The sequence below is a fragment of the Hordeum vulgare genome, chromosome 3H, assembly GCF_904849725.1.
Source record: "Hordeum vulgare subsp. vulgare chromosome 3H, MorexV3_pseudomolecules_assembly, whole genome shotgun sequence".
Taxonomy (NCBI): domain Eukaryota; kingdom Viridiplantae; phylum Streptophyta; class Magnoliopsida; order Poales; family Poaceae; genus Hordeum; species Hordeum vulgare.
In genome coordinates, this window is record NC_058520.1 from 89,718,796 (window position 1) to 89,790,884 (window position 72,089).

Below are 72,089 nucleotides of genomic sequence, written 5' to 3' on the forward strand. Positions count from 1 at the left end.
CACGTGGTGTCTCGAAACGACGAACTGTCGCAACGGTGCACAGTCGGGAAGAACACAATTTTATCTTGAAATTTTAGTGAGGGATCACCTTATAATGCTACCGTCGTCCTAAGAAAAATAAGGTGCATGAAAGGATTAACATCATATGCAAATCAAAACTGACATGATATGGCCATGAACTTGTGCTTCTTGATCTCCATCACCAAGCACCGGCATGATCTCCATCGTCACCGGTGCCACACCATGATCCCCATCATTGTGCTGCCATCGAGGTTGTCGCGCTAACTATGTTGTCACTACTAAATCTAGTGCCTAGCGATATAGCAAGAGCATGTGTAAGCGCAAAATAAATTTAAAGACAAACCTATGGCTCCTGCCGGTCGTCGTAGCATCGACGTGCAAGTCGATATTTAACTATTACAACATGATCATCTCATACATCCAATATATCATATCATGTCATTGGCCAAATCACATCACTAGCATACCCTGCAAAAACAAGTTAGACGTCCTCTAATTTGCTGCTATGGGTATCTAGTATGACTGCATATTACTTACGCAAAGCCACAATGGTGATATGCAAATTGCTATTTAACCTTCTCCAAGGACCGCCTCAGTCAAATCCGATTCAACTAAAGTTGAAGAAACAGATACCCGCCAATCATATTTATGCAACAAGTTGCATGTATGTCGATGAAACCGGTCTCTCGTAAGCGTATGAGTAAAGTTGGTCCGGGCCGCTTCAATCCAACAATGCCACTGAATCAAGAAAAGACTAAGGAGGGCAGCAAATTATACATCAACGCCCACAAACACTTTTGTGTTCTACTCAAGATATCATCTAAGCATGAACCTAGGTCATGATGCCACTGTTGGGGAACGTCGCATGGGAAACAATTTTTTTCCTACGCACACGAAGACCTATCTTGGTCATGATCATCTATGGGAGGGAGATCGGATCCACATACCCTTGTAGATCACTAAGTGGGAAACATTAAGAAACGCGGTTGATGTAGTGGAAGGTCTTCGCGATCCAAATCGCCGTCGTCCCACGATCCGTCCCGATCTAGCGCCGAATGGACGGCACCTCCGTGTTCACCACACGCATAGCTTGATGACAATCTCCGCCTTCTTGATCCAGCAAGAGAGACGAAGAGGTAGCTGAATTCTCCGGCAGCACGACGGCGTGGCGGTGATGATGGTGGATCTACTCTGGCAGGGCTTCTATCACGCCCAAGATGCGACCCTATCCTCAATTTGGCACGAGGGCCTCGTCGGGGATAGAAGCGCATATCGTCGTGTCGCAAGAATGGATATCGTTACAAGTACATGTACTGAAAATAAGATATATATATATATATATATATATAATTGGCTTACACTCGCCACAAGCTACATCAGAGTCACATCAGTACAATACATAATCATCATGAATAAGAGCAGGGTCCGGCTACGGACGAAAACAAACGAGAAAAGAAGAACGACGTCCATCCTTGCTATCCCAGGCTGCCGGCCTGGAACCCATCCTAGATCGAAGAAGAAGAAGAAGAAGAAGAAGAAGCAACTCCAAATGAACAATCAACGCGCTCGCGTCAAGTAACCTTTACCTGTACCTGCAACTGGTGTTGTAGTAATCTATGAGCCACAGTGGACTCAGCAATCTCATTTCCAAAGGTATCAAGACTAGCAAAGCTTAATGGGTGAGGTATGGTTAAGTGGTGAGGTTGCAGCAGCGGCTAAGCATATATATATGGTGGCTAATATTACGAGTACAAGAAATAAGAGGGGGAAGATCTACGCATAGCGGACGTGACTAGTGATGATCAAATGAATGATCCTGAACACCTACCTACGTCAGACATAACCCCACCGTGTCCTCGATCGGAGAAGGAACTCACAAAAGAGACAGTCACGGTTACGCACACAGTTGGCAAATTTTAATTAAGTTAACTTCAATTTATCTAGAACCAGTGATAAACAAAGTTTCCACGTTGCCACATAACCGCGGGCACGGCTTTTCGAAAAGATTTAACCCTGCAGGGGTGCTCCAACTAGTCCATCACAAATTACCATAAGCCGCATAGAAATCCTCAATCACGAAGCTCGCGGTCTCGTCGAATTCCCTAGTGGAAAACCTCAACTCTGAGATTACCCAAAGCATCACCAGAATCCCGATGCACAAGATATCTCGTCAAAGGTAAAACTAATCCAGCAAGGCCACCCGGTGTGTCGAAAATCCCGATAGGAGTCGCGTATCAAATTCTTAGGACACACCTTCTATGCATAGTGGACGGTAGCCAAACCTCGAGTTGCCCCGAGGTGGCACCGCCGACTGCTAGGTGGGTGGACCAACACTCATGCGGAGCACTGGCCCAGGGGGTTGATTAAATTATCCTCGGGGTCCGGAAAGTCCCTATGCAATTTTATTAGGTTATTAGGCAAATGTAGTACCAAATTTGGGCCTTGCCAGACCAGCTTTAATCTAAAACGAATTATCAAGGGGGTCCCCATAACAACCCCGATCGTGTTAGGAGCGCTCAAATATGGAACATAACACCGGTAGCCGAAACTAAGGGGGCAAAGGTGGAACAAAACACCAGGCTAGAAAGGCCGAGCCTTCCACCTTTTACCAAGTATATAGGTCCATTAAATTAAATAGCATTTAATATGGTGATATGACAAGGAACCCATGTTTTCACATGGAAGCAACTACACCTACAACTAGCAACGCGATCAACATGGTTAAGCAAGCGATAACATAGCCAATCAGTGGTTTGCTAGGTTGAATAGGTTGAAGGTTTTCATGGCATTGTTGAGAGGCTGATATTTAACATGTGGTAGGCAACGAGACGTAAACGGTAGCAATGGTAAAACTAGCATGGCAATGATAGTAATGGTATCTGGCGAAATAGTCATCTTGCCTGAGATCCCGCTTGGAAGAAGAATGACTCCGTGAAGAAGACGAACCGATGTAGTCGAACGGGGCCTCACTTTCCGACATGCTTGCGGAACTCCATCGAGACGAAGGAAACCGGAAACAAGAATCAACAGATGATATACACCACACGATGCACAACACATATGATGCATGAACGGCTGAACACATGCAAGACACGGCATGGCAATTCACAACACTCAAACACTACACATTAAGTGAAGTTCAATATGCAACGAGTTGCATATTGATGAAACTCCACGTTTATTTATTTAGTTCTATCCCGATTAGGTACACGGCAATATTAAATGTGTTTAAACATGGCAAGAGGTGAAGCGTAATTAATCTACCTATCTAGGCATTTTAAATGAGGTCGAGATGACATATAGCATCTCCGAAATGAACCCACGCATTAAATTCTAATTTTGTCAAGATTTTTCCTAATCACATTTTATGTTTGTTAAATGACGAAACAAAGTGGATCACGTGATTCTACTCGTCGTTCTGGTCCATTTACATATATGGCACATCTCCAACGGAGCTACGGACAAAGAGTTACGACCTAAACCGTTTTCAACACGTCGACATGCAAACCGATGCAAACAGCACACTAAACAGTTCTAATTATGCACGAGAGTTGGAAAATATTAACCTACGCGAAATTCTAGTCAAGTTACAAACTTGAATCACTCCGATCCGATGCACGGTTTAAAAGTTGCAGCCGTTTCTTTAAAACCTCCTATTTTCTGCAAGCTAGCAAATTCGCAGGATGGAAAAAATGAACATAGGCCGAATTGCTACAGCTTGCAGCGGCCCAGGAGTGGACGTGCCTGTGAATGACAAAGGTGCCCCGCCTGCCAGCTATAGAAATAAATAAAAGACAAAAGAATATAGATGCTCCTCATACTCGAACCCAGAACCTATTAGAGGTGGGCGAGCGCATTGATCAGTTGGGCTAGCTACTGGTTTGCGAATTAAGAGCGGCTTGACAGCAGCTAGAATAGATGAAGGAGGTCATCCTCGAGACAAAAATAAATGCATAAACAAGAACATGCAGCGACGGGGATTTGAACCCACAACCTGCTGGTGCGGGCGTCGTGGGCTAACCAGAAGGACTAACTAAACTATGTGCTGAAAATGCAACCTTGCGAGTTATGAAGTACACCTTCGGATGGATCTACGAGGAAGCATCAGCAGAAAAAGGCACAACCTGCAGTGGTTGGGTGCGATGCAGGGGGGTTCAGCTTGTCAGAGATTGCAGGGGCGGCTCCGACAGGGATCTTCGCCAGCGGGCCAGGCAGATCCGGATGAGGGGGTCCCGTTCCCGAGGCTGTAGGCGTCGGGCGCAGCTGTCGTGATCTAGGGCGGCGACGGCGGTTTCCGTTCTGCTCCTGGCAGAAGAAACGAGCAGAGGGAGAGATTAGAGCAGAGGAGGGAGAAGAAAAGAGAGAGGGAGAAGAGAGGGATGGCACAGGGGCACCGGCCTGGGTGTCAGGGGCTTGGGCGCGGCTCAGCTGGAGGAGCAGGGTGCAGCGGGCGCTGCTGCTGGCGGATGCTGGCCACGCTGTCCATGGCGGCTCCTGTGGCTGCAAGCTCTGTTCGTTCCCTGACAGAGAAGAGAAAAAACAAGAGAGAGAGAGATTAGAGGAGGAAGGAGATGGGAAGGAGGAGGAGGAAGGACAGAGAGCACAGGACGGCGGTTCGTCTCACCGGCGGGAGGACGAGGTGGGGCAGAGGAGGCTTCGAGTGACAATGGCGTCCATGGCCGTTTGCCTGTTCCTGATTCATGGGGAGAGATGAGATAGAGGGAAAATTTAGAGAGGAAAAAAATAGGGGGAGAGAAGTAGAGAGAGAGATGGCTGATTCTGGAGATCCTACCAACGCAATGGAGGAGCTCGTGGATTGGGTGCGGCGGGATGGATGGATGGATGTCTTGGCTAGCGCTGAAATATAGGAGAAATGGTCGGAGGCTGCTGGTTGGGGTCATCGATCCCGAGATAGAGGGAGGCGGCGGCGACTGCGGGTGGATGGGACCGATGCAAGATTTTAGGGTTGAGTCTGGTATATATAGCAGTGGGTTAGGTTTCAGGGGCATCTAGACCCTCCGATTAAGATCGGGTGGTCGAGATAATTAGCTTAGGAAGTCCAATGGACAAACTGATGACGGTTTGCGGTCGAACGGGGTTGATCCGGACCGAACGGTCACGACCGCCGGGTTCGGGTTTCGGGAGGTTTTTGGACTAGGCTGCGCGTAGGGTGAATCACTCTGCATAGGGGCTAGGCGGAGATGACAGGGAAAACGGGCACCCGGCAACGTATTTTAAAACATCGACAACCGTGTGACGGTAGACCGAATACGGTGCCGCTACGGTCGACGATTCGGGTACCACACGGACTCCGACTGCGACGAAATTTGACAGGCGGCCTAGCTAAAATAAAATAAGACCGCACGTCAAATCTCAACCCGATCAGAGAAAGTTTTATGCACACTTTTGAAAACAAGGTCTGACGATGTCGCGGGCGCGTGCAGGTGCGGTCGGGCTCAGAACGGACAACAACGAGAACCGCAACTAACAATGGATGCAAGTTTGAAAAGTGGCGGCAACGGAGATGCCGATGCAATGCAGATGATGCGAATCATGCGATGATGATGCGACAAAAGAAAATAGACACACGACGAAAACGGAATGGAAGGGGAATCTTCTGGAACGTCGGCATCGGGCTGTCACAACTCTCCTACACTACAAGAGGATCTCTCCCCGAGATCCAAGAATGAAAAGGGGAGAGGATGAGAAAGAACAAGAGGTAAAATTTAGTCGCTTCTTGATAAACGAGTGAAACCAACGATCTTTGAAGGTTGCCAAGCGATGAGGAATGATATGAGAAACAATCAAGAATTCACGGAAAATTTCGGCATCACTTCGGTAGGAAAATGGGACAAAAAATTCGATAAGATAGGATAATTAGACAATATTCATAACAAACAACTAAGTAGAGCAAGGGAACACCATGATCTTGGTAGAACAACATAATTGACCCAAAAGAGCAACATTACAATGCCTCTAGAAGAAGAGAATATGAACTAGCTCATACGGAAGAAGAGAATGAAGAAAAGAATAACACCTATTATCTCAAATGAACTTGGCAAGCATCCTTGCAAGAAGAATTGAACGGAGTTGTTGGAAAAACAACAATGAAAAGAACAAGATAGTAGTGGGCTTATGGAAACCTTTTCAAACTAATGAAGTGACAACCAGCCACTAACAGAAACAAGGATTGATTGGGAGAAACAAGATATGAACATTTTCTTACACCAAGAGGATACATTGAGAACTTGGATTAATGACAAGCACCATGATAGCACAATCCATAGGAAAGCTTTAGGTGAAATCCAAACCAAGATAGCTCAATGAAGAAATCATGGGTTGAAAATATCTCATGATCATAGAATTGGTGGGTTTAATTATCTCATATTTGAAAGGAAATCTCTTCGAGACTCCTACATTAACAAGAATGCTATAATACCACTTCAAAGGATAAAGGAAGAATAATTGCACATAGAAATGCAAGATAAAGGATACTTGAGGTTCTCCAACAAGAATCTTGAAGAACACTTGAGTAAAAAACACATCCTTGAAGAACCAGCATGACGAGCCTCCGTATCAAAAGGATGATGCAAGATAAGAAGGATGAAAGAATAAGATTGAAGCCTTGAAAAGACTTCGATGAAGCTTCACGAAGATATACTTGAGAAAACTTGGAACTCCGGAAAAGAAAAGATAAGAACACTTGAGAAAAGGAATTGAAATGGTGAACCACTCCGGAAGAAGAATTGAAATCACTATTAACAAGAATAAGAGTTTTGTTATGCTTATCCTTCATCAAGTTTAATTGATAACAAGCAACGGATTTAACATACAACTTATTCCTCTAGAAAGAATCTTGAAGAGACAGAGAGATAAGCACCACTTGAGGAATAATTGAAGGACGCACCGGTAAGAATTCACAAATAAATGGGAACACCACGAATTAATGGAGATACATGAGAATGAAGAGATCATAAGCCACCTGAAAGAAGAAAACTTAAACAAGGCACCGGACAATCGAGAGACGAACGAAGAGACAACAATTGAGAAGAATTGAGAATGAAAGCTGAAAGCTGAGAACGACGAATCTTCTAAAATGATGGCCTTCGGAGGATCGAGAATGAAAACAACTCAGAAAAGCACCGGATAGCAAGAAAGGGATTACTCATTATTGGAACAAATCTTCTAGATAATGAACCAAGATTTGAGAGAAACACCCCTTCAAATTGCAAGCTGGGAATGATGACGAGAACAACACCAAGAATTACTGAGACACTCCGGAATAGAGAAAATTGAAAGGTTGAGACAAATACGAGAAATAATTCAAATAGATCTTGAAGAAGGAATATGACTTTTGAAAATCATGCTTATGTCATAGTTGAAAAGAATTAAGGATCTCCGGGAAAATAACAAGAGCCATGAAAGATCCTGGCAAAACCTATGGGTTATGGGCCCACTCAAGGAAACCATCGTTAGAAAAGATTGATATTGCACAGGTATGAAGAGAACCAGATGAGGTGAGGCCCTTGAAATAATTAACGAATTGAAAACGAGAAACTTCTGAGATAACTTTAACACTCCGGCTAGAACAGAGAGGAATGAATAACAAGATAGGTTGATAAGAATCTCCAACATGGGAAAGGATTTCAAGGATGAATAGGATATAATGAACACGGATAACTGAATTAAATTCACCGATACGGATGACAATAATGAACAAATATGACACGGATCTCCTGAGAATCTTCACAATGAATCACCGGGTAAGAACAGGCCAGAACAAACTCATGAGAAAGATTTCATCCGATATTTTCCTGGACAGGATTGCACGGGCTCGAACCTTACAGTAGCCATCAAGTGCAAGGCAGTGCACCCGACATACGAAGCATCCCCGAGTCATAGCAAGCTACAAGGACTCTTTAAGACACAACAAGAACCACTGTAAGTCGACCGTCAACAAACGAATCCACTATATGTCGAACCCCAACCTAACATCATTCATTTGTTGGAAGATTATCCTATAAGCAACTACTTGAATTCCCACCTAATAATTCCCGAAATGTATGGTCATGCAATCTGCTACACGGATACAAGGAGTAATATCACACAACTCCTATACTAACCTGTCACCTATATCACATCCGTCAACACACAACCAGAATCTCGGACCTTCATCTACCACAGACCCTCGTGAGCACAACGATACAAAGTATGGAGTACCCCCGAACAATCTGCACCAGTACTGGGGACATCGGGGTTATCTCGCAACTACTAGTATTGAAGCAATTACGAACATCCTTCGTTCTGAGATACCAAGAAAATCTGAATGATAACGATGTGCTCGAGAATCCCCTGGAGCTCAACTCCCCGGAAGAAATCAAGTCAGACAGGAGGCACCAAGACAGAACTCCGTTACATCGGCATCATATAGATTCCAAAAATATGCGCGTGATCCTAAAAAAAATTTGAGTGAGAAGAGGAGTAGAATAAATTATTACGTCCAGATTCCTTACCGAAGCATAGAAGAGGAGAAAAAACAATCCAACTCTCCGATATATAACTAGTCTCAAAGGAGTTTTTCACTAGACTCGACTCGGCCAAGTTCGATCAATCAAGGGGGCTCCTAGGTCGGTGCTGCTCTGATACCAACTTGTCACACCCAAGATGTGACCCTATCCTTAATTTGGCACGAGGGCCTCGTTAGGGATAGAAGTGCATCTCGTCGTGTCGCAAGAATGGATATCATTACAAGTACATGTACTGAAAAGAAGAGATATATATATATAGAATTGGCTTACACTCGCCACAAGCTACATCAGAGTCACATCAGTACAATACATAATCATCATGAATAAGAGCAGGGTCCAGCTACGGACGAAAACAAACGAGAAAAGAAGAACGACGTCCATCCTTGCTATCCCAGGCTGCCGGCCTGGAACCCATCCTAGATCGATGAAGAAGAAGAAGAAGAAGAAGCAACTCCAAATGAACAATCAACGCGCTCGCGTCAAGTAACCTTTACTTGTACTACAACTAGTGTTGTAGTAATCTGTGAGCCACAGGGGACTCAGCAATCTCATTTCCAAAGGTATCAAGACTAGCAAAGCTTAATGGGTGAGGTATGGTTAAGTGGTGAGGTTGCAGCAGCAGCTAAGCATATATATATGGTGGCTAATCTTACGAGTACAAGAAATAAGAGGGGGAAGATCTACGCATAGCGGACGTGATTACTGATGATCAAATGAATGATCCTGAACACCTACCTACGTCAGAAATAACCCCACCGTGTCCTCTATCAGAGAAGGAACTCACAAAAGAGACAGTCACGGTTACGCACACAGTTGGCAAATTTTAATTAAGTTAACTTCAAGTTATCTAGAACCAGTGTTAAACAAAGTTTCCACGTTGCCACATAACCGCGGGCATGGCTTTCCGAAAAGATTTAACCCTGCAAGGGTGCTCCAACTAGTCCATCACAAATTACCACAAGCCGCAGAGAAATCCTCAATCACGAAGCTCGCGATCTCGTCGAATTCCCTAGTGGAAAACCTCAACTCTGAGATTACCCAAAGCATCACCGTAATCCTGATGCACAAGATATCTCGTCAAAGGTAATACTAATCCAGCAAGGCCACCTGGTGTGTCGACGATCCCGATAGGAGACGCGTATCTCGTTCTCAGGAGACACCGTCTATGCATAGTGGACGGTTGCCAAACCTCGAGTTGCCCCGAGGTGGCACCGCCGACTGCTAGGTGGGTAGACCAACACTCATGCGGAGCACTGGCCCGGGGGGTTGATTAAATTATCCTCGGGGTCCGGAAAGTCACTATGCAATTTTATTAGGTTATTAGGCAAATGTAGTACCAAAGCCGAGCCTTCCACCTTTTACCAAGTATATAGGTCCATTAAATTAAATAGCATTTAATATGGTGATATGACAAGGAACCCATGGTTTCACATGGAAGCAACTATACCTGCAACTAGCAACGCTATCAAGATGGTTAAGCAAGCGGTAACATGGCCAATCAGTGGTTTGCTAGGTTGAACAGGTTGAAGGCTTTCATGGCATTCTTGAGAGGCTGATATTTAACATGTGGTAGGCAACGAGACGGAAACTGTAGCAATGGTAAAACTAGCATGGCAATGATAGTAATGGTATCTGGGGAAATGTTCATCTTGCCTGAGATCCTGCTTGGAAGAAGAATGACTCCGTGAAGAAGACGAACCGATGTAGTCGAACGGGTCATCACTTTCCGACACGCTTGCGGAACTCTATCGAGACGAAGGAAACCGGAAACAAGAATCAACACACGATATACACCACACGATGCACAACACATATGATGCATGAACGGCTGAACACATGCAAGACACGGCATGGCAATTCACAACACTCAAACACTACACATTAAGTGAAGTTCAATATGCAACGAGTTGCATATTGATGAAACTCCACGTTTATTTATTTAGTTCTATCCCGATTAGGTACACGACAATATTAAATGTGGTTAAACATGGCAAGAGGTGAAGCGTAATTAATCTACATATCTAGGCATTTTAAATGAGGCCGAGACAACATATAGCATCTGCGAAATGACCCCACACGTTAAATTCTAATCCTGTCCAGATTTGTCCTAATCACATTTTATGTTTGTTAAACGGCGAAACAAAGTGGATCACGTGATTCTACTCGTCATTCTGGTCCATTTACATATATGGCACATGTCCAACGGAGCTACGGACAAATAGTTACGACCTAAACCGTTTTCAACACGTCGACATGCAAACCGATGCAAACAGCACACTAAACAGTTCTAATTATGCACGAGAGTTGGAAAATGTTAACCTACGCGAAATTCTAGTCAAGTTACAAATTTGAATCACTCCGATCCGATGCACGGTTTAAAAGTTGCAGCCGTTTCTTTAAAACCTCCTATTTTCTGCAAGCTAGCAAATTCGTAGGATGGAAAAAATGAACATAGGCCGAATTGCTACAGCTTGCAGCGGCCCAGGAGTGGACGTGCCTGTGAATGACAAAGGTGCCCCGCCTGCCAGCTATAGAAAGAAAACAAAGCCAAAAGAGTATAGATGCTCCTCACACTCGAACCCAGAAACTAGTAGAGGTGGGCGAGCGCATTGACCAGTTGGGCTAGCTACTGGTTTGCGAATTAACAGCGGCTTGACAGCAGCTGAAATAGATGAAGTACGTCATCCTCGAGACAATAATAAATGCATAAACAAGAACGGCGACGGGGATTTGAACCCACAACCTGCTGGTGCGGGCGTCGTGGGCTAACCAGAAGGACTAACTAAACTATGTGCTGAAAATGCAACCTTGCGTGCTATGAAGTACACCTTCGGATGGATCTACGAGGAAGCATCAGCAGGAAAAAGGCACAACCTACAGTGGTTGGGTGCGATGCAGGGGGAGTTCCGCTCGTTAGAGACTGCAGGGGCGGCTCCGACGGGGATCTTCGCCAGCGGGTCGGGCAGATCCGGCGACGGCGGTGGTTTCCCGTTCTGCTCCTGGCAGAAGAAACGAGCAGAGGGAGAGATTAGAGCAGAGGAGGGAGAAGAAAAGAGAGAGGGAGAAGAGAGGGACGGCACAGGGGTACTGGCCTGGGTGTCAGGGGCTTGGGCGCGGCTCAGCTGGAGGAGCAGGGTGCAGCGGGCGCTGCTGCTGGCGGATGCTGGCCACGCTGTCCATGGCGGCTCCTGTGGCTGCGAGCTCTGTTCGTTCCCTGACAGAGAAGAGAAAAACCAAGAGAGAGAGAGATTAGAGGAGGAAGGAGATGGGTAGGAGCAGGAGGAAGGACAGAGAGCATGGGACGGCGGTTCGGCTCACCGACGGGAGGACGAGGCGGGGCAGAGGAGGCTTCGAGCGACAATGGCGTCCATGGCCGTTTGCGTGTTCCTCTTTCATGGGGAGAGATGAGATAGAGGGAAAATTTAGAGAGGAAAAAAATAGGGGGGAGAAGCAGAGAGAGAGATGGCTGATTCTGGAGATCCTACCAGCGTAATGGAGGAGCTCGTGGCTTGGGTGTGGCGGGATGGATGGATGGATGGATTGGCTAGCGCTGAAATCTAGGAGAAATGGTCGGAGGCTGCTGGTTGGGGTCATGGATCCCGAGACAGAGGGAGGCGGCGGCGACTGTGGGTGGATGGGACAGATGAAAGATTTTAGTGTTGAGTCTGGTATATATAGTAGTGGGTTAGGTTTTAGGGGCATCTCGACCCTCCGATTAAGATCGGGTGGTCGAGATAATTAGATTAGGAAGTCCAATGGACAAACCGATGACGGTTTGCGGTCGAACCGGGTTGATCCGGACGGAACGGTCACGACCGCTGGGTTCAGGTTCCGGGAGGTTTTCGGACTGGGTTGCGCGTAGGGTGAATCACTGTGCAGAGGGGCTAGGCGGATATGAGAGGGAAAACGGGCACCCGGCAACGTATTTTAAAACACCGACAACCGTCTGACGATAGACTGAATACGGTGCCGCTACGGTCGACCGTTCGGGTACCAGACGGACTCCGACTGCGACGAAACTTGACAGGCGGCCTAGCTAAAATAAAATAAGACCGCACATCAAATCTCAACCCGACCAGAGAAAGTTTTATGCAGACTTTTGAAAACAAGGTCTGACGATGCCGCGGGCGCGTGCGGGTGCAGTCGGGCTCAGAATGGACAATGACGAGAACCGACAACTAACAACGGATGCAAGTTTCAAAACTGACGGCAATGGAGATGTCGATGCAATGCAGATGATGTGATGATGCGACGATGATGCGACAAAATAAAATAGACACACGACGAAAACGGAATGGAAGGGGAATCTTCTGGAACGTCGGCATCGGGCTCTCATAGCTTCGTCGTGCCGTACCGAACTAGCAACAGGGTGTCATGAAGTAGTGGAGGGAGAGAGGGCTGCACAAATGGTTGGGGTTGCAAAAACCCTCTCAAACCTCCACTATATGTAGGAGGAAGAAGAGGGAGGGTGGATTGCGTCCTACTCCAGGTAGGAGGAGTCGACCGAGCCAAGAGGGAGGAGTCCTTCTCCAATTCGGTTTGGTGGAGGACTCCTTCCCATCTTGTCCACATCCTTCCTTTTTTCCTTCTTATTTTTGCTATGCCCGAAATAGGCTTATTGGGATGGCCTCACCATCCCACTAAGGGCTGGTGCACCACCCATGGGCCTATTAGGTCCTCTCCCGGGTGGGTGGCCCCTCCTGGTAAAACCCCGGAACCCATTCGTCACTCCTGATACTTTACCATTAATGCCCGACATCTTTCCGGAAGACAAATGCAACAATCGTATATATCAATCTTCGTTTCCGGACCATTATGGAGACACTCGTGTCATCCTTGATCTCATCCGGGACTCTGAACAACATTCGGTTACCAACATCAATAATTCAACTATACCGAAAACGTCACCGAACCTTAAGTGTGCACACCCTGCGGGTTCGAGAACTATGTAGACATGACCGAGACACTCTCCGATCAATATCCAATAGCGGAACTTGGTGTTGGGGAACGTCGCATGGGAAACAAAAATTTTCCTACGCGCACGAAGACCTATCATGGTGATGTCCATCTACGAGAGGGGATGAGTGATCTACGTACCCTTGTAGATCGTACAGCAGAAGCGTTAGAGAACGCGGTTGATGTAGTGGAACGTCCTCACGTCCCTCGATCCGCCCCGCGAACAATCCCGCGATCAGTCCCACGATCTAGTACCGAACGGACGGCACCTCCGCGTTCAGCACACGTACAGCTCGACGATGATCTCGGCCTTCTTGATCCAGCAAGAGAGACGGAGAGGTAGAAGAGTTCTCCGGCAGCGTGACGGCGCTCCGGAGGTTGGTGATGATCTCGTCTCAGCACGGCTCCGCCCGAGCTCCGCAGAAACACGATCTAGAGGGAAAACTATGGAGGTATGTGGTCGGGCAGCCATGAGAAAGTCGTCTCAAATCTGCCCTAAAAGCCCCATATATATAGGAGGAGGGAGGGGGACCTTGCCTTGGGGTCCAAGGGACCCTCAAGGGGTCGGCCGAGCCAAGGGGGGGAGGACTCCCCCCCCCCCCAAACCGAGTTGGACTTGGTTTGGTGGGAGGAGTCCCCCTCCCTTCCCACTTCCTCCCTCCTTTTTTTTCTTTTCCTTTGATTTCCTTCTCTTGGCGCATAGGCCCCCTTGGGGCTGTCCCACCAGCCCACTAAGGGCTGGTGTGTCTCCCCAAAGCCTATGGGCTTCCCCGGGGTGGGTTGCCCCCCCCCCCCCGGGTGAACTCCCGGAACCCATTCGTCATTCCCGGTACATTCCCGGTAACTCCGAAAACCTTCCGGTAATCAAATGAGGTCATCCTATATATTAATCTTCGTTTCCGGACCATTCCGGAAACCCTCGTGACGTCCGTGATCTCATATGGGACTCCGAACAACATTCGGTAACCAACCATATAACTCAAATACGCATAAAACAACGTCGAACCTTAAGTGTGCAGACCCTGCGGGTTCGAGAACTATGTAGACATGACCCGAGAGACTCCTCGGTCAATATACAATAGCGGGACCTGGATGCCCATATTGGATCCTACATATTCTACGAAGATCTTATCGTTTGAACCTCAGTGCCAAGGATTCGTATAATCCCGTATGTCATTCCCTTTGTCCTTCGGTATGTTACTTGCCCGAGATTCGATCGTCAGTATCCGCATACCTATTTCAATCTCGTTTACCGGCAAGTCTCTTTACTCGTTCCGTAATACAAGATACCGCAACTTACACTAAGTTACATTGCTTGCAAGGCTTGTGTGCGATGTTGTATTACCGAGTGGGCCCTGAGATACCTCTCCGTCACACGGAGTGACAAATCCCAATCTTGATCCATACTAAATCAACTAACACCTTCGGAGATACCTGTAGAGCATCTTTATAGTCACCCAGTTATGTTGCGACGTTTGATACACACAAAGCATTCCTCCGGTGTCAATGAGTTATATGATCTCATGGTCATAGGAATAAATACTTGACACGCAGAAAACAGTAGCAACAAAATGACACGATCAACATGCTACGTCTATTAGTTTGGGTCTAGTCCATCACGTGATTCTCCTAATGACGTGATCCAGTTATCAAGCAACAACACCTTGTTCATAATCAGAAGACATTGACTATCATCGATCAACTGGCTAGCCAACTAGAGGCATGCTAGGGACGGTGTTTTGTCTATGTATCCACACATGTAAATGAGTCTTCATTCAATACAATTATAGCATGGATAATAAACTATTATCTTGATACAGGAATTATAATAATAACTATACATTTATTATTGCCTCTAGGGCATAATTCCAACAGTCTCCCACTTGCACTAGAGTCAATAATCTAGCCCTCACATCACCATGTGAATTACATTGTAATAAATCTAACACCCATACAGTTCTGGTGTCGATCATGTTTTGGCCGTGGAAGAGGTTTAGTCAGCGGGTCTGCTACATTCAGATCCGTGTGCACTTTGCATATATTTACGTCCTCCTCCTCGACGTAGTCGCGGATGAGGTTGAAGCGTCGTTTGATGTGTCTGGTCTTCTTGTGAAACCTTGGTTCCTTTGCTAAAGCAATGGCACCAGTGTTGTCACAGAACAAGGTTATTGGATCCAGTGCACTTGGCACCACTCCAAGATCCTTCATGAACTGCTTCATCCAGACACCCTCCTTAGCCGCCTCCGAGGCAGCCATGTACTTCTGCTTCACATGTAGAATCTGCTACGACGCTTTGCTTGGAACTGCACCAGCTTACTGCACCCCCATTAAGAATAAATACGTATCCGGTTTGCGACTTAGAGTCGTCCGGATCTGTGTCAAAGCTTGCATCGACGTAACCTTTTACGGCGAGCTCTTCGTCACCTCCATACACGAGAAACATCTCCTTAGTCCTTTTCAGGTACTTCAGGATATTCTTGACCGCCGTCGAGTGATCCACTCCTGGATTACTCTGGAACCTACCTGCCATACTTATGGCCAGGCTAACATCCGGTCTAGTGCACAGCATTGCATACATGATAGAGCCTATGGCTGAAGCATAGGGGACGGAGCGCATATGCTCTCTATCTTCATCAGTTGCTGGGCACTGAGTCTTACTCAATTTCGTACCTTGTAACACTGGCAAGAACCCTTTCTTGGACTGTTCCATTTTGAACCTCTTCAAAACTTTATCAAGGTATGTGCTTTGTGAAAGTCCTATCAGACGCTTTGATCTATCCCTATAGATCTTAATGCCTAGAATGTAAGCAGCTTCTCCTAGGTCCTTCATAGAGAAACTTTTATTCAAGTAACCTTTTATGCTTTCCGAAAGCTCTACGTTGTTTCCAATCAGTAATATGTCATCCACATATACTATCAGAAACGCCACAGAGCTCCCACTCACTTTCTTGTAAATACAAGATTCTCCAACCACTTGTATAAACCCAAATGCTTTGATCACCTCATCAAAGCGTTTGTTCCAACTCCGAGATGCTTGCACCAGTCCATAAATGGATCGCTGGAGCTTGCACACCTTGTCAGCATTTTTAGGATCGACAAAACCTTCGGGTTGCATCATATACAACTCTTCCTTAAGGAAACCGTTAAGGAACGCCGTTTTGACATCCATCTGCCAGATTTCATAATCGAAAAATGCAGCTATTGCTAACATGATTCTGACGGACTTAAGCATCGCTACGGGTGAGAAAGTCTCATCGTAGTCAACTCTTGGAACTTGTGAAAAACCCTTTCCCACAAGTCGAGCTTTATAAACGGTCACATTACCGTCAGCGTCCGTTTTCTTATTAAAGATCCATTTGTTCTGAATAGCCTTGCGGCCCTCAGGTAGTATCCCCAAAGTCCACACTTTGTTCTCATACATGGATCCTATCTCGGACTTCATGGCTTCTAGCCATTTGTTGGAATCTGGGCCCACCATTGCTCCTTCATAATTCGCAGGTTCATTGTTGTCTAACAACATGATTGATAAGACGGGATTACCGTACCACTCTGGAGCAGCACGTGATCTCGTCGACCTGCGTGGTTCAACAGAAACTTGAACTGGAGTTTCATGATCATCATCATTAACTTCCTCCTCAACCGGCGTTGCAGTGACAGAGGTTTCCCCTTGCCCTGCGCCACCATCCAGAGGGATGAGAGGTTCGACAACCTCGTCAAGTTCTATCTTCCTCCCACTCAATTCTCTCGAGAGAAACTCCTTCTCGAGAAAAGTTCCGTTCTTAGCAACAAACACTTTGCCCTCGGATTTGAGATAGAAGGTGTACCCAACCGTCTCTTTTGGGTAACCTATGAAGACGCACCTTTCCGCTTTGGGTTCCAGCTTTTCAGGCTGAAGCTTTTTTGACATAAGCATCACATCCCCAAACTTTAAGAAACGACAACTTTGGCCTTTTGCCATACCACAGTTCGTATGGTGTCGTCTCAACGGATTTCGATGGTGCCCTATTTAAAGTGAATGCAGCTGTTTCTAATGCATAACCCCAAAAATATAACGGCAAATCAGTAAGAGACATCATAGATCGCACCATCTCTAACAAAGTACGATTACGACGTTCGGACACACCATTACGCTGTGGTGTTCCAGGCGGTGTTAACTGCGAAACAATTCCACATTGTCTTAAGTGAGTACCAAACTCGAAACTCAGATATTCACCCCCACGATCAGACCGTAGGAACTTGATCTTCTTGTTACGATGATTTTCCACTTCACTCTGAAATTGCTTGAACTTTTCAAATGTTTCGGACTTGTGCTTGATCAAGTAGACATAACCATATCTACTTAAATCGTCAGTGAAGGTGAGAAAATAACGATATCCGCCGCGTGCCTCCACGCTCATTGGACCACACACATTGGTATGTATGATTTCCAACAAGTCACTTGCACGCTCCATTGTTCCGGAGAACGGAGTCTTAGTCATCTTGCCCATGAGGCATGGTTCGCACGTGTCAAGTGAATCAAAGTCAAGTGACTCCAAAAGTCCATCGGCATGGAGTTTCTTCATGCGCTTTATGCCAATATGACCCAAGCGGCAGTGCCACAAAAATATGGCGCTATCATTGTTTACTCTAACTCTTTTGGTCTCAATGTTATGTATATGCGTATCGCTATCAAGATTCAATATGAACAATCCTCTCACATTCGGTGCATGACCATAAAAGATGTTACTCATAGAAATAGAACAACCATTATTCTCAGACTTAAAAGAGTAACCGTCTCGCAATAAACAAGATCCAGATATAATGTTCATGCTCAACGCAGGCACTAAATAACAATGATTTAAGTTCATCACTAATCCCGATGGTAGTTGAAGTGACACTGTGCCGACGGCGATTGCATCAACCTTGGAACCGTTTCCTACGCGCATCGTCACTTCGTCTTTCGCCAGCCTTCGTCTATTCCGCAGTTCCTGCTTCGAGTTGCAAATGTGAGCAACAGAACCGGTATCAAATACCCAGGCACTACTACGAGAGCCGGTTAAGTACACATCAATAACATGTATATCAAATATACCTGATTTTTCTTTGCCCGCCTTCTTATCTGCCAGATACTTGGGGCAATTGCGCTTCCAGTGACCCATACCCTTGCAATAGAAGCACTCTGTTTCAGGCTTAGGTCCAGCTTTGGGTTTCTTCGGCGGATTGGCAACAGGCTTGCCGCTCTTCTTCGAATTGCCCTTCTTGCCTTTGCCGTTTCTCTTGAAACTAGTGGTCTTGCTCACCATCAACACTTGATGCTCTTTACGGAGTTCAGACTCTGCGACTTTCAGCATCGCAAACAACTCGCCGGGAGACTTGTTCATCCCTTGCATGTTGTAGTTCAACACAAAGCCTTTATAGCTTGGCGGCAGTGATTGAAGGATTCTGTCAGTGATAGCTTCTTGCGGGAGTTCAATCCCCAGTTCAGCTAGACGGTTTGAGTACCCAGACATTTTGAGCACATGTTCACTGACAGACGAGTTTTCTTCCATCTTGCAAGCATAGAATTTATCGGAGGTCTCATACCTCTCGATCCGGGCGTTCTTCTGAAAGATAAACTTCAACTCCTGGAACATCTCAAATGCTCCATGACGCTCAAAGCGACGTTGAAGTCCCGGTTCCAAGCCATACAAGACTGCACATTGAACTATTGAGTAGTCCTCCTTACGTGCTAACCAAGCGTTCTTAACATCCTGATCAGCCGTAGCGGGTGGTTCATCTCCTAGCGCAGCATTAAGGACATAATCCTTCTTTCCAGCTTGTAAGATTAGCTTAAGATTACGAGCCCAGTCTACAAAGTTGCTTCCATCATCTTTCAACTTAGCTTTCTCTAGGAACGTATTAAAATTCAGGATGACACTTGCGTGAGCCATGATCTACGACACAAATATATTCAAAGTGGACTTAGACTATGTTCAAGATAATTAGAGTTCAACTTAATCAAATTATATGCTAAACTCCCACTCAAAAAGTACATCTCTCTAGTCATTTGAGTGGTTTCATGATCCACTTACACTATCCCAAGTCCGATCATCACGTGAGTTGAGTATAGTTTCAGTGGTAAGCATCCCTATGCTAATCATATCAACTATATGATTCATGATCGACCTTTCGGTCTCATGTGTTCCGAGGCCATGTCTGCACATGCTAGGCTCGTCAAGCTTAACCCGAGTGTTCCGCGTGCGCAACTGTTTTGCACCCGTTGTATGTGAACGTTGAGTCTATCACACCCGATCATCACGTGGTGTCTCGAAACGACGAACTGTAGCAACGGTGCACAGTCGGGGAGAACACAATTTCGTCTTGAAATTTTAGTGAGAGATCACCTCATAATGCTACCGTCGTTCTAAGCAAAATAAGGTGCAAAAAGGATTAACATCACATGCAATTCATAAGTGACATGATATGGCCATCATCACGTGCTTCTTGATCTCCATCACCAAAGCACCGGCACGATCTTCTTGTCACCGGCGCCACACCATGATCATCCATCAACGTGTTTCCATCGTGGTTGTCGTGCTACTTATGCTATCACTACTAAAGCTACATCCTAGCAAAATAGTAAACGCATCTGCAAGCACATATGTTAGTATAAAGACAACCCTATGGCTCCTGCCGGTTGCCGTACCATCGACGTGCAAGTCGATATTTCTATTACAACATGATCATCTCATACATCCAATATATCACATCACATCGTTGGCCATATCACATCACAATCATACCCTGCAAAAACAAGTTAGACGTCCTCTAATTTTGTTGTTGCATGTTTTACGTGGTGACCAAGGGTATCTAGTAGGATCGCATCTTACTTACGCAAACACCACAACGGAGATATATGAGTTGCTATTTAACCTCATCCAAGGACCTCCTCGGTCAAATCCGATTCAACTAAAGTTGGAGAAACCGACACTTGCCAATCATCTTTGAGCAAAGGGGGTTACTCGTAACGATGAAACCAGTCTCTCGTAAGCGTACGAGTAATGTCGGTCCAAGCCGCTTCAATCCAACAATACCGCGGAATCAAGAAAAGACTAAGGAGGGCAGAAAAACGCACATCACCGCCCACAAAACCTTTTGTGTTCTACTCGAGAAGACATCTACGCATGAACCTAGCTCATGATGCCACTGTTGGGGAACGTCGCATGGGAAACAAAAAATTTCCTACGCGCACGAAGACCTATCATGGTGATGTCCATCTACGAGAGGGGATGAGTGATCTACGTACCCTTGTAGATCGTACAGCAGAAGCGTTAGAGAACGCGGTTGATGTAGTGGAACGTCCTCACGTCCCTCGATCCGCCCCGCGAACAATCCCGCGATCAGTCCCACGATCTAGTACCGAACGGACGGCACCTCCGTGTTCAGCACACGTACAGCTCGACGATGATCTCGGCCTTCTTGATCCAGCAAGAGAGATGGAGAGGTAGAAGAGTTCTCCGGCAGCATGACGGCGCTCCGGAGGTTGGTGATGATCTCGTCTCAGCAGGGCTCCGCCCGAGCTCCGCAGAAACACGATCTAGAGGGAAAACTATGGAGGTATGTGGTCGGGCAGCCGTGAGAAAGTCGTCTCAAATCTGCCCTAAAAGCCCCATATATATAGGAGGAGGGAGGGGGACCTTGCCTTGGGGTCCAAGGGACCCTCAAGGGGTCGGCCGAGCCAAGGGGGGGAGGACTCCCCCCCCAAACCGAGTTGGACTTGGTTTGGTGGGAGGAGTCCCCCTCCCTTCCCACTTCCTCCCTCCTTTTTTTTTCTTTTCCTTTGATTTCCTTCTCTTGGCGCATAGGCCCCCTTGGGGATGTCCCACCAGCCCACTAAGGGCTGGTGTGTCTCCCCAAAGCCTATGGGCTTCCCCGGGGTGGGTTGCCCCCCCCCCCCCCCCGGTGAACTCCCGGAACCCATTCGTCATTCCCGGTACATTCCCGGTAACTCCGAAAACCTTCCGGTAATCAAATGAGGTCATCCTATATATCAATCTTCGTTTCCGGACCATTCCGGAAACCCTCGTGACGTCCGTGATCTCATCCGGGACTCCGAACAACATTCGGTAACCAACCATATAACTCAAATACGCATAAAACAACGTCGAACCTTAAGTGTGCAAACCCTGCGGGTTCGAGAACTATGTAGACATGACCCGAGAGACTCCTCGGTCAATATCCAATAGCGGGACCTGGATGCCCATATTGGATCCTACATATTCTACGAAGATCTTATCGTTTGAACCTCAGTGCCAAGGATTCGTATAATCCCGTATGTCATTCCCTTTGTCCTTCGGTATGTTACTTGCCCGAGATTCGATCGTCAGTATCCGCATGCCTATTTCAATCTCGTTTACCGGCAAGTCTCTTTACTCGTTCTGTAATACAAGATACCGCAACTTACACTAAGTTACATTGCTTGCAAGGCTTGTGTGTGATGTTGTATTACCGAGTGGGCCCCGAGATACCTCTCCGTCACACGGAGTGACAAATCCCAGTCTTTATCCATACTAAATCAACTAACACCTTCGGAGATACCTGTAGAGCATCTTTATAGTCACCCAGTTACGTTGCGACGTTTGATACACACAAAGCATTCCTCCGGTGTCAGTGAGTTATATGATCTCATGGTCATAGGAATAAATACTTGACACGCAGAAAACAGTAGCAACAAAATGACACGATCAACATGCTACGTCTATTAGTTTGGGTCTAGTCCATCACGTGATTCTCCTAATGACGTGATCCAGTTATCAAGCAACAACACCTTGTTCATAATCAGAAGACACTGACTATCATCGATCAACTGGCTAGCCAACTAGAGGCATGCTAGGGACGGTGTTTTGTCTATGTATCCACACATGTAAATGAGTCTTCATTCAATACAATTATAGCATGGATAATAAACTATTATCTTGGTACAGGAATTATAATAATAACTATACATTATTATTGCCTCTAGGGCATAATTCCAACACTTGGATGTCCAAATTGGATCCTACATATTCTACGAAGATCTTATTGGTTGAACCTCTATGTCAAGGATTCACACAATCTCGTATATCATTCTCTTTGTCCTTCGGTATGTTACTTGCCCGAGATTGGATTGTCGGTATCGACATACCTATTTCAATCTCGTGATCGGAAAGTCTCTTTACTCGTTCCATAATACAAGATCCCGTGGCTAACTCTTTAGTCGCATTGCTTGCAAGGCTTGTTTGTGATGTTGTATTACCGACTGGGCCCCGAGATACCTCTCCGCCACACGAAGTGACAAATCCCAGTCTTGATCCGTGCTAACTCAATGGACACCTTCGGAGATACCCGTAGAGCACCTTTATAGTCACCCAATAACATTGTGATGTTTGATACACACAAGGCATTCTTCCGGTGTCAGTGAGTTACATGATCTCACGGTCATAGGAATGTATACTTGACATGTAGAAAACAATAGCAACAAAATGACACAATCATATGCTACGTTTGTTGTTTGGGTCTTGTCCACCACATTATTCTCCTAATGATGTGATCCCGTCATCAAGTGACAACACTTGTCTATGGATAGGAAGCCTTAACCATCCTTGATCAACGAGCTAGTCAACTAGAGGCTCACTAGGGATATTGTTTTGTCTATATATCCGCACATGCATTCATGTTTCCATTCAATATAATTATAGCATGGATAATAAATGATTATATTGAAATAGTAAATATAATAATAAATATTTTATTATTGCCTCTAGGGCATATTTCCAACAGATAGATGGCAAAATAAGATTAGACACTTGAGGCAATTCCTGAGGGGTTGGGCTAAACATGAGAGCGGATTTTATAAGACGGAGAAAGAAAGGCTTCTCAACCTTATAAATGAGCTAGACATAAAAGTTGAATCCTCCTTGCTAGATGATAATGAGAGGGAATCTAAAAGGGAGGCAGAACAAAGTCTCAAGCAGCTTCTTAGAGAAGAGGAGTTAAAATGGGCACTTAGAGCGAAAGTGCGTGATGTAGTACAGGGGATGACAACAAACTATTTTTCCATCTGATTGCTAATGGAAAACACAGAAAGAAAAAAATCTTCCAACTTGAGCAAGATGAGGATACAATTGTAGGGCATGAAAACCTAAAGTTGTACATATCAAAATACTATAAGCAACTGTTTGGGGCTCCTGAGGACAATTTTGTGTCTATGGATGAGCAGATGGTCGGAGATATTCCTCGGCTCAGGATAGACGAGAATGAGATTTTGACCGCACCATTCATGGAGAAAGAGGTGTTTGAGGCAATTTCACAATTGAAAAATAATAAGGCGCGAGGACCAGACGGGTTTTTGGCTGAATTCTATAAAAAATGTTGGTATATTATTAAAGGTGACTTACTTCCGATGTTTCACGATCTGTTTAATGGCCACCAACAGCTTTTCCACCTAAACTTTGGGACAATTACATTGTTGCCAAAGAAGGAGGGGCGGTGCACATTGCACAATTCCGTCCTATCTGCGTGCTTAATGTGAGTTTCAAAATACTTATGAAGGTTAGGAAAAATAGATTGACTCAGATTGCAATTATGTGGTGCAACCAAGTCAGGTGGCTTTTATGCCGGGCAGAAACATATTAGAGGGTGTAGTTGTCCTGCATGAAACCATGCACGAAATCCACTCGAAGAAACTAGATGGGGTTATCTTTAAGGTGGATTTTGAGAAAGCATACGATAAAGTTAAATGGTCGTTCCTGCAGCAAGCATTACGTATGAAGGGATTTGGCGACATATGGAGGAATCATGTTGATTCTTTTGTACAAAAAGGCAGCATCGGAATTAAAGTTAATGATGACATAAGTCATTACTTCCAAACACACAAAGGTCTTCGGCAGGGAGACCCCATGTCACCTATCCTATTTAACGTAGTTGTAGATATGTTGGCAATTATCATAGGGAGGGCTAAACAGGAAGGCCAGGTGTTAGAGCATATATCTCCATATGTGGTTTTGGTAATTGATGACAATTCCTATGGACTAATGGTTGTCTTAAGTTATATTTATAGGATTTGTCCATAGGCACTTCTTGAAGTCCATCTGTTGGGTTCAAGGAGTTTATATGATGACCAAGATGTTATTCAAGGTATTATCCAAAGAATGGTCATAGAGACACTAGGTTGATCAAGATCGCAGACAAAGAGTAAATCAAGATGATCAACACACAAAGCATATAAGATATACCGAGAGGGATCAAGTGATCCCATGGTATGGTGTGCTTCCATTGGGCCTTACGTCAAAAGGAAGATCTCATACAACCCATGAAGGATGACGTCAAGTGGTGATCGTCATCAAGATTGTGGTGTGCAAGTTCAAGTGGAGCAGCACGAATATATCATTGAAACTATTGTCAATGATCATGTGTTGATAAGGACAAGCTCATGTTCTAACAAGGACAAGATCAAGATAAGCATTCCTGAGCACTACATGCTTGATTCTTGTGGATGTTCACATGGTGGACAAATGAAGATGAATACATAAGCTAGGCTCTCCATATTGTGTATGGGAGAGCTACTTGAAGACTTCATCATGTCTTGCTTTCAACTTGAGCCATATAACTCGGGCCGGACGACCGGCTTCTTCGGAAATCCGGAATCCTATACCACAGAAATCAGAGCCATATAACTCAGACTTCCGGCTCCCTCCAGACGTCCGAGGCCCAGATATCCGACCAGCTTCAGAATTCCGGAACTATGCACCAGAGAAACTTGAGCCATATAACCCGGACTTCCGGCTCCCTCATGACGTCCGAGGGCCTGTCAAGGGTCGGACGACCGACAGGCTTCGGAAATCCGGAGCCCTGCACCAGAAGAACTTGAGCCCTATAACTCGGATTTCCGGCTCCCTCCGGACGTTCGAGGGCCGGACGTCCGTCCCCTTTCGGAAATCCGGAACCTCCCACTAGTAGAAGTTGAGTTGAATAACTCGGATTTCCGGCCTTCTCCCGACGTCCGGTCGCTGTTCAAATCACAGTATTTTCAGTGATATCTACAGGCCTCGGACGACCGACCCCTGTCGGACGTCCGACCCCTCGCGGACGCCCGGACTTCCGGAAACTGTCGGACGTCCAGACCCTATGTGACTTAAAGTGTCCCCAACGGCTGTTTTTCTCTCCCCACTATAAATACCCCCCTCCCACTTCGTGAGAGGGTGTCCCAACACAACCTTATCCTCATAAGAACGCACTTCTACCTCACACACATTTGCTCACACCAAATCTTAGATCCCAAGAGCATTTGTGAGCCCCTTTGAGAGTGGTTCCAATCAAAAGATAGATCGTCTCCCTCTCCTCCTCTCAACCCAAGCTATTTGAGATTTGAGCAAGTTTTGAGCATTCCCCGTGATCTTGTTACTCTTGGAGGTTGGAGACTCCTAGGCGGTAGGAGTTCTTCGGAGAGGAATCAATCTGTGTGATTACCCCCCGGAAAAGTTTGTGAGGGTTTGGAAGCCACCTCAAAGGCTTACCACTAGTGGTTGAGAAACGCCTTCGTGATTATTATCTCAAAGGGAGAATAGGGTGAGCCTTCGTGGCGTTGGTGTGCCTTCGTGGTAACATCCACCTATCTAACGGTGACTAGCTTCCCTCCAAGGAAGTGAACATTGGGATACATCTTCGTCTCAGTGACCTTGGTTATCCTTAACCCTAGCTCCTTACTTGTGGTTTACTTGTGTTACTTGAGCATACATACATTGCATATTGTTTGTGCTCATTATATTGTGTTGGCTATTTCTTGTACAAGATTAATCATTCAAGCATATCCTCTATATCCACACGTTCATACTTGCAGCCTTTGATATATCGTGTGATATAGTGTGATCTAGTATCTTGTGTTGTTCACCTACTTGTAGTGTGATATAGCTCAAGTAAGTTTGTGTAACTTACTTGTGCTTGTTTAGTAACTGTATTGTGTCCATCTTGGTAGATCGTGTTGTTGATACATGTTGTAGTGCCTAGTGCATTTAGGATTTGTGCTTGACTAGTACCCTCTTAGTTTATTTCCGCATTAGTTTCAAGCCTAATCCGAAGAAGTTTTTAAATAGCCTATTCACACCCCCCCTCTAGGCGTCATCCAGGTCTTTTCACCAGGTAGGAGGACTAGTACTACATCTAGTTGATGGTGGTGTGTCTATACTGCAATATGCAGATGATACTATTTTGTTCATGGAGCATGATCTTGCAAAGGCCAGGAATATGAAACTTATCCTTTGCTTATTTGAACAGTTGTCAGGATGGAAAATTAACTTTCACAAGAGTGAATTGTTCTGTGTTGGGAGAGCCAAAGATGAGCAAGACACTTATAAACAATTGTTCGGATGCGAATTAGGTAGCCTACCGTTGAGTTATCTAGGAATACCGATTCACCATCGCAAACTTTCCAATAAAGAGTGGAAGTGAATTGAGGATCGTTTCGAGAAAAAACTAAGATGCTGGAAGGGCAACCTTTTGTCTTATGGAGGACGGCTAATGCAGATTAACCGAATTCTCATGAGTATGCCGATGTTCCTTCCGCCCTTCTTTGAGATACCGGTAGGGGTACGAAAAAGGTTGGACTTTTATCTATCCTGCTTTTTTTGGCAAAGTGATGATGTTAAGAGGAAATATAGACTCACTCAATGGGATATTATCTGTAGTCCTAAGGACCAGGGAGGTCCGGGGATTGAGAATTTAGAGGTAAAGAATAGATGTCTGCTTAGTAAATGGTTGTTCACACTGTCTGTGGAGTCAGAAGGCATGTGGGTACAAATTGTGCGCACTAAGTACTTACAGTCTAAGACCCTGTCCTAGGTCACCGCCAGACCCAACGATTCACCCTTTTGGAAAGGTTTGGTGAGAATGAAATCAGATTTTTTTTCCGCAGAACTAAATTTATCATTGGAAGTGGTGAGTCGACAAGATTCTGGGAGGATACGTGGTTGGGGGAGATGCCTCTAGCGACACAATATCCATCTCTTTATAATATTGTGCAGCGTAAGGAAGCATACGTTTCCACAATATTATGGTCTAATCCTCTAAATATTCAATTCCGGCGAGCTTTGGTGGGTCATCGCTGGGAAGCTTGGTTACACCTAGTCAGAAGGCTCATGGAGGTTCATCTTTCGGATGAGTCCGATAGGCTTTATTGGAAGCTAACCTAAATGGCATCTTTTCAGTAAAATCACCATATCTGAATCTAATTGATGCTGGACCAATTCCTAAATCGATTCATATTTGGAAGGTAAAAGTACCCTTATGAATCAAAGTCTTCATGTGATTTGTTCACAAAGAGGTGATTCCCACTAAAGATAATTTGACAAAGCGTAATTGGGAGGGTAGTAAACGATGCAGCTTTTGTGATCATGATGAAACTATCAAACACCTTTTTATCCAATGTCCACTAGCAAAAATTCTATGAAAATAGTTTGTATAGCCTTTAATATCATACCTCCAGAAATCATTGGCACGTTATTTGGGAGGTGGATAAATGGAGTTGAGATAAATAGTGCGAGGCATATACGTATAGGAGTATGTGCTTTAGTTTGGGCTATATGGAATTGCATGAATGACATGGTTTTTAATAGAAAAACACGCATAATTATTTTGTAGGTAATCTACAGGGCATCGACATGGATCCGTACATGGTCATTACTCACTCCTGCGGAAACCATGGTGCCTTTGGTTACTGGGTCTATCCGATGGGAGATGGTAGCCCGGAATATCTACAACCGGTTTGGATGGCGCGCCAGTAGTAGGATAGGTGGTTAGGCATCTCGTCTTGTTTTCGCCGGTTGTGGCATTCTTATTATGAGTTTATATTTTTATATAGCTCTCTATGAGCTTGTTAAGAACCAGACTATTTTATTGCACTATTTAATAAAGCGTCCGCAGCATCTTTGTGATACAGAGGTTGGAGACAATCCTCCTTTTCAAAATAAAAGATTTGCAACTGAGCTTTTGTTGCAGCTTGCCCTCCGCAACAACTTGTATGTTACAGGATATGAGTCGCGTCGCGTGCTCCTCCCAAGCTCTCATTTTATACGATGTGCTACCTCTAATTTCTGCAACGTCATCCATGTTGCAAAAGACTTTCCGCAACATCATCTATGTTGCAAAAAAGTGAAGACAGAAAAAATATGTGCAAGATAACCTCTGTTGAATGTTTCTGCAACATGAGCTCCGTTGCAAACGCTTCTACAACTTACAACAACGAGGATGTTGCTAGGCCGTTGGATGTACCGGATCTAACAGTTGTTGAGGTGGTGGATCTTTTTAGATTATCCACCGACGGACGCATAGCACTCTGCTTTATTTATAACAAACATTGGTGCATATTCAATTTTAGCCAATTCAATCATGGTTTGTTGGTATATTATATAACAAATCACATGTGTGCTATATATATGGAAACTGTAATAAGTAAACAACAACTATGTCAAAAATGTTTGTTTTGAATGTTATACTTACCATATTTATATAGAAAATATGCCCTTGATGAATCAACAACTAGGATCACATTCGTATCTTACCTTTTAGAATGTAAGAGGGATCAAATATTTATCCACATTCTCACGATTCAGTAAATGATGTTTATGCAGTGATCATGATGCACAATGAATTACTAATTATAGTTTCTAAACTATGGTTCTGACTGTCCTCGATGTGGTCACTTATATGGCGGGTTGTCTTTTCCATAAAGCTATTTTGTCATGGAAGTCAATATTTCTTGTGGTGTTACTTTCTACAATTTAGATTTTTTTTGCCTTCCTAGCAAGTTCATATTGCCAACATTTCATAATCAATTCATAAGTCTTGTATGTTCTAGCTAGTCAACTCATTTGAGCTTAGTGACACCTCAAGTGTGACCGAAACACTTGTAATAACACTCGCCTAAGCTCTGTCATATAATGATATAAAACTAGGTACAATACTTCCCCAAAATCATGCTTCAAAGTTATAGGGGCAGATGAGCTCGCCTGTTTATGGAATTGCCGATCTGTCATACGCGTGGGGACTTACTGGTCTTCTTATGGCATAATTTTGAAGCATAATTTTGTTCATATATACATGCCTTTGCATTCCATCACTTGCAGACTTACTGGACTTCTTATGCCTCTTCTATGTGACGTGTCATATTTTTTGTTACAAAGCCGTGCCACATTGCAGATGGTGATTGTCCATGTGTAACTATATTGTGATTCATTTCGTTGTCATTGCTTTTCTTCATAGATAGAATTGCTCGTGACACAAGGGATTGATGAAATAGTCTGTCATCCAAGGGGAGACGTGAAAGAACATATTTCCTATTAAAAATTCCAGAAGCACGTGCCACCATACAATGTTTTGCTAGTATATAGTCATGTAAAAGGATCAACACATCTCAGTAATGATGAAGGACTACCATGTTTATTTCATACCATTGTAAAATGATTTTTGATGCCTAGTACATGAATGCATGAACAATCACACACTATCGACTTGGTGAATTTAAGATGTATCTGCAACAAAGTCTTGTATCACAACCCTTACTGCGATGGGAATCCTAACCGAATGTGTATTTCCATCTGACCATGTCAAGCTCCCAAAGGTAAACCCACCTTGCACTCTCCTCCTTGTAGTAAACGACACTCTAAATGTCATACTTGTGCTACTTCCTTTGGCGAATGTGATCACAGATGGTTCAACGGACATGACTACCCCCGCTGGAGCTTCAAGCACTGCATGATAAGTCGTTCCAATCACCCCCACATTTGTGACAATGCGTTGAACTGTGACATGGTCCTTGAGGTCTGGAATAGCGATTGACGGAAGATTGAGATTGAGCTGGTAGGACCCGCAACCATGGACCAATCCAAGGGTACAGTTAAAAAACTTGTTGTACTCTCTTGCATCCAAGTCGTAAACCAAGCCAGGGTTAGCGGCTCTGTCAGGATCTATGTGGCCACCACCAAAGTCGAAGGGATCAGCTAGCTTCCTTGGGACGGACTCTGCTTCGATTGGCACACCGAAATGATCGGTCACTGACGCTGGAATCATTATCAAAAACAAGTTAGTTGTATAACATAAAATAGCCAAAAGAACTTTCCATATACACACTATGCATACCTGTGGTGACGATTGCGGACTTGATCATAGCAGGTGACCAGTCAGGATGAACCGACTTAAGCAACGCGGTCACTGCCGAGACATGTGGGCATGCCATGGATGTACCATCGTTTAACACATAGGAACCGCGCACAGCTGCCAAGATGCCTACACCTGGTGCAGCTATGTCAGGCTGCCCAAGCATCCAAAGAGATACAAGTCTTAATTCCCGAGACAATAGAAACTAATTAAAAGCATCGCAAGTATAACTATCTTTTATGTGAGATATGAATTTCACATCTGAAGTACCTTGAGTATGCCTGGGAACAGGGGACTCGGGCCTCTGGACGAGAATGAAGCGACCCTTGGCGACAAAACCCCATCTCCGACAACGGTCATGGCATGTGACACCTTCACAATTGGACTTCTATCATGACGGACGACATGCACAAATTAGTTTCGGGAGAAAGAAAACATATCCCCCCTGTTTCAGGCAACGCTGACATGTTCTTACTCTGTGATCGTCAAGTATGACTCGATTCTCTGTGCGGTTTCGTAGTCTACTACAACACAGGGCATGCCACCCTTGCACTTGGGAAGGAGGTTCGTGGTGTACTGCGCGAAGATGAGGCCCTTGGCTCCGGCACCCACGGTACGGTTGATGGTGAGGGGGAGCTCAACCCGAGGCAGCACACTCGGCGCTAGCCTCGGTGCGTAGCACAGGACGATCTTGCCGGTCACGTTGCTTGATTCCAACCACTCCGCAGTGCAGCTGCACAAAAGATTTAAGCTGAATGAGCATGGCCCAACAAACTATGGAAATAATAACAATCTAACGTGTCGATTGACTGCGTTTTGTCGCTACCTTTGCGCATGAACAAGCTCCTTAAAGCCGTCGGTGTTCAGAGTTGAGTTGTAATAAAGAGATTGTCCCTGTGTTTAAGATCGAAGACAAATCAGAGAGGTTGTTTTCCCGAAGAGAATTAAAGAGTACGTTAAGGAAAGCTAAACGATGACAAAGTCGGTAGAAAATCATTATTTTGCATCCATTTGAGCCGAGTCAAGATGATTTCTAAAAAAATATGCGATTTTGTTTCTGCGCATGCTAGTTCAACACCTGACATATCATTATATTGAGTTTATGTAAAACCTATACCGATATACAATTGGTCAGTCTAACTGTGTGCTATTTCAACTATAAAACAGTTTCTTATTTAATCTGTAGCTAGAATATGCAATGATGTTTTTTTAACACAGTGTACGTGGGCATATGCGATGATGGTTCTATCCCTTGAAAGTGAACGTATTTGGTGATGCATTTTCCTATGCTTCAATATTTTTAAAGAAAATGAGAACAAGCAAGTACTCGCATATCAATCACTTATACGTACCACAAGCTTTTCTTTGTTTCCGAGAGATATTATGGTTGGGAAGGCCCGGTCCATGGTGCTAGCAGCCACTGTGGTCACCCATGGCATAACATTTGTCACCGTTTGTGGCACCGGGCCATCGTTCCCGGCAGCAAAGACAACTGAGATCCCTCTCAAGACAGCATGCAGTGTCCCAGGGAACTCGTAACCTGCACCCCCTCCAAGTGAGAGCGACAGGACATCCACACCATCGTGTATGGCATCGTCGATGGCCGCCAGGATGTTCGCGTCACTGCTTGCCGTCTTCGGGCCCCATAACACCTTGTAAATTGCTAGCCGTGCACGTGGCGCTCCACCACGTGCCATGCCGGTGGCTAGGCCGCCATAGCTCACAGCCTGCACTTCTCCTCCGGCAATCGTCGAGGCAACATGAGTGCCATGGCTGTTAAAATCCCGAGGCGACATGTACTCACCCTTAAGGTTCGTGGCTTCAATTCCCTTAGAGTACCACCGTGCGCCGATGATCTTTCTATTGCAACTTGTTGCATTGAATGCCGTTCCAGTCTGGCATATGCCTTTCCACCGTGCCGGCACAGGGCCGTATCCGTTGTCGTCAAAGCTTCGTGATTCAGGCCATATGCCTGCAACAAAAGCATGCACGGAGTCAACCGATGTCCATTTCTAATGCTTGGCTTGGGTTTCCACAAATTCTGGATTTAATCTAAGAATTCTGATTACAAACCTGAATCTATCACCCCCACGATGATATCTTCACCATAATTCGCTGTTCGGAGGAGGTCAGTTTGCTGTGGTGATTTGTTATGTCCAAGGCCAAGGAAGTCCCAGCTCCGAGTTGTGTGCGCCTTGTGGTAAGTGTTAGGTTTCACACTTATAACTTCAGGAAACTCTACATTTGCAACATCCCATGTGAATTAGTTCTCTTTCACCCGTGCCAACAGCATATTAAGACAGCAAATTCCTATCACTTACTTGCCAAAGTCCCTGCTTGGGTTTTGGTGAGTATTGCAGCAAACCCAGAGAATCCGTGCTTGTAACTGTAAACCATCGACTTCAAGGATTCATCCTTGCTGTTGCAGACAAGGCATAATGTTAGCAATCAGTTCTGATGCATGGTACTAATATGCAGTACTACGATGGATTACTAGCTGGCTAGTAGAGTACCTCCCAAGTACGGAGGTTAGTATGTCGTGGTGCGACGCGGTAACGGCAGATGGATCGTCATGTTTCTTTTCCCCCATGTACACTATGTAGAGCTGAAATTAACATGTGAAAAGAGGTCAAAAAACAATTTCAAAACAAGCCGAAGATAAAGTCTTGCGAACGAGGAGGAATCATATATCTTACTTTGCTCGACGCATTCGCCGAAAGAGGCAATAGTGTGACCAGTAGCAGAGCACAACAAGAGAAAGCTATCCTCGAATCCATGTCTGATCTCGAGACGAGTGTTATGTTCTTCTCTCCTGTCGCGCGTATGTATATATAGCATAGGAGCCAGATGCTATCCATGGGGTGCAAGAAGAAAGAACAGTTCAAAAGAACATTGCGTTTTTCTAGGTGAAACACGTGATCGAGGAAAAAAATTGGACCAAACGACCATGTCTTGTCTACCGCCATTAAACAACTTGAAACAGACCGAGTATAGAAGCAGTATTCAAGTTTCTGATATAGCCTTAATGACACGAGGTCGACTTCCAGACAACAAGCTTCGTTCAATCGGTGGGGGTGCAAGAACCGTTCAACAAGGATATGTATGCATTGTCAATGTTAGGTGGCACGTACGCGAGGAAGAAAGACTAGACCATGGTCCGGATAGGAAGCAGCGTGCTCATCGGGCATCCAGGCCACGTCCATGTCATGACACCAGCGCTTTGGTGCGTCTTCTAAAAAAACTTTAGTAAATTTGATAAGGGAAATGTTTCACGCCGGCCGAAAGTTTCGCCGGCTGCGTCCTGGTGGTGGGATCAATTTTAATCCAACTAACCACAAGGCATCTCGCGTAGGTCCATATGCCTTTCATTCCCCACTTATCTTTTCCCTACGACCCTAGCGACTCATTTTTTTCCTCATCCCCTTTTATTTCTCTTTTTCACACTCATCTTTCATTTCCATGGCGAACTCAAGCTCCTCCGCGGTTGTCATGGCCTCTACCTCGAGGCGACAGGCCATGGCCCGCGTCCACCCAGCTTCTCGCTAGTCACCGGCAATGGCGAACTATGACGTCGATAACGGAGTACGTTGCAACCGGCGGCGACGGGAGTTGGAACCTCGATGGAGGGAGCTGCAACCGGTGCCCAAGAGAGTTGTGATCATGGACAGCGAGCGCGGTGACCACGGTCTGTGACGACGGAGGCGCTGCTCCGGCAGCGCCTCGTCGTCATGATATTTTGCTACATGCTACAACCGATGTCATAAATTGCTACAACCGGTGTCCCATCCAACTTCAACGGGCATTGTAATTGGCTACATCGCATAGCGACGTCCTGTTTTTTGCTACAACCGATGTCATAAATTGCTACAACCAGTGTCCCATCCAGCTTCAACCGGCATTGTATTTTGCTACATGTTATAGCGACGTCCTGTTTTTTGCTACAACCGGCATCATGGCGAGTTGCAACCGGCAATGCAGCAAACTATAATAGCTAGCGGCGAGACATTTTTTTGTCGGAACCGATGCTTGAATTTTCTGGAACCGGACGAGTGAGATGTTGCAACCATGAGGTGCACCAGACGAGCTACCACATTAGACGTGGACAACGGCGAGCACATTCTCAAGCTGCGGCCATCGCCATCGGAGCTGCAACTGCATGTTGTAGCTGTTGCATACGTGAAGTCCATGATAATGCAGGCGACGACCGACGGCGAGGGCGATAACCAGCAACGAGGACAGTCGGCAACGATGGCGACCGGCAAGCGCGTGCATTTGGCCAGATGTGAAACCGAGCGACTAGATGCATAATCTGTCGTAGGGCGTGAGTTGACGAAAGAGCAGCTACATCGAACAGTTATACATGCACCCAATGGGATGGTTGTGGGCCGACCGGCCCAAATTTGGGCCAGTCCGCCGACGCCTATCACCCTATCGCCCGCCATTTGATAAATGTGAAAGCAATTTAGAAACAACAGATTGACCCATTGAAGCATTTCACGCGTAAATATTGGTTTTGCAAGTTCGTTTCTCAAATAGCTTTCTTTTCTTCTTCTGAAGAACCTCTTCGAGAGGGCAGGGGTTCCTGCAATTTATATAAAAATGATAGAAATGGTCTAATTTACACAGATAATTCAATTTACAGAAAAATCTGACCCAAAAAGCTACCAGAACTCGAGGATTGTATGAAAACAACTAAATCATTGATGGCACACCGCGCCCATCTATTTTTGTGATGTAATAATAGGATTTTCATATATTTGTGCATAAATAAAGTATGAAAAATAGATATAGTTTTTTTGTTAAAATATCGGTGGTGTAAATAGTTTAAAAGTATTGCACTACTCATACAAAATAATATTGCCGAAGAAACAATACTAGGCATTAGTGAAGTGATATCTGACATATTATACATCAACCGAATAGTATACATTGCATAGAAACACTAACCTCAGTCAATATCTGCAAACCTGGTGAAAATGAGTTATACAACATCAGTTCACAGGCTATACATCAACTCTAGCATAAAGTACATGGGCTGAGCCTAGGTAACTAAGGAATAATAAATTGTGCGTCATTATGGAATCACATATTTTATGACATTGTCTACTGTTCTGAAAGAGCCACAAAAATATGGTGGTTGCTGCACCAATTCATTGGTTAAATAAAATGAAAGAAATTTGTATAAATACTTTGCAGCATTAAACATTGAATATAGGGTATATTATAGCAGATTATAAGCTAATGGTTCTATTTGCAAAGTAACATAAGCTCAAAAGAAAAATCATAGTACGCTTGAGAAGGTATAAAGTATAGTAGTGCTCGAAATATTAGACCGTAGACTACAATCATAAGAATCTGAGTTTACAGATAAGATCAAATATGAGGATTAAAATGGAAACATATTCTGGTAATAGCTACGTACTTTGTTTATTGGTCTCTATTAGGATGGGCAAGACATTCATGAGAAAAGAACACATCTAAGTACTAATATCTTGGATAATATAGAGCCTAGTATTGATTCATGAATGACATGAATCATTCCATGGTCCAGTGCATATATCAATAATCCTCCTTCTCTCTTTTCGAAAAGTAACATTTAGAAGTCCCCTCAACTGCATTTGGAAAAGGTCACTTATTTCCTGATATGTTGAAGTCCATATATGAATTGGGAAGCTATGCTGATATGGAACCAATACACTACTTGTTGGACCAGTGTAGCACACAATAAGCCTGCACGAAACAAGGCAGCATCCGTAGAACATACAAAAGCTATCTCATGTAGAATATGGAAAATTGGATATATATCATCTTGATGTAATACATCACTTATATGAGCATCCAATATTATTTTTCTTTGCGGCACACAGTATTGCCCACAACGTCTTTTTTCCTGTTGATGTAAAAAGTTCAACGGAAAAGCTCAATACGAGTACAATTAAATAAACTTGCACTTGCAGGCAAGACACCGGTTCCTATATTATTTGGAGAGGGTATTTCGCACATACTTAAGATATTATTAAAAATTATATCTTTGTTTACCATGTACTCCCTCCATTCCAAAATGTAATACCATTTATTACATTATCATAGTGTCAAGAATGATCTTATATTTTGGGACCGAGGGAGTATTAAACAGCCCGCGGAATAGCAGTGGATTAAAGTAATACATAATCACTTGGCTATCGAGTAGTGAGTGGGTAGAAGTGCGAGTCAAATAACATGAACATAGCATAATCCAACTACATGAGCCTCTTAAATCTTCATCTATTTCACAAATAGTTTGAGGGTCCAAACCAGCAAGACGGCAAATACTGCTGCACAGACATTCCAATTCTCACACGTACTCTTGGATGCTAAAATCATCAGAAGGTGCTAGAATCTGTAAAGGTAGTAAAATATGTAAATCACCAAGAGGGATGAATTGGCATGTTACATCGAATCAGGACATAGACAACTTTGAGCAAAAGAAAGCTAATGACTAAGAAGTGAGATGGAACGGGAGCTAACAGAAAGAAGAGGCTAACAACACGTGGCTTGAAAGGTTGTGAGCATGCGTGTCTATTATCTCAGATGGACCTGCAATGAAAGTACGCACATCAAACCTTGTGCTGCTCTTTTTCAAGTGACAATCGGAATGTTACTGCCCATGTAAATGATGAAGAAAAGAATCAAAGGACAGATATTGGGATATGATGGTCCACAGTAGGTGTCGAGGAAGAGGATGACCACATTTTCTGTAGTGTGAACCGGTGGAGGTGGCCTGCTTATTTGCTACAAATAAACTGTCATTGGTACTCCTCATACGTGGGACCAAATTTTATTCTAGATTTTCCCATGACTCGTCGCTTGTGGAGAAAAAATCAGATTGGGGTAAGCTGTGCAGCCTTGATTGGATTGTACCTAATTTCAGTTCCCCATGGTTGAAAGATTGAAATTGGAAACGGCTGGAGAGCATATGTGGTAAGGAAGATAGGTTGTTGTAAGGTTAACCTGAGGGCACGCTATACCTGAAAACCAATAAGAGATGTTTATGACTGGAGTTGCATCGGTTAATTTCGTTACCCAGTTATGTACCTCCTGTTATAATTGCAATGTCTTCCACAAATAGGGGGTTTCGTTCACAGAAAGAAGGATACTTAATTGCCGCCACTTTGATCATCCCAGATAGCTTGTTTCTCGTCAAAGTAGCCAATGTAGCTTCTTCGACAGCATCAGCCATTAATAAAAATGGAAAATCTTCTTTTACAGCATTAAAACATGCCCATAAAAGGTCCCTTGGATAAGAAATTATCTTGTCAACCAACAGGATCTACAAAAGACAAACTCTTAAAATTATCCAGCATAGTGATGTGTGTGCATCTTCTGATATAGTGGCTTAGGGAGACGTGATGGAGATCTCTGCACTATGTTACAATCAGTGAACTCCACAAACATATTTGGCATGATAAGTTAGTCAGTGAACTCCGCAGACATATTTGCATGATTAGTCACAAAGAAAGGTGAGAGGTAACCACGTACAACCTCCATTCTTCCGACAACCTCTAATCTTTTTACCGTGCTTCTCCCTTTTTCAATTCTAACCATGCCTTCCCTGCCTACTTTTTAGAAGCATCAGAAATTATGTTTCCGACGGCGTAATCATTTCCCGCGCTAACTGCAACCACATGTGCTTATTTCATGGTCTTCCATCTAGAAGGCAGTAGTTTACAAAATGTTATGATATCTTTGCTAAGAACATACAGAAACATTCATAGTCATAGATTAACTGATAAATCATACCTCCAGTGACATCAAGTTGAGTTCAGAAACCAACTCATCAGAAGTACTCCCAATGCCAAGCGCAATTTGTACCAGGTTCATTCCAACAAGAAGAACCTACTCTTCGAAAATATTGAGGTGCGGGTTTAGGTTTCAAAATCAAAAAATTCTCCTAACAACTTTTCAAACCAAGAAATATAGAGCACTATTATCCTGTATCTGTCAGCATACCTTCATTCCTTCAGAAATCAAGCCGGCAATATTGTTAGTCGTAGCGCCGACCTGTCAGACCACCACCCACACTCCTCCCGGCTCCTCCTCGCCTATACCGCCGCCAAGTTCTTCACCACGCCGTTGTCGTCGCCTGCCAGAGGGGCGTCTGCCGCCGCTGGCTCTCTTGGGGTTGCGAGTGCAGTACTGCCCCTTCAAAGGTAGCGGCACAAGCATTGACCCTAGGTCGGAGGAGGAGACGGATCGGGAGGGATGGGGACTAGGCATGAGTGGAAACGATGTATGCGGTCCCGGCGGCGGCGGCGGTGGCATGGTACCCTCTCTCTCGTAGCTTGTTCCTACTGTCCTGCGAGCGGATTGCTACGATCGATCGCTCTCTTAGTGGGCTTCATTCGGCTGGTTGGCCCAATCAACAAGATTGCTCTAAATCTGCCACCGGAGTTATGGCTGGCCAAACAGGCCGGCCCGTGAGCCGGCCGGCTCGGCCCGTCATGGGCTAGGCATGACACGACTTAAACGGGCCCATGTCAGGCACGCAGCACGCCTCGGGCCATGCCTGGGCCTGGAGGCTGGACACGCGGGTCAGCACGGCACGGGCCGTTTATTATATATATATATTTTTTTTAGATTTTTTATATATATACATAATACTAGTTCAAATGCCCGTGCGTCGCACCGGGCTAGAAAAAAATGCAAAACCTACTTGTTTTATCATTATGCGGCATTAATTTTAATAAATATCAATTATAATGTTAAATGTAAGACATCTATTTTTGGACGGAAGGAGTTTCTTTTAAAGTTTTAAAATATAATGTAATGCTTACATAAAAACTGGATTACTTTTTTAGTAATAATTATCAATTTTATTGAGTGGTAATAATGTTTTGGCAAATACAGTACTACCGAGCAAGGTAAATTTTGATCTTGTCATCCTTCCAGGCTAACCAAATTAGGCCGCAGCGGGCACCTAGTTCAGAAGACACCACGCCACATATTTCTTAGCTTGAAATTGATAGGCAACCCAACATTAAACGAACCAGCAGCAGAATCACACACACACATAGAGAAATCTGAACCCGAACCTCGACCTCACTTCAGATCTGAAGTGAGTGAGTGAGGTCTAAAGTAAGGGTTGAGCGCCACGGGTAAATTCAGACCACAGGGTTCTTAGATCTAATCAATTTCAAACGTTCTGTAAAAGCAAAAAACTGAACTAATGGCCACGACAATGTCAGAAGTGGAGAAGCAACCTGGCCCGAGGAGCAGAGAAGAGGAAATGATGCTTCATGGTAACAAGGCACATAACGTAAGCATAGCAAATAGTTTACCATGAGAAGAGGAAGAGCATGAGGGCGCAGGCGCGGGAGCCCCCGGGCTTGAGCCCGCGTCCGCAGCAGAAGCACCGGCTGGCGAGCATGACGACGACCTGCGCGGCGGTGAGCAGGAGGAGCGCGCCGATGCCGTAGCCGGTGGCGACGTCGGAGTTGTAGACGCAATAGTCGTACTCCTTGGCCAGATCCGGCGTCACCGTGGCCTGCGCACCATTTTGCGTCAACTGATTAATCAGCGGGGCCAGGGCGGTCGAGAGATCAGGCGAGCGAGTGAGCTTCTGGGGCGTGCAGGTGTAGGTGCAGGGCTTACCTTGCTGCGGCGCTGCTCGGCGGCGACAGCGAGGCCGAAGGCGATGAGGTTGAGGAGCAGGGCGGACACCTGCACGATGATGGACGCCATTGCTCCCTCTCTCTGTCTCTTTGTTTCCTTGGTTGCTTGCTCTGCTGAGGAAAGTGAGGTGTGGAGGACGACGGGAGCCACGGCGATGCGCGACGAGCGGAGAAGCGTCGGCGTCCGACGCGGCTCCGGTGGCCGACAACGAGGCGGGCAGGACCGGCTGAGGAGGCGCGGATGGGGTCCTTCGACCCAGACCCGGCGAGATCCAGCTCGCGATGGGGCCGACGGGGCTCCACGGGAGGCGAGCTCGGGGCGGTCGATCTGCCGAAGGAATCCGACCGATGGCGGCACGGCAGGACGGCGAGCTCGGAAGCTCGGCTGGGCGCGAGAGGCGCGGGATCCGGCGACTCCTGACGGTGGGGCTCCGGCTGGCGGGGGAGGTGGAGGAGCGAGGAAGGACGCCACGACCCAGACGATGAAACGTTTTCTCCACTTATTATAGGACTGCGGGTTGATTTCGAAGAAATAGAGGGGTTGTTTTGCAAAAACGCCAGCGACGGAATATGTCCATAAAGCTTAAAATATGGGGCCCAGCATGCTAATCGAACCAACATGCCGGACCATTTAATAAACAGGTCGTGCTTGGGCCTGAAGGCGCAATCCACGGACTGGCATGACATGGTTCGATTAGTAAACGTGCCGGTGCGAGCCGTGTCGTGCCGTCCCGTTTGGCCAGGTATGACCGGAGTAGCTGCCCTAACAGCGTGTTTGGCAGCTTGAGGGATTGGGCATGGGAGTTACGAGGGGAAGTTTGTGAAGAAATTAGACTTGAGAAATAGATTATTAGTTCCAATCCCATGTTTAGTGTGTGGTAGTAATTAGCCGTGGGAATTCTATAAGTTATTTTCCTTCGTTTGGTTTATGGTCATGCATATGCGTACAGGACTGAGAATTATTGACGGTTCGGGAGTATGGATAAAAAACTGAGAAATACTGACGGTTCGGGAGTATGGATAAAAAAAGAGTAGTTCATGAGCCGTTAAACAACAGGATGTGAGCGAATATTTTTTTATTTTACATCAATTCCCACTCCCACGCTTAATTACCTGGTCCTCCCAGAGAAGAGATTGAAGGGAGTTGAACCTCTTAATACCTCTTCCTTTTCCCATCTCAACTCCCATGTCCCTAAACCAATCAAAGGAATTTAATTCCCATATACCAGCGTGTTTGGTTGAGGGGAGTTGGAGGCAGGGAATGGGAGTTCGAGCGATATGAGACTTAGGCCTTTCGTAATGATAGTATCTTGGCACAATATCATAGACAAAATGCTGACGTGACACTATATTTATTGAGGAAAGAGGAGGTTGTTGTATCTTATTTAGGATACGGCTCTTGCACGGTATCATAGACAAAATAACTTGTTAGACCAATCATATATTAGTATGAGGTCAAAATCATTAAATACATGCTTACTAAGATACGACACTTAACATACAATACATTAGGATGGTTGTATCTAACGATCGTATACTACCTAGGATACCGCGTTAAGAGACAATGCATTACGGAAGGCCTTACAGTCCATTATTTGTTTTGTGGGACTGGGAGTTTAGCAGGGCAGGGGATGGGGAATTAAGGAGGTCTAGTCCCGCGGATCTATTCCCTGGGGTGAGCAGGTAATTCGACTGGGGATTGGGAATTGGAGAAAAAACGCGTTTGCTTTCTTCTCTGTCGCCGTTGGCAGTTCGTACCTCGCGTGCGTCCACGCAATTGAATCGGGCCTCTACAAAAGTAGCGTTGAATGGTACAGCTGCTGCCCATAGGTAGCTAGCTTTGCAAGTATAGTATATAAAAATAAAATCTAGGTGAGCTAGCTTTCTACGTTAATCAAAATCCTCGACGAAAGCACCCGCTCGCAAGTAAAAGGTCAATCGGAGAGAAATCAGTTAGCCTCGTACGCCTCAACGGAAGTCACTCCACAGGTCAAGGACCTGCATCACCTGTGCCCAATGCTGGCGGCAGATACGGATTTGCAACGACAGCTCATGAGTATTGCCATTGCACAAAGATTGTTGGAGGAAGCGACGAACAAGGGGAAGCTGCAGAGGTGGTGACTGAGAAATTATGGATAAATAGCTTCTTGCCGAATTCCCATTGGTACTTCCCAGACACACCAAACATGGGAATGGGACTAATAGTCTAAGGGGGTGTTTCTTTCGAGGGACTTTTTGGTGTAGGGGCTAAAAAAAGTCCCCTTTAGTTCCATGTAAAAGAAACAGGATGGACTTTTAGGGACTAAAACGAGGTATTTGGGACTAAAGGAAGAAATCCATATGGGAGGGACTTTTTGAGACTTTTTTGACACTTTTTCCAACAGTGTCCCTACTTATAGCATGTCATTTAATAACTTCTAGTATATTACTAGAGTTAACATGGTCTTTTTGCATGTCATTTAATGACCTTTAGTCCATGTTTAGTCCTTGGAAAAAAAACAGGTAGGGACTAGAAACTTTTTAGTTGAGACTAAAAAAAATCCTAGGACTTTTTAAAGAAAGAGGGCCTAATTCCTTAAGCTAATCCTCCAACAAACTCCGCAGGTCAAACTCCCACTCCCATTCCCCCCAAATAGCCAAACATTGGTCATCTCCAACTCCCTCCAAACAAACACGCTGTAAGAACATGTGGTCCATCTAACAAAAAAACGAAATAGCACATCAATTTAACGGCCACAAACGATCTAAACGCAAAATCCGACGACCAAAAATGCTGAGGGCGTGAGAGAGCTGATTTAGGTTCAATTTTACAGTCCAGCAGAGACACACACTGCTGTCATAGCCATTAACAGTTGCGTCAACCCTCACGGCCTCACAACCTGTAGCTAGGATCGTATCAACCGGAGTTGTTGTTGCCTTGGCCAGGAGCACGTTCGGTGGAGGCTCACTTCCACCGCCTAGGAGCACCGGGGCAACACTTGCCACTCCATGTCAGGCAGCGGCTCTCTCTTTCTCTCTCTGCGGCGGCAGCGGCGGCGCATCGCCATTGGTGGTGACTGGATTGGGATTGGGATTGAGCGTATGCCTGCATCCTTTGTATCGACCGCCCCGATTCCTTCTCTCGACCGAACATTTTTTGTTTCTGTTTTGGCAAACGAAAGCACAGACGGTGCTTGGGGCAAATCTTATTTGGCGCTGCAGGCGTCTGTTAAAGTGCATTTTTATTAACCGGCGCCTGCAGCATTCGGTCATGGGCCGGTCCATCTGGAGGGAGAGGGGTGGGGGGTTTTCGGTTTTGTGAAAGTTCCGGAAGCTTCCTATAAGGGTTTTTTCATTTAGATTTTTTAGGACTGGTTTTTCTTTGTTTTTTTTTCTTTACACTTTTTATTACTAGTACATTTTAATTTTAATTTTTTCGAAAAAAACACAGCTATTTATTTATGAACTTTTTTTCAACCGAACAAATATTTTTCCAAACCAATGAACCTGTTACAGAATTTTATGAATTTTTTATAAAAATTTAATGAACTTTTTTTAAATTATGATAAACTTTCTTAAAATGCGATGAACTTTTTTTTTGAAATGGATGAACTTTTTAAAAAAATTATGAACTTTTTTAATCTTTGTGAAATTTTTTCTCAGTTCAACGAACTTTTTAAAAACTTTTTTCAGATGCATGAACTAATTTTAGAAATCTAGGAACTTTTAAAAATTTGTGTACTTCTTTTCATATCACAGTGAATATTTTCAAATTCGCGAAGTTTTTGTTTGAAAATTTGTGAAGCACTTTTCGCTGTTATGAACCTTTTATGTTCAGTTTTTTTTCATTTTTGCTTTTTTATAAACAAATCCGCCCTGAGACTGGGCCGGCCCATTATGAAGGGCGTGTGGGCACTGGTTCTCCTAACCGACGCTTAACGCGCCGACTAGGAGCTCCCGGTGCTTGGGCTGTCTGTATTAGGTTAGATGAATGGGTTGTTTGAAGCGGTCCAACGTGTCAGAGAACTCAGTTTTTTCCTCCAAAGCAGCAACCCCTTAGGACAATAGATCCGACGGCCAGAAACGACCAATCGACAAAACTAACAACCAAGAATGTCCAGTTCCTGAGAGGGCTGGAATTAGGTGCAGTTTTACTGTCCTAAATTTGTATGTCCAAAAATTCGCAGGTACACGCAAGTGTGGGCACATGCACCTACCGAAACTCCTTCTACCGTCCATCTATGCCGTTATCTGTGCACATGTTTGAAGACAGGTTGGTTGAAAACTGGATGGAAGTTGTTACCCCTGTGATTAAGAAACACTATACGTGTTTATTTTGTACAAATATGCTTGGTTACCTGTTTGTATCCTACACCCCCGTTTTATTACCAACCATGTTCCACAACTTACTACCACTGTTCATCTTCCTTTTCCTTCTTGTCTGCATCGTTGTTATGTTATTTCAGTTCCGTTTTCTCGTTCCATTGTTTCTTGATCATCTGCTTCTTCCTTTGTCCTTACGCTGTTCTTATATTATTTCAGTTTTGTTTTCTCGTCTTCTTTTGTCTTGTTCATCCTTCCTCCTTGCGATATTATTGTGTCATCTCAGTTCCGTTTTCTCCTGCTCTTCTATGTAGCTTTCCCTTCCATGCACAATCGCTACAATTCTTTTCCTAACTTTTTTGTTGTTGTCATCCTTCAAATATGCATAGTTTTATTCTTCAATACTTGCATGCGTGTACCGTCAAACATTTATTTGTAACAACTCTTCAATGACATAGTTATGTTTTTCCCTATCATATATGATTACAATTTTGTTCTTGAAAGCGAGCTGGTTTTTTCTATTATTTCATTTCATTTTCATCGCTAACATCTTTTCCCTTCTATGGTAGCGATACCTTTCCCAACGAAACTTACTTTGCGCAATATCTTTTTTTATCGTGAAACTTGTGCCTATTATGCTGAGTTTTTTTCTGGCAATTTATTGTTGCGGACAGGCAACAAGTCAGAAAGCCAACTTACTTAACACTAGTTGAATGTCGGGCCTTGCCACGGGACAAAATATTGATATGCTAGAGACATTCATGATAGCTCCCACAAAGAACATGTCATGTATCCAGTTTACTCACGCTAAATATCGATGTCATTCTCCCTGTTTACCCTTTCCACAACAACCAAGCACCCATTCCTTCCTACCCAGTCCCAGCGGGATATCTCCTTCACCATTAGGCCATTAGAGGATAAATGTCATTTTATTCCCATCCCATCCTAAATGATGTATCACGACAAAAATACGAAAAGTAATAAAAATTAAGATCTTTGTTGTATTAAATCATTTAAAACCTGCAAGAGAAACAACAACAAAAAGTGCTAAAAATGATGCAAACATTAAGATCCATAATTTGATCATACAATTTACATGATACAAGAAATCAATGTTATAATGTGCCTGAGTGAAAACAAAAATGTATAAGAAACGAGGGTAACTACATCTAGTCTGTAGAGCATCCTAAGCTGCCACACCACCAACACTCCTAGTTAATAGTGAATGTGTGACATCTCTTCCTGTCGCATCCAATGCACCCCATTCAAAATCTAATCCTCATTTGGAGCTCCAAGGTGGGGAAGATGTTGCTTTCGCCACCATTGCCACCTTTGTCCCAACGACCAGATGAAGGAGATCAACAAAGGGAATAAAAGTTCACAAGAGGCCGTATCAGATTTAGAATCAATCATATATATTTCCATTCCATTCATTACATAGAGGCAAATATATGAGTATCACTAATACATCTAAAAAATAAAAGCATCAACATATACAATAGATGACTTGTAAAAAAGTCAACTTTGAGACACAACAAAACATGTAGAAATGATGGTGTCGGCGTTCTGGAAATGGGGGTACCCAGACCTGCCTGACTATGGCCCAGGGCTGGCCCACTTCATCGACCAAAAACCAACCAGGCACGGCATCACGCATGGTAAGGCCCTCGCGAGGGCCTGAGCCTCGCGAGAAGGAGCAGCATCAAGACCCGTAGGGGGCCTCATCAGGGCGCCTCCGGAGCGGCGAAGATACCGAGGCAAAACCCGGCCTCGGGAGTCAAGGATGACGTGTAGGAAGGACATGCGAGCAGCAGACAACATGGTGGAGCAGTTTCCCCTTTAGTGCAGAGGGGGGAATGACGTACTAGGGTTTCCAAGGCATCTTCCAAAGGTTTCCCTTCTGGTGTAAGGAAGTCGTCGCCGCCCGCCAGTAGGACGGACATCATCCCTGGACCCGACCCTGCTGTGCTGACAGTCACTTTGCAGGCGAAGACCACCTTTGGGCAGGGGGAGCATGTTCCCGTGTCCCCCTTCAAAATTGGCCATTGTGGGATCCCTTCCCGCCGAAACGATAAGGGAAGAGGACCCGGGTCGCCACTATATATAGAGGATAGGTTACTTCGTAGGGGGGGGGCTGATCCACACCGAGATTCGTTCATTTGCCCACCAGCACCACACTTGGGCCACTCAGCCCCCGGAGGCTCTCGAACACGGCACTAGTGTTGGGTAACGTAGCATAAATTCAAAATTTTCCTACGCCATATTCAGATCTTCCTATGGAGAGACCAGCAACGAGAGAGGGGTGAGTGCATCTTCATACCTTTGAAGATCGCTAAGCGGAAGCGTTGCTAGAACGCGGTTGATGGAGTCGTACTCGCGGCGATTCAGATCGCGGTGTGATTCCGATCTAGTGCCGAACCACGGCACCTCCGCGTTCAACACACGTGACGTCTCCCGCACCTTGATCCAGCAAGGAGGAGGGAGAGGTTGGGAAGATCTCTGGCAGCATGATGGCGTGGTGTCAATGGAGAGACGAAGTCTCCCGGCAGGGCTTCGCCAAGCACCGTGGGAGAGGAGGAAGGAGGGAAGCAGGGCTGCGCCGAGGGAGATGGAAAACTGTGTGCAAAACAGCCCCAAAACCCTCTCTATATATAGGAGGAGGGGAGGGGGGGTGTGCCACCCCTAGGGTTCCCACCCTAGGTGGTGCGGCATCCCCCCCAGATGGGAGTTGCGGCGGCCAGGGCAGGGAGAGGGGGTGGCGCACCCCTAGGTGGGCCTTAGGCCCACCATCACCTAGGGTTTGCCCCCTCCCCACCTCCCGCGCCTTGGGCCCCTATGTGTGAGGCGCACCAGCCCACTTTGGGCTGGTTGCCCTCCACCTTTTGGCCCACGCTGCCTCTTGGGGCTGGTGGCCCATCCCGGTGGACCCCCGGAAACATTTCAGGTGGTCCCGGTGGTCCCGGTACGCTACGGGTGATGCTTGAAACATTTCCGGTGTCCAAACCCATCCATCCTATATATCAATATTTACCTCTGGACCATTCCGGAGCTCCTCGTGACGTCCGGTATCTCATCCGGGACTCCGAACAACTTTCGTTAAACTCGTATAACATTTCCCTGTAACCCTAGCATCATCGAACCTTAAGTGTGTAGACCCTACGGGTTCGGGAGGCATGCAGACATGACCGAGACACTCTCCGGCCAATAACCATCAGCGGGATCTAGATACCCATGATGGCTCCCACATGTTCCACTATGATCTCATCAGATGAGCCACGATGTCAAGGATTCAATCAATCCCGTATACAATTCCCTTTGTTTGTCGGTATAGAACTTGCCCGAGATTCGATCGTCGGTATACCTATACCTTGTTCAATCTCGTTACCGGTAAGTCTCTTTACTCGTTCCGTAGCATGTCATCCTGTGACTAACTCCTTAGTCACATTGAGCTCATGATGATGTTCTACCGAGTGGGCCCAGAGATACCTCTCCGTGACACGGAGTGACAAATCCCGATCTCGATTCGTACCAACCCAACAGACACTTTCGGAGGTACCCGTAGTGCATGTTTATAGTCACCCAGTTACGTTGTGACGTTTGATACACCCAAAGCACTCATATGGTATCCGGGAGTTGCACAATCTCACGGTCGAAGGAAAAGACACTTGACACTAGAAAAGCTTTAGCATACGAACAATACGATCTAGTGCTATGCTTAGGATTGGGTCTTGTCCATCACATCATTCTCCCAGATGTGATCCCGTTATCAATGACATCTAATGTCCATCTATTGATTAACGAGCTAGCCAACTAGAGGCTTGCTAGGGACACATCGTGATCTGTTTATTCACACATGTATTACTGTTTCCTGTTAATACAGTTATAGCATGAAAAATAGACGATTATCATGAACAACGAAATATGATAATAACCATTTTATTATTGCCTCTAGGGCATATTTCCAACAGTCTCCTACTTGCACTAGAGTCAATAATCTAGTTACATTGTGATGTATCGAACACCCATAGCATTATGGTGTTGATCATGTTTTGCTCGAGGAAGAGGTTTAGTCAACGGGTGTGCAATATTCAGATCCGTGTGCACTTTACAAATATCTATTACTCCACTCTGGACATGGTCCTGGATGGAGTTGTAGTGGCGTTTGTTGTGCTTGGTCTTCCGGTGAAACCTGGGCTCGTTGGCTATGGCAATGGCCCCAGTGTTATCACAGAAGAGTGTCATCGGACCCGACGCGCTTGGGACCACTCCAAGGTCGTTGATGAGCTCCTTCATCCAAATTCCTTCATGAGCCGCTTCTGAAGCAGCTATGTACTCCGCTTCACATGTAGATGCTGCCACAACTTCTTGCTTGCTGCTGCACCAGCTCACTGCCCCACCATTCAAAACATACACGTATCCGGTCTATGACTTAGAGTCATCTGGATCTGTGTCGAAGCTAGCATCGCCGTAACCCATTACGACGAGCTCTTCATCACCTCCATAAACGACAAACATCTCCTTAGTCCTCTTCAGGTACTTCAGGATATTCTTGACCGCTGTCCAGTGTTCCATACCGGGATCACTTTGGTACCTCCCTACCAAACTTATGGCAAGGTTTATATCAGGTCTGGTACACAACATGGCATACATTAGAGAGCCTACGACTGAAGCGTAGGGGACAATACTCCATCTTCTCTCTGTCTGCTGCCGTGGTCGGTGACTGAGTCTTACTCAATCTCATACCTTGCAAAACTAGCAAGAACTCCTTCTTTGAGTTTTCCATATTGAACTTCTTCAATATCTTGTCAAGGTATGTACTTTGCGAAAGACCTATGAGGCGTCTTGATCTATCTCTATAGATCTTGATGCCTAATATGTATGCAGCTTCTCCAAGGTCCTTCATTGAAAAACTCTTGTTCAAATAGGCCTTTATGCTCTCCAACAACTCTATGTTATTCCCCATCAATAATATGTCATCCACATACAGTATGAGGAAAGCTACAGAGCTCCTACTCACTTTCTTGTACAGACAGGCTTCTCCATAAACCTGTATGAACCCAAACGCTTTAATCACCTCATTAAAGCGAATGTTCCAACTCCGAGATGCTTGCACCAGCCCATAGATGGAGTGCTGGAGCTTGCACACTTTGTTAGCACCCTTACGGTCGACAAAACCTTCTGGTGGCATCATATACAACTCTTCCTTAAGATTCCCGTTAAGGAACATTGTTTTGACGTCCATTTGCCAAATTTCATAATCATGAAAACCGGCAATTGCTAACATGATTCGGACTGACTTCAGCTTCGCTACGGGAGATAAAGTCTCCTCGTAGTCAACTCCTTGAATTTGTAGAAAACCCTTTGCGACAAGTCGAGCTTTATAAACGGTCACATTTCCGTTTGCATCAGTCTTCTTCCTGAAGATCCATTTATTTTCTATGGCTTGCCGATCATCGGGCAAGTCCACCAAAGTCCATACTTTGTTCTCATACATGGATCCTATCTCGGATTTCATAGCCTCAAGCCATTTGTTGGAATCCGGGCCCGCCATTGCTTCTTCATAGTTCGAAGGTTCACCGTTGTCTAACAACATGATTTCCATCACAGGGTTGCCGTACCACTCTGGTGCGGAGCGTACCCTTGTGGACCTTCGCGGTTCAGTAGAAACTTGATCCGAAGCTTCATGATCGTCATCATTAACTTCCTCTTCAGTTGGCCTAGGCGCCACATGAACAATTTCCCGCGCTGTGCTACTTTCCGGTTCGAGAGGGGGTGTAATTACCTCATCAAGTTCTACTTTCTCCCACTTACTTCTTTCGAAAGAAACTCTTTCTATAGAAAGGATTCGTTCTTGGCAACAAAGGTTGTACCTTCGGATCTAAGATAGAAGGTATACCCAATAGTTTCCTTAGGGTATCCTATGAATACACATTTCTCCGCTTTGGGTTCGAGCTTCTCTGGTTGAAGTTTCTTCACATAAGCATCACAGCCCCAAACTTTAAGAAACGACAACTTAGGTTTCTTGCCAAACCATAGTTCATACGGTGTCGTCTCAACGGATTTAGACGGTGCCCTATTTAAAGTGAATGCTGTAGTTTCTAATGCGTATCCCCAAAATGATAGCGGTAAGTCAGTAAGAGAGATCGTAGATCATACCATATCTAATAAAGTGCGATTACGATGTTCAGACACTCCGTCGCGTTGCGGTGTGCCAGGCGGCGTCAGTTGTGAAACGATTCCACACTTCCTTAGGTGTGTGCCAAACTCGTGACTCAAATATTCTCCTCCACGATCAGATCGTAGACACTTAATTTTTCTGTCACGTTGATTCTCAACCTCACTCTGAAATTCCTTGAACTTTTCAAACGTCTCAGATTTGTGCTTCATCAAATAGATATACCCATACCTACTCAAATCATCGTTGAGAGTGAGAACATAACGGTAGCCACCGCGAGCTTCAACGTTCATTGGACCACACACATCCGTATGTATTGTTTCCAATAAGTCGGTTGCTCTCTCCATTATTCCTGAGAATGGAGTCTTAGTGATCTTGCCCATGAGGCATGGTTCGCATGTGTCAAATGATCCAAAGTCAAGAGACTCTAATAGTCCATCAATATGGAGCTTCTTCATGCGCTTAACACCGATATGACCAAGGCGGCAGTGCCACAAGTATGTGGGACTATCATTATCAACTTTACATCTTTTGGTACTCACACTATGAATATGTGTAACATCACGATCGAGATTCATCAAGAATAAACCATTCACCAGCGGAGCATGACCATAAAACATATCACTCATATAAATAGAACAACCATTATTCTCTGACTTAAATGAGTAGCCGTCTCGCATTAAGCAAGACCCTGATAGAATATTCATGCTCAAAGCTGGTACTAAACAACAATTATTAAGGTTTAAAACTAATCCCGATGGTAGATGTAGAGGTAGCGTGCCGACGGCGATCACATCGACCTTGGAGCCATTCCCGACACGCATCGTCACCTCGTCCTTGGCCAGTCTCCGCTTATTCCGCAGTTCCTGCTTTGAGTTGCAAATGTGAGCAACAACACCGGTATCAAATACCCAGGAGCTACTACGAGCGCTGGTAAGGTACACATCAATAACATGTATATCATATATACCTTTAACGTTGCCGGCCTTCTTGTCCGCTAAGTACTTGGGGCAGTTCCGCTTCCAGTGACCTTTTCCCTTGCAATAGAAGCACCCAGTCTCAGGCTTGGGTCCATTCTTTTTCTTCTTCCCGGTATCTGGCTTACCGGGCGCGGCAACGGCTTTGCCGTCTTTCTTGAAGTTCTTCTTACCCTTGCCCTTCTTGAAACTGGTGGTCTTATTGACCATCAACACTTGATGTTCTTTCTTGATTTCTACTTCTGTAGACTTGAGCATCGAGTACAACTTGGGAATGGTCTTCTCCATCCCTTGCATGTTGTAGTTCAGCATAAAACCTTTGTAGCTTGGTGGGAGAGGCTAGAGGATTCTGTCAATTATAGTGTCATCCGGAAGTTCGACTCGAAGTGAAGTCAGACGACCGTGTAACCCAGACATTTTGAGTATGTGCTCACTGACAGAACTGTTCTCCTCCATCTTACAACTAAAGAACTTGTCGGAGACTTCATATCTCTCGACACAGGCATGAGCTTGAAAAACTAGTTTCATCTCTTGGTACATCTCATATGCACCGTGTTGCTCAAAACGCCTTTGGAGCCCTGTTTTCAAACTGTATAGCATGCCACACCTAACCAGAGAGTAGTCATCACTCCGCGTTTGCCAGGCGTTCAGAATGTCCTGGCCTGCTGCAGGAGCAGGAGGGTCACCTAGCGGCGCATCAAGGACATAAGCCTTTTTAGCTGCTTCGAGGATGAGCTTCAAGTTGCGGACCCAGTCTGCATAGTTGCTACCATCATCTTTCTGTTTGTTTTTCTCTAGGAATGCGTTGAAATTGAGGTTGACGTTGGCCATCTACAATATTTATAAAGACAACTTTTAGACTAAGTTCATGACAATTAAGTTCATTTAATCAAATTAAGTATGAACTCCCACTTAAATCGACATCCCTCTAGTCATCTAAGTGATACATGATCCATGTTGACTAACCTGTGTCCGATCATAACGTGAGACAGACTAGTCGTCATGGTGAGCAACTTCATGCTGATCGTATTCAACCATACGACTCATGTTCGACCTTTGGGTCTCTTGTATTCGAGGTCTTGTCTGTACATGCTAAGCTCGTCGAGTCAACCTAAGTGTTTCGCGTGTGTAAATCTGGCTTACACCCGTTGTATGCGAACGTTAGAATCTATCACACCTGATCATCATGTGGTGCTTCGAGACAACGATCCTTCGCAATGGTGCACACTCAGGGGAATACATTCTCGATTTTTTAAAGAGGTATCATCTTATTATGCTACCGTCATTCTAAGCAATAAGATGAAAAACATGATAAACATCACATGCAATCATTTAGTGACATGATATGGCCATTATCATCTTTCCTCTTTCGATCTCCATCTTCGGGCATCACATGATCATCATTGTCACCGGCGTGACACCATGATCTCCATCATCGTGTCTCTGTGAAGTCGTCACGCCAACTACTACTACCACTACAACTATAGCTAACCGTTAGCAATGAAGTAAAAGTAGTAAACACATGGCGTTGCATCTCATACAATAAATTAAGACAACTTCTATGGCTCCTGCCAGGTGTCATACTCATCGACATGCAAGTCGTGAATCCTATTACAATAACATGATCATCTCATACATCACACATGTAACATCACAACTTTGGCAATATCACATCACATGTCAAACCCTGCAAAAACAAGTTAGACGTCCTCTAATTGTTGTTGCAAGTTTTACGTGGCTGATTTGGGTTTCTAGCAAGAAAGCCTTCTTACCTACGTGACAGCCACAACGATGATATGCCAAAGCTATTTAGAGCATCTCTAGTGGAACGTGTAAATTTGGACGTGTATATCTTTATATACACGTCCATATACACCTTGCTAAATTTTACACCTCTCAGTTTTTCAGTGGAACGTGTATACAGGATGTGGAAATCAGGACGTGTATATTCCAACGGCTATATTTCCAAATGTCTTTGTAATGCAGTGCTATTAATAAAATAGGATAAAGCATCAAATAGTTCTTACAACAACTAGGATAAAGCATCAAATAGTTCTTACAACTAGGATAAAGCATCAAATAGTTCTTACAACAACTAGGATAAAGCATCAAATAGTTCTTACAACAACTAGGATAAAGCATCAAATAGTTATTACTCTAGGCGACGAGCAAGGATCTCATTCTGCTTAGCTTGGTAGAACTGCTTTTGCATATCAGTCATACCACTAGTGTCTATGAGCATGACCCTCTCATCTAATTCAAACTGTCTCCGTGCATCCTCCCTCTCGTTTCGTGCATCCTCCTTCTTTTTTAGTGCAATCTCCTCTCTTCACAATTCAAATTGCTGTGCATAGCGAGCATTTTTTGCCGCCTCTTTGATGTCATCCTTCTCTTGCTTTGCCGCCCACACAGTTTCTAATGACAACTTGCAAGCACTGTCATCAGCTTTACCTTTCCGCAATTTGTCCTTCTTCACACCATTAGGTCTTTGCTCATGTTCAAGAGCATCCCTGTGTATTAAGGTAGCATCAGTGCGTACCGAGGATGCATCAGCTAGATCATTGGTGGATGTGCCCGGACTTGCACCAACGGTCTTCTTTTGTTTCTTACGAGAAGTTTCAAGTTCTTTTGTCTGCCACTTTGGATACTTCGAAAGCTCGACATAGCAATGCATCAATGTGAAAGGCTTCTTCTTTTTAAGATCCATTTCCTTGAACATAATGTGTGCATCGTTTGTCTGCACATACAAATGTATTGTGAAAATCTGCACATCACATATAGAATATTGCACAACACATATAGAAGTACAAGATAGACACATACCTTTTCTTCTATAGTCCTTCCTCTTTCTTCCCTATTTAAAATTTGCTGAAGGCAACCACAAAATCTAGTGGTCTCTTTGTTAATCAATGTGTAACGGCAATTGATTGCATTAGCATCTCTGTTTTGATCTGTCTCGACACTATCCAAACTTGTATTTCCCCATGCTGCTATCAAAATCTTGTCCTCCTCACTAGACCAATTTTTTCCTTTGTTGGATTTTGCTTTCTCTGTTATTGGTGTTGCTTGATGCTGAGTTGATGGGGTTGGTTGCTCTCTAATTGGACTTTCTAGTTGTGTTTCTATGTAACCAAAATCAATGATGTCCAAGAAGGTTTGGTCATCATTCATCTGCAAGCAATAGACAAAATTGACAGCAATTTTAGACATCAAATTTTAGACACCTGAATTAACTGACTGATAGTGCCATTTTTCTGTAGTTTGTATGGCTGCCACTGATTGTTATCATGGTCCATAGTTGCATCGATGCTGAATCAACAAGATGCAGAACGATGCTGAATCAAAAAGATGCAGAACGATGCTGAATTAACTGATAGTGCCATTAATCAACAAGATGCATCTCGCCGCCCGCACCCAGAACGCAGAACGATGCAGAACGCAGCGCCCGCACGATGCAGAACGATGCAGAACGCAGTGCGTGCACGCAGCGCCGCCGCCGCCGCCCGCACGCCGCCCCCCGCACGCAGCCCCCCGCACGCAGCGCCACCGCCCTACCCCCACCCCTCTCTCCCCGCCCTCCCCTCTCCATGGCGCGCGCCGCCGCCGCCAGATCTGGCCAGCGGTGCGGCGGCCGCCCGACGTCCCGCGCCTCCTCTCTACCGACGGGAATGGAAGATAGAAGGAGGGAGAGAGCTTACCAGAGGGGAGTGGTCGCCGGCGAGCTTCGATGGCCTCTGGACGGAGGCGGGAGGATGGCAGGAGCAGGGTGGGAGGATGGCTGGAGCAGCTCGTTTCCATGCACGAGCGTTGCTGGCTCGTGTTTATTTCCACGAGGAGTAGCCTCGTTGATGGACGTGTATAACTTCCACGCCCGTATACACGTTCCACTGGGAAGCGTTTTTCTGTTTGCAACGTGTATATTTACCATCCACCTCCATATACACGTTCCACTAGAGATGCTCTTACCCTTCATAAGGAACTTTTTCATCAAATCCAATCCGACTAGAGTGGGAGAGACAGACACCCGCTAGCCACCTTTTTGCACGGTGTGCATGTCTGTCGGTGGAACCTGTCTCACGTAAGCGTACGTGTAAGGTCGGTCCGGGCCGCTTCATCCCACAATACCACCGGAAAAGAATAAGACTAGTAGTGGCAAGCAATTGACAAATCATCGCCCACAACCTTTTGTGTTCTACTCATGCATAGAATCTACGTATTGAAAACCTGGCTCGGATGCCACTGTTGGGTAACGTAGCATAAATTCAAAATTTTCCTACGCCATATTCAGATCTTCCTATGGAGAGACCAGCAATGAGAGAGGGGTGAGTGCATCTTCATACCTTTGAAGATCGCTAAGCGGAAGCGTTGCTAGAACGCGGTTGATGGAGTCGTACTCGCGGCGATTCAGATCGCGATGTGATTCCGATCTAGTGCTGAACCACGGCACCTCCGCGTTCAACACACGTGCAGCCCGGTGACGTCTCCCACACCTTGATCCAGCAAGGAGGAGGGAGAGGTTGGGGAAGATCTCTGGCAGCACGACGGCGTGGTGTCTATGGAGAGACGAGGTCTCCCGGCAGGGCTTCGCCAAGCACCGTGGGAGAGGAGGAAGGAGGGAAGCACGGCTGCGCCGAGGGAGATGGAAAACTGTGTGCAAAACAGCCCCAAAACCTTCTCTATATATAGACTGAGGGGAGGGGGTGTGCCACCCCTAGGGTTCCCACCCTAGGTGGTGTGACAGCCCCCCCCCAGATGGGAGGTGCGGCGGCCAGGGCAGGGAGAGGGGTTGGCGCACCCCTAGGTGGGCCTTAGGCCCACCAGGGCCTAGGGTTTGCCCCCTCCCCACCTCCTGCGCCTTGGGCCCCTATGTGGGAGGCGCACCATCCCACTTTGGGCTGGTTGCCCTCCACCTTTTGTCCCATGCTCCCTCTTGGGGCTGGTGGCCCCTTTCGGTGGACCCCCGGAACCATTTCCGGTGGTCCCGGTACGCTACTGGTGATGTCCGAAACATTTCCGGTGTCCAAACCCATCCATCCTATATATCAATCTTTACCTCCGGACCATTCCAAAGAACCTCGTGATGTCCGAGATCTCATCTGGGACTCTGAACAACTTTCGGTAACCTCGTATAACATTTCCCTATAACCCTAGCGTCATCGAACCTTAAGTGTGTAGACCCTACGGGTTCGGGAGGCATGCAGACATGACCGAGACACTCTCTGGCAAATAACCATCAGCGGGATCTGGATACCCATGGTGGCTCCCACATGTTCCATGATGATCTCATCGGATGAACCACGATGTCAAGGATTCAATCAATCCCGTATACAATTCCCTTTGTCTGTCGGTATAGAACTTGCCCGAGATTCGATCGTCGGTATACCTATACCTTGTTCAGTCCCGTTATCGGTAAGTCTCTTTACTTATTCCGTAGCACGTCATCCTGTGACTAACTCCTTAGTCACATTGAGCTCATGATGATGTTCTACCAAGTGGGCCCAGAGATACCTCTCCGTGACACGGACCGACAAATCCCGATCTTGATTCGTACCAACCCAACACACACTTTCGGAGGTACCCGTAGTGCACCTTTATAGTCACCCAGTTACGTTGTGACGTTTGATACAACCAAAGCACTCCGACAGTATCTGGGAGTTGCACAATCTCACGGTCGAAGGAAAAGACACTTGACATTAGAAAAGCTTTAGCATACGAACAATACGATCTAGTGCCATGCTTAGGATTGGGTCTTGTCCATCACATCATTCTCCCAATTGTGTGATACCGTTATCAATGACATCTAATGTCCATGATCAGGAAACCATGATCATCTATTGATTAACGAGCTAGCCAACTAGAGGCTTGCTAGGGACACATTGTGATCTATTTATTCACACATGTATTACTGTTTCCTGTTAATACAATTATAGCATGAACAATAGACGATTATCATGAACAAGGAAATAAGATAATAACCATTTTATTATTGCCTCTAGGGCATATTTCCAACAACTAGTTCATCCACCAACCTCCGAGAGGGGCAATCCACCAAAGTAGGAGTAGGGTATTACGCTTCCGAGCGGCCCGAACTGGGTAAACTGCCGTGTTCTGTGTCTCTCTCACCATCGAGTGAGTTCTTTGCCATTCCCGACGAGTAGCGAGTTAGGTGAGGCGAGCCCATGAGAGATCTTCGTACACGCCCCTGATTTTGAATCTTTAGGGTTTTGCGGAGCCCGAAATCTGACATTTGGTGCGTCAGGTAGGGGGTGTGTCAAGGTTTCCTCCAAGCTCCACGTTCACGAAGCTTCGATGCTCCGATGGCTGACGCTCGCCAGGCTCACGCCGAGACACCCGCGTTGCTCATGCGGCGCCCGTAGGCCCCACCGGCACGCACCGGTCACCATCGCCGGTGGTGAACACCGCTGATGACGAGTTGATGAATATACTTATCGCCCCTCGTTGGTTACCCCAAGTGGAAGGTAGAGATGTAGTCAACAACAAGTTTCCCTTACACGGAGACTGTAAGGTTTAACGAATCAGGAGGACTCCGAGGATCAACAAGTAGGTGTCTGCTTCCCTGGCGCTAGCCGAAGACGTGGACCTGCACACACAACAAATAACTTTGCTGCCAACGAGTACAGAGAGGTTGTCAATCTCTCCGGCCTTGTAGTTTGCAAAGGATCAACACACAAGCAGGAATAGTGATAGTGATTGCAACGGAAAAGTAAATGAAGCAGTAAATGATGCAGGTGTAAGCAATGGTGGTGATATGGAACTGAGTCACATGATGTTCACTAGTGATGCCTCTCTCCCAAAAGACGATAAACAACTATGCTTGGGTAAACAAATTACAGCTGGGCAATTGACAAATTATAAACGCACCGCAATGCTAATTATGCTACTTGATAGTTAGAGGTTCAATAGTAATGGGCAGTACGCCAAGACAAGTAGACCGTTTATTCATCAGCATCTACTTACTAATCATCCACCTTGAGATATCTATCCATAACATCTCGCTGGCATTAAGTTGCGAGCCCCACCCAAAGTGTAAACTCAAAGCAACGTACAACTGCATTAACGAACTATGCGTAAGGTAAACAAGCCTTGAAACATGGTCACAAGCACCGTTGTTTTCTCCCTGGTGGCAACAACACATCCCCTAGTCTCATGTTTCTGTCACTCAAGCTAGACATCAGGGGCATGAACCCACAATCATGCATATCGCTCCTTCTTGGAGTTACAATCTACTACTCGGCCAAAGCAATAAAGGGCAACGGAGAACATGCATGAATAACCAAAGAACATAATATAAAAGGATAATCAAATATATAACTCATAACAATCTGAACATAATTTCATAATCCATCGGATCCCAACAAACGGAGCATAGCAATAGCAGGAAAATTACATAGATGCATTGATCATGTAGGGCAGCTCACAAGGGCTAATCTTTGAAGCACAAGATTGGAGAGAAGACATCACATAGCTACTGGTCATGGACTCATGGTCCAAGCAGGACTACTCATGACACGTCTGGGAAGCGTCCATGGCGGTGGAGAAGCTCTCGGAGGTCAATCCTCCCTCCTGCAGGGTGCCGGGAAGAGGTCTCCTGACGCTCCCGATCTCGGAAGCGCTGCGGTGGCGGAACGATGGAGAAATTCGCGGTTCTGGATATATGATGGAAGGATTTCCGATCGGAGGGGTAAATATAGGCCAAAGGAGGGGATCAGAGGAGGTGGGGCCCACCCATGCGGCTTGTGGGCGCGGCCAGGGGCCAGGCCGCGCATGGTGGCCGCTTGGGCAGGCACTAGCTCCCCTCTAGCCCATCTTCGGTGATCTGGAAGCTTCCGTTACGGTGATTTTTATATATTTTCTTGGGATATGGGGGGCTCCGGAAATTTGGATAAGATCCACTGCAAAAAATACATCAACAGACAGAAACTGGCACTGGGTGCACTGAATTAGTTGGTTAGTCCAAATATGTGTAAAAAGATATAAAAGTGTAGCAAAATGATGACCCACAAGTGTAGGGGATCTATCGTAGTCCTTTCGATAAGTAAGAGTGTCGAACCCAATGAGGAGCAGAAGGATGTGACAAGTGGTTTTCAGCAAGGTATTCTCTGCAAGCACTGAAATTATCGGTAACAAGTAGTTGTGTGATAAGATGATTCGAAGAAAGTAGCAAGTAACAATAGTAACAACGGTGCAACAAAGTGGCCCAATCCCTTTTATAGCAAGGTACAAGCCTGGACAAACTCTTATAGGAAGTAAAGCGCTCCCGAGGACATACAAGAATTTCTGTCAAGCTAGTTTTCATCATGTTCATATGATTCGCGTTCGCTACTTTGATAGTTTGATATGTGGGTGGACCGGCGCTTGGGTACTGCCCTTACCTAGACAAGCATTCCACTTATGATTAACCCGTCTCGCAAGAATCCGCAACTACGAAAGAAGAATTAAGACAAAGTCTAACCATAGAAATAAAGTAGTGGATCCAAATCAGCCCCTTACGAAGCAACGCATAAACTAGGGTTTAAGCTTCTGTCACTCTAGCAACCCATCATCTACTTACTACTTCCCAATGCCTTCCTTTAGGCCCAAATAATGGCAAAGTGTTATGTAGTCGACGTTCACATAACACCACTAGAAGAAAAACAACATACAACACATCAAAATATCGAATGAATACCAAATTCACATGACTACTTTTAGCATGACTTATCCCATGTCCTTAGGAACAAAAGTAACTACTCACAAAGCATAATCGTATTCATGACCAGAGAGGTAATGAATAGCATCAATGATCTGAACATATAATCTTCCACCGAGTAATCCAACTAGCATCAACTACAAAGAGTAATTAACACTACTAGCAACCTTACAGGTACCAATCGGAATCGCGAGACGGAGATTGGTTACAAGAGATGAACTAGGGTTTGGAGATGAGATGGTGCTGATGAAGATGTTGATGGTGATGAGTCCCCTCCGATGAGAGGAGTGTTGGTGATGACGATGGCGACGATTTCCCCCTCCGGGAGGGAAGTTTCCCCGGCAGGACGACCATGCCGGAGCTCTAGATTGGTTCTGCTCAAGTTCCGCCTCGTGGCGGCGGCGATTCCTCCCGAAAGCCTCTTCTTGATTTTTTTTCTGGAACGAAACCCTCCTTATAGCAAAAGAGGGGAGCCAGAGGACCAACTGGGAGCCTGCTACTGCGACAACAGACCTTCCCTGGTATGGCGCCAGGAATCCTGCTGCTACGGCTACGCCTTTAGGGATTTCCTTGGCAAATATGCAAAGGATTTCCCCGCGGCCTTGGAGCCTTGCGTTCGTGTTCCCTTGAAGAGGAAAGAGTGATGTAGCACAGCAGCGGTAAGTATTTCCCTCAGTTTTGAGAACCAAGGTATCGAACCAGTGGAAGATCTCGTCAAGTCACAAGTACCTGCACAAACACAAAGAGCTTGCACCCAACGCTATGAAGGGGTTGTCAATCCCTTATAGATTGTTTGCAAAGTGAGAACTGAAAGAAAAAAAGTAAACAAGCAAAGTAAAAGTGAAAGTGGAAACGATAGTTGTGAATAGACCCGGGGGCCATAGTGTTCACTAGTTTCTTCTCTCATGAAAGCAAGTAGACGGTGGGTGAACGAATTACTGTCGAGCAATTGATAGAACCGCACAAAGTCGTGATGTTATCTAAGGCAATGATTATATCTATAGGCATCACGTCCAAAACAAGTAGACCGATACTTTCTGCATCTACTACTATTACTCCACACGTCGACCGATATCCAACATGCATCTAGTGTATTAAGTCCAAAAGAACAGAGTAACGCCTTAAGCAATATGACATGATGTAGATGGACAATCTCATATCTACGATAAAAGCTCATCTTGTTACCCTTGATGGCAACAACATGATGCGTGCCTTGCTGCCCCTTCTGTCACTGGGAAAGGTCACCACACGGTATGAACCCAAAACCAAGCACTTCTCCCATTGCAAGAATCATAGATCTAGTTGGCCAAACAAAACCCAAGACTCAGAGAGACTTACAAGGATATCAAATCATGCATATAAGAAATCAGCAAAGACTCAAATATAATTCATAGATAATCTGATCACAAATCCACTATTCATCGGATCACGACAAACACACCGCCAAATAGGATTACATCGGATAGATCTCCATGAAGATCATGGAGAACTTTGTATTGAAGATCCAAGAGAGAGAAGAAGTCATCTAGCTACTAACTACGGACCCGTAGGTCTGAAGTGGACTACTCACGAGTCATTGGAGAGGCGATGATGTTGATGTAGAAGCCCTCCAACTCCAAAGTCCCCTCGGCAAGGCACCGGGAAGGGTCTCTAGATGAGATCTCGCGGAAACGGAAGCTTGCGGCGGCGGAAAAGTGTTTTCGTGGATGCCCTGATTTTTTCTGGATTTGAAGGAATTTATAGGCCAAAAACCTAGGGCAGGGGAGCGCCAGGGGGGCCAGAAGCTTGGTTGCCGCGGCAACGGGGCTTGTGGGCCCCCTGTGGGCCCATTGCCTTGGCCCTCAAGCCTCCCGATCTTCTTCCGTTCTGGAAAAATTTATTTCGGGGATTTTATTCCGTTTGGACTCCGTTCCAAAATCAGATATGAAAAGAGTCAAAAACACAGAAAAACAGGAACTAGCACTTGGCACTGAATTAATAAGTTAGTCCCAAAAAAGATATAAAAGGTAAACAAAACATCCAAAGTTAACACGATAGCAGCGTGAAACCATCAAAAATTATAGATACGTTTGAGACGTATCAGAGCCCACAAGCCCACTAGGCACGGCCAGGCGAGTAGGCCGTGCCTAGCAGGCTTGTGGCCTCCTGGTGGCTCCCCTCTGGTACTTCTTCCGCCCGGTATTTTTTCTAAATTCCAAACTAATTCCTCGTTGATTTTCATGGCTTTTGGAGTTGTGCAGAACAGGTATCTCAAACTTGATCCTTTTTCAGGCCAGAATTCCAGCTACCGGCATTCTCCCTCTTCATGTAAACCTTGCAAAATAAGAGAGAAAAGGCATAAGTATTGTACCGTGAAGTGTAATAACAGCCCAAAAAGCGATAAATATCAACATGAAATCATGATGCAAAATGGACGTATCAACTCCCCCAAGCTTAGACTTCGCTTGTCCTCAAGTGGAAGCCGAGATCAATAAATATGCCCACATGTTTAGAGAGAGAGGTGTTGACAAAACAAGATACAGACATGCAGGCACCATGATCATAATCAGAACAACAATACCATCATATAATCTCTCATGCTAAAGTGATAATTCCTTCACAAAGTGAAGTATGGATCAAGAACCTTACTGAGAATTAACAACCAATAGCCTATAGTCATTTAAGCAATTGCAATTTATCATAACATCGGAAAGAGTCAAATAAGAGCTTGTAAAGAAAATCCACATACTCAATCATCCTTTCATCTCCTACAATTGCTAGAACTCACATGGTACTCATGAGATCAAAGTTTCACTTGGTCACAGAGAAAGATAGAGGCTTATAGTTTCGCCTCCCAACTGCTTACCTCAAGGGTAATGTCAACAATAATAATTCATGAATACTCACTTCCAAGTTGACATATGAATATAGATCTTTCCCTAGCATATGACGTTAGCCAAGATAAAGGCAAAATAAGGAATTGGTGTAGATCACCATGACTCTTTCAAGGGCAATAAGTAAAGGTACAAGATAGGCCCTTCGCAGAGGGAAGCAGAGGTTGTCATGCGCTTTTGGGTTTGGATGTGTGTCCTCTTAATGTGAGGGAACGCCACTTTATATTGCCTCGTGTGATAAAGAACTTTATTATGCAGTCTGTCGCTTTTATGTCTTCCTCATCACAGGTTCGTACAAAGCTTATTTTCCACACACTAATATATCATACATATTAGGGAGCAATTTTTATTGCTTGCACTGATGACAACTTACTTGAGGGATCTTATTCAATCCATAGGTAGGTATTGTGGACTCTCATGGCAAAACTGGGTTGAAGGTTTATGGATGCACAAGTAGTATCTCTACTTAGTGCCGAAGTTTTGGCTAATATGAGGTGGAAGCAATCGTCACATGCTAAGGGATCTCTAGTCATATAACATTGTTCGGAACCAAGCAAACATAATTCATTATGTTGTCTTCCTTGTCCAACATATACTTCTAAGCATGCAATAGTTTAGTGAGTGTTCACAATCATAGATGGTGTCAAAGATGATATATTTATATGTGAACCTCTCATTCTTTATCACTTCCTATTAATTGCAACAATGACTAAGGTCTACGTTTGTCCACCCTCAGCAAGTTTCAATAAACATTGCTTTTATATGTGAAGCCATCACTTCCCATAAGATCATTACATGATCTTTCATGCTTTTGTTCTATTGTCATTCTTTTGATCATGGCATGAAGCAAGGCCCTTAACTAAGACACTCTTTATTATATGGATCACGAGCTCGAATACATCGGGGGTGACACAAAGCAAAACTGAAGCCTAAAACACTAAGAACTTTATTCTACTAGAGGAAGATAAAACCAAAAAGGATCGAACTAATAAAAGGTAAATGCAAAAGATGTGATGGTGATACGATACCGGGGCAACTCCCCCAAGCTTGGCACAAGCCAAGGGGATGGCCCATACCCATGCTTAGTTGTCTTCCTTTGGAGGTGATGGTGGTGGAGTTGTTACAACCTTGGTTTGGTCCTCCATCTTCCAAGGCATAGGTGCTCCCTCATGGAAAGATGACCGAGTCTCCGGAATCCTCAAATCTGCAGCCAACCGTATTGATTTAAATCTATACTCATAGTCACAGTTTTGGTTATGCAGGTCATAGATCTGGGCTTGGAGGTGATCAATTCTGTCATAGAGCCTGGAGAGGTGCTTCCCAATGTCATTGGCATCGATCTTGTGCTTTTTGGTGAACTCCATGATCATCATACGGTTGGCGTTGAGTCCACGCTCCACCATCCATTGGCACTTGAAGACTTGTTGCTCCATTGCTTCGAGCCTCGCCTCCATGCTTCCGGTCTTCTTGGGCCCCTCAACATCATGGATGTGCAGCATCCCCTCATGCATCTCGATAGATTGAGGGTGTTGCAGCACTCCCGCGAGGTAGAGATTGATGACCTTCTCGAAGATCTTGTCCTTCAGAGCTTTTGGGGATGCCATAGCGATCTAGATCTGCAGCAAAAACATGCTCGAAACGAAAAGAGAGGATAATTGCGTGACACGAGGGTCAGACCTTTCGGGAGAATATATAATGATTTTTTTTCGACCAGAAGGAGTACTTCGCAAGAAAACAGAGTCCGGGAGGCACACGAGGTGGTCACAAGCTCCCCAGGCACGGCCAGGGGGGGGGGTGGCCCGCGCCTAGCAGGCTTGTCGCCTCCTCGTGCGCTTTCCGGACTGCTTTAAATTTTTCAATTTTAAAAAAAAATTCCAAAACGGAGGAAAAATTCTACTGGAAAAGTTTTGGAGTCGGTTTACTTACCGAATCACATACCTCTTCGTTTCCGGAGTCGGAAACAGGCTAATAAATATCCCTTATGTACTCCTCCAGAGTTATGGTATTGATAATATTGCTTTCAACATTTATGGGAGTACCTGAGATATAATGCTTGATTCTTTGCCCATTTACCACTCTTGGAAAATTACCTTCCGTGTTGTTGATCTTGATGGCACCGGAACGATATACCTCCTCAACAATGTAAGGACCTTCCCATTTAGAGAGAAGCTTGCGTGCAAAAAATCTTAAATGAGAATTATATAGCAAGACATAATCACCTACACTGAACTCACGTTTCTGTATCCTTTTATCATGCCACCTCTTAACCTTTTCTGTGAACAACTTGGCATTTTCATATGCCTGAGCTCTCCATTCATCAAGCGAGCTAATATCAAATAACCTCTTCTCACCAGCAAGTTTGAAATCAAAGTTGAGCTCTTTGATTGCCCAATAAGCCTTATGCTCTAGCTCAACAGGTAAATGACATGCTTTGCCGTAAACCATTTTGTACGGAGACATGCCCATGGGATTCTTATAGACAGTTCTATAAGCCCACAGTGCATCATCAAGCTTCTTAGACCAATTCTTTCTAGACCTATTGACAGTCTTTTGCAGAATTAGTTTAATCTCTCTATTGCTTAGCTCTGCTTGACAACTGGACTGAGGATGATAGGGAGATGTAATTCTATGATTGACATCGTACTTAGCAAGCGTTTTACGGAAAGCACCATGAATGAAATGTGAACCACCATCAGTCATTAGATATCTAGGGACTCCAATTCTAGGGAAAATAACTTCTTTAAGCATCCTGATAGAGGTGTTGTGATCAGCACTACTAGTTGGGATAGCTTTTACCCACTTAGTAACGTAATCAACAACAACTAGGATATGAGTATACCCGTTGGATTTTGGAAAAGTTCCCATATAATCAAAGCCCCAAACATTAAATAGTTCAATGACAAGTGAATAATTCATAGGCATTTCCTGACGTTTACTGATATTACCTATTCTCTGACATTCGTCACAAGAGAAGACAAACTTACGGGCATCCTTGAGGAGAGTGGGCCAACAAAAACCTGATTGCAATACCTTGTGTGCAGTTCTATCTCCCGCATGGTGTCCTCCGCAAGCCTCAGAGTGACACTCATGTAGGATCTGTCCCTGTTCATGTTCAGGTACACAACATCTAATAACACCATCTACTCCTTCTTTACAAAGGCCAGGATCACCCCAAAAGTAATGTCTCAAATCAAAGAAGAATTTCTTCTTTTGCTAGTATGTGAAACTAGGTGGTATATATTTGGCAACGATATAGTTTGCATAATCAGCATACCACGCTATACTACGTGAATCATTGATGACATTCAATTGCTCATCAGGAAAGCTATCATCAATAGGTTGTGGGTCATCAAGAACATTCTCCAACCTAGACAAGTCATGTGCTACGGGGTTATCAGCACACTTCCTATCAACAACATGCAAATCAAATTCTTGTAGCAAGAGAACCCATCTGATAAGTCTAGGTTTAGCGTCTTTCTTCTCCATGAGGTACTTAATAGCAGCGTGATCAGTGTGAATAGTGACTTTGGAATCAACTATGTAAGATCTGAACTTTTCACATGCAAACACGACTGCTAAAAATTCCTTTTCCGTAGTAGCATAGTTTCTTTGGGCACTGTCTAGAGTTTTACTAGCATAGTGAATAACATTCAACTTCTTATCAACTCTTTGTCCTAGGACAGCACCAATAGCATAATCACTAGCATCACACATGATTTCAAAAGGTAAGTTCAAAATAGGTGGTTGAACAATAGGCGCAGTTATCAAGGCCTTCTTAAGTATTTCGAAGGCTTCCTCACAATCATCGTCAAAAACAAAAGGAATATCATTTTGCAAGAGATTGGTAAGAGGCCTAGAAATCTTAGAAAAGTCTTTAATGAACCTTCTATAGAAACCAACATGACCAAGGAAACTTCTTATACCTTTGATATCTATGGGGCATGGCATTTTCTCGATTGCATCAACCTTAGCCTTATCGACTTCAATACCTCTTTTAGAAATTTTATGTCCTAAGACGATGCCTTCATTAACCATAAAGTGGCACTTCTCCCAATTCAAGACGAGGTTGGTATCTTTACATCTCTGCAAGACTCGATCAAGCTTGTCGAGGCAATCATGAAAATAAGACCCGTAAACAGAGAAGTCATCCATGAAAACCTCAACAATCTTTTCACGTAAGTCAGAGAATATAGCCATCATACATCTTTGAAAGGTGGCAGGTGCATTACATAAGCCAAAAGGCATACGTCTGTAAGCAAAGGTACCGAAGGGGCAGGTGAAAGTGGTTTTCTCCTGATCAGATTGTGCAACAGGTATTTGGGAGAAACCAGAATAACCATCTAGAAAGCAGAAGTGTGTGTGCTTAGACAGTCTTTCTATCATCTGGTTGATAAAAGGCAAAGAGTAATGATCTTTCCTAGTGGATTTATTCAATTTCCTAAAATCTATCACCATCCTATAGCTAGTAATAATCCTGTGTGGGATCAATTCATCCTTATCATTAGGGACAACGGTAATACCTCCCTTCTTAGGGACGCAATGCACCGAACTCACCCAATCACTATGAACAACATGATAGATAATACCTGCTTCCAGGAGCTTTAGTATTTCTTTTCTTACTACCTCTTTCATCTTAGGATTTAATCTCCGTTGATGATCGGCAACTGGTTTGGAATCAGGATCGGTTTTAATCTTGTGCTGGCATAGAGTGGGACTAATGCCCTTAAGATCATCAAGAGTATATCCAATAGCAACACGGTGCTTCCTCAGAGTTTTTAGTAACTTATTTTCTTCATGCTCTGAGAGGCTAGCACTAATAATAACATGATATATCTCTTTTTCATCAAGATAAGCATACTTAAGAGTATCAGGCAACTGTTTAAGCTCGAACACAGGATCACCCTTTGGTGGGGGTGGATCTCCAAGCTGTTCAATAGGCAAATTATTCTTAAGGATAGGATATTGTTCAAAGATAACTCTATCTATCTCATGCATTTCATCCATATGCATCTCATTTTCATGCTCAAGCAAGTATTGCTCTAAAGGATCAGTAGGAGGCACAACAATAGAAGCTAGGGCAATAGTTTCATCCTTACTATACAACTCCTTTTCATGAGGTTGTCTACCAAACTTGGAGAAATTGAACTGATGTGACACACCTTCAAAGTCAACAGTGACAGTTTGCTTCTCACAGTCAATATGAGCATTGACAGTATTGAGAATAGGTCTGCCAAATATGATGGGACCAAAGCTATCTTGTGAGGTGGCAAGAACGAGAAAATTAGCAGGATACTTTGTTTTACCACACAAGACTTCAACATCTCTAACAGTTCCCAAAGGGTAGATAGTATCTCTATTGGCAAGCTGAATAGTGACATCAATGGGTTCTATCTCGACATGTGAATTCTCGTCTTTGATTTCATCATATAAGGATCGAGGTATTGCACTAACACTAGCACCCACATCACATAAACCATGATAACGATGATCTCCTATCTTAACAGAAACAACATGCGTGCCAACAACAGGCCTATGTTTGTCTCTAGCATGAGGTTTAGCAATTCTCGCAGCATCTTCATAGAAGTGAATATCATGGCAATCAACATTGTCGGACAGGAGATATTTGATAATAGCAATGCTAGGTTCAAGTCTCATTTGCTCAGGGGGTGTAGGTGTTCTTATTTATCCCCTACGTATCACAGTTGAAGCTTTAGAATGATCCTTTATCCTAACAGGGAAAGGTGGTTTCTCAATGTAAGCACTGGGAACAATAGGATCATTATAGGCAATGACTTTCTCTTCAACTGGATTGGGTTTAACTACATTGACTTCTAAGGGAGGATGATATTTAAACCACTTCTCTTTGGGGAGATCGATACGAGCAGCAAATGATTCACACAATGAAGCTACTATCTCAGAGTCAAGTCCATATTTAGCGCTAAAATCACAAAAAGTATGTGTTTCGACAAAGGATTTAACATAATCAAACCTGAAATTCATACCTGACACCTTACCTTCATCAAGCTCCCAATCTTCAGAGTTGCGTTTAATTCTTTCCAATAAATTCCATTTGAAGTCAATATCTCTCTTCATAAAAGAACCGGTACAAGAAGTGTCAAGCATGGTGCGATCATCATGAGAAAGCCGAACATAGAAGTTCTGAATGATAATTTCTCTCGAGAGCTCATGGTTGGGGCATGAATATAACATTGATTTAAGCCTCCCCAAGCTTGAGCGATGATTTCTCTGTCACGAGGCCAAAAATTATAAATATAATTCCGATCATGATGTACTAGATGCATAGGATAAAACTTTTGATGAAATTCCAATTTCAACCGGGTGTAGTTCCATGATCCAGTATCATCACATAGCCTATACCATGTCAATGCTTTATCCCTCAACGATAAGGGAAAGACCTTCTTCTTGACCTCATCCTCGGGCAAACCTGCAAGCTTAAGTAAACCACAAACCTCATCTACATAGATTAGATGCAAGTCAGGATGTGATGTTCCATCTCATGTAAAAGGATTAGCCAGCAGTTTCTCAAGCATACCCGAAGGAAATTCATAGAAAATATTTTCAGTAGGTGCAGCAGGTTGAGGAGCAAGTCCTTGTGCTTCCGTTCGAGGTGAAGATACCCCGAACAAGCTCCTCAAAGTATTAGTTTCCATAGTGACAAGTGACAATAAATTTCAGCACACTATATAAATGTTTCCTTACCAAATTCCACTTACCAAAGGCGCTTCACTCCCCGGCAACAGTGCCAGAAAAGAGTCTTGATGACCCACAAGTGTAGGGAATCTATCGTAGTCCTTTCTATAAGTAAGAGTGTCAAACCCAACGAGGAGCAGAAGGATCTGACAAGTGGTTTTCAGCAAGGTATTCTCTGCAAGCACTGAAATTATCGGTAACAAGTAGTTGTGTGATAAGATGATTCGAAGCAAGTAGCAAGTAAAAATAGTAACAACGGTGCAACAAAGTGGCCCAATCCCTTTTGTAGCAAAGGACAAGCCTGGACAAACTCTTGTAGGAGGTAAAGCGCTCCCGAGGACACACGGGAATTTCTGTCAAACTAGTTTTCATCATGTTCATATGATTCGCGTTCGCTACTTTGATAGTTTGATATGTGGGTGGACCGGCGCTTGGGTACTGCCCTTACTTGTACAAGCATCCCACTTATGATTAATCCCTCTCGCAAGAATCCGCAACTACGAAAGAAGAATTAATACAAAGTCTAACCATGGAATTAAACTAGTGGATCCAAATCAGCCCCTTACGAAGCAACGCATAAACTAGGGTTTAAGCTTCTGTCACTCTAGCAACCCATCATCTACTTACTACTTCCCAATGCCTTCCTCTAGGCCCAAATAATGGTTAAGTGTTATGTAGTCGACGTTCACATAACACCACTAGAGGAAAAACAACATACAACACATCAAAATATCAAACGAATACCAAATTCACTTGACTACTTTTAGCATGACTTATCCCATGTCCTCAGGAACAAAAGTAACTACTCACAAAGCATAATCATATTCATGACCAGAGTGGTAATGAATAGCATCAAGGATACGAATATAAAATCTTCCACTGAGCAATCCAGCTAGCATTAACTACAAAGAGTAATTAACACTACTAGCAACCTTACAGGTACCAATCGGAGTCGCGAGACGGAGATTGGTTACAAGAGATGAACTAGGGTTTGGAGATGAGATGGTGCTGATGAAGATGTTGATGGTGATGAGTCCCCTCCGATGAGAGGAGTGTTGGTGATGACGATGGCGACGATTTCCCCCTCCGGGAGGGAAGTTTCCCCGGCAGGACGACCTTGTCGGAGCTCTTGATTGGTTCTGCTCAAGTTCCGCCTCGTGGCGGTGGCGATTTCTCCCAAAAGCCTCCTCTTGATTTTTTCTGGAATGAAACCCTCCTTATAGCAAAAGAGGGGAGCCAGAGGGCCAACTAGGAGCCCACAAGCCCCCTAGGCGCGGCCAGGGGGTAGGCCGCGCCTAGCAGGCTTGTGGCCTCCTGGTGGCTCCCCTCTGGTACTTCTTCTGCCCGGTATTTTTTATAAATTCCAAAATTATTTCTTGTTGATTTTCATGACTTTTGGAGTTGTACAGAATAGGTATCTCAAACTTGTTCCTTTTTCAGGCCAGAATTCCAGCTGCCGGCATTCTCCCTCTTCATGTAAACCTTGCAAAATAAGAGAGAAAAGGCATAAGTATTGTACCGTGAAGTGTGATAACAGCCCAAAAAGCGATAAATATCAACATGAAAGCATGATGCAAAATGGACGTATCACAAAACATATAACAATGTCACCCAAAAGATCATGGAGCAATCAGAAATTATAGATACGTTCGGGACGTATCAACATCCCCAAGCTTAATTCCTACTCGTCCTCGAGTAGGTAAATGATAACACAAGTAATTTCTATGGTGACATGGTAACACACATATAAGAACTTAAAAGTAAAGCAAGTAAGATATGCAATTCAAGTCAAGACAATAACAAGAAAGAGTCTATATCTAGTATTGAGTTTAGCAAATTAAGAACATAAAGGTGCAAGAGCTCTCGCTGTCCGTGACTCGAATGTCTCCAAATGGTGTTTGCGTGCAAGAAATGGGAGATGGGTTTAGAGCATAAAATAATTTTTGAATTTAGAACTCAATCTACTAAACTTCACACTTGGTCTCCTTCGGAATCTTATTTTGACTCATCCCCAGACAACTAGTCAGGCACAAGTCAAAAT

At 44.7% G+C, this 72,089-nt stretch overlaps 2 protein-coding genes and 1 pseudogene across 3 annotated transcripts; all 3 read right to left on the reverse strand.

Moving 5' to 3' along the window:
• Positions 1–29,911: 29,911 nt before the first annotated feature.
• LOC123443096 (subtilisin-like protease SBT3.9) lies at positions 29,912–38,525 on the reverse strand. Of its 2 annotated transcripts, XM_045119351.1 has the most exons (12): positions 38,430–38,525; positions 37,158–38,339; positions 33,347–37,029; positions 33,164–33,255; positions 32,972–33,069; positions 32,724–32,888; positions 32,003–32,622; positions 31,477–31,544; positions 31,126–31,383; positions 30,921–31,038; positions 30,633–30,804; positions 29,912–30,553 (listed from the first exon to the last, which is right to left on the reverse strand). In XM_045119351.1, the coding sequence occupies exons 3-12, from the start codon at positions 33,614–33,616 to the stop codon at positions 30,015–30,017; spliced, it is 2,400 nt and encodes a 799-aa protein (XP_044975286.1). In that variant the 5' UTR covers positions 33,617–37,029; positions 37,158–38,339; positions 38,430–38,525; the 3' UTR covers positions 29,912–30,014. The 2 variants fall into 2 exon arrangements, with proteins under 2 accessions (XP_044975286.1, XP_044975285.1); XM_045119350.1 differs by having other exon boundaries at positions 33,347–38,339.
• Positions 38,526–39,963: 1,438 nt separating this feature from the next.
• On the reverse strand, positions 39,964–40,370 carry LOC123439595. Its single transcript, XM_045116288.1, has 2 exons — positions 40,281–40,370; positions 39,964–40,173 (listed from the first exon to the last, which is right to left on the reverse strand). The coding sequence occupies exons 1-2, from the start codon at positions 40,368–40,370 to the stop codon at positions 39,964–39,966; spliced, it is 300 nt and encodes a 99-aa protein (XP_044972223.1).
• Positions 40,371–53,792: 13,422 nt separating this feature from the next.
• Positions 53,793–55,050, reverse strand: LOC123441533 (annotated as a pseudogene).
• Between the last annotated feature and the right edge of the window lie 17,039 nt (positions 55,051–72,089).

Bases quoted from the DNA above. Each gene is read 5' to 3' on its own strand.
- LOC123443096 (XM_045119351.1), bottom strand. From the start codon at position 33,616: ATGGCGGTAGACAAGACATGGTCGTTTGGTCCAATTTTTTTCCTCGAT. The intron at 32,889-32,971 runs GTAAGTGATAGG...TTGCAAATGTAG, and splicing joins CCAAGCAGGGACTTTGGCAA to AGTTTCCTGAAGTTATAAGT. The intron at 32,623-32,723 runs GTTTGTAATCAG...CTTTTGTTGCAG, and splicing joins CGTGGGGGTGATAGATTCAG to GCATATGGCCTGAATCACGA.
- LOC123439595 (XM_045116288.1), bottom strand. From the start codon at position 40,370: ATGGCGTCCATCATCGTGCAGGTGTCCGCCCTGCTCCTCAACCTCATC. The intron at 40,174-40,280 runs GTAAGCCCTGCA...AATGGTGCGCAG, and splicing joins CCGAGCAGCGCCGCAGCAAG to GCCACGGTGACGCCGGATCT.